At 41.1% G+C, this 72,089-nt stretch overlaps 1 protein-coding gene across 1 annotated transcript; it reads left to right on the top strand.

Moving 5' to 3' along the window:
- The first annotated feature begins 41,251 nt into the window (after positions 1-41,251).
- Positions 41,252-43,254, top strand: LOC128710733 (uncharacterized). The gene is made up of 2 exons (XM_053805592.1): positions 41,252-42,446; positions 42,995-43,254. Exons 1-2 carry the CDS (start codon positions 41,252-41,254, stop codon positions 43,252-43,254), a joined length of 1,455 nt encoding a protein of 484 aa, XP_053661567.1.
- Positions 43,255-72,089: the final 28,835 nt, after the last annotated feature.

Raw genomic sequence — 72,089 nt, 5'->3', positions numbered from 1 at the left:
AATCATTTTTTGTTTTCGTATCTTTTTGGTTTGCCATAGCTCTGGTTGTTACCATTAGTATTGTGCTTTTGAATTTTATATTTTGAGGGGTTTCTTTGTTTTTAGGGATGGATGCTTTTAATTCCTCTGAATTTAGTACAATTCTTGAAAGTGCATCTGCTGCAACATTAGCTTTTCCTGCTAAAAACTCAATTTCAAAATCAAATTCTTCTAAATCTAATCTCATTCTTGTTAACTTAGATGTAGGATTTTTCATACCAAATAGGTAAACTAACGGTCTATGGTCTGTTCGAATTTTAAATTTTCGACCATATACGTAAGGCTTAAAATAATTGATTGCCCAGTGTATAGCAGTTAGTTCTTTCTCGATTATTGGTTTATTTCTTTCACCTTGAGTAAAACTTTTGCTTGCGTATGCAATGGGGTAGTCATTTCCATCGGTTAATTGGGATAAGACTGCTCCACATGCATTATCTGAAGCGTCTGTTGTTATTATGAATTGCTTCTTGAAATCTGGGTATTTTAGGATATTTGGTGACATGAGACTTTGTTTTAATGTTAGAAATGCTTGTTGGCATTCATCTGTCCAGATAAATTTAGTATCTTTTTTAATTAAATTATTGAGTGGTTTTGATATTTTAGCAAAATTTTCTACAAATTTCCTATAATAGTTACAAAATGCAACAAAGCGTCGCACTTCGTCAGCATTTGCTGGTACTGGATAATTTTTAATTATGTCAAATTTGGAATCATCGGGGTAAATTCCTTTGTCTGTTATTTTATGTCCTAGGTATGTTACTTCTGTTTTAAAGAATCTACACTTATTAGGATTAAGCTTAAGATTATATTTTCTAAGTCTGTCAAAAACCTTAACTAGATTACTGATATGATGTTGTGCACTACATCCAGTAACGATTATATCGTCTATATATACAAAAGCAAGTTCTGGTGTTAGCCCGGCCATGGCTATCGCCATCATTCTCTGAAAACTATTTGGACTTATATTCAATCCAAAAGGCATTCTGGTAAACTGAAAGTGTCCAGAAGGGGTTGAGAATGCTGTAAACTTGCGTGAGTCTTTTTCGAGTGGGATCTGATGAAAACCTGACATTAAGTCTAAAGTACTAAAGTACTTGGCTCTTCCTAATTGATCCAGTATAGTGTCAATCCGTGGTAATGGGAATTTGTCTGGTAAGATTTTCTTATTCAGTTGTCGAAAATCCACGACTAATCTCCATTTTTTATTAACGTCATCCGATTTCTTTGGTACCAAAAGGATCGGTGAGTTGTATGATGATACAGAATGTTCTATTATGTCATTTTGTAACAATTTTTGGACTTGATTGTTTATTTCTTCGGTTTGAGAATGAATCTGTTTGTAATTAGGTATGTAGGATGGAATATTATCTTTTAGCGTTATTTCCTGACTGTAAAAATTGTTTGTAGTGATTGGATCATTTTCGGTGCAAAAAATATCTGAATAAGTATCTATGATTTTTCGGAATTCTTTCTGTGCATATGTAGGGATGTTTTCAATCTTAATGTTTCCCAAAATACTGTTTAAACGGCTAATGTCTTTTGGTAGCTCACTACGTGTTGTATTTAGAATGTTAAAATTTCTCAATGGTTCTATTTTAGGGACGAAGTTGTTTTCATTGATGACTATATTTTCGTTAGTTGTATTTATAAATTTTACAAATGGATTAGTTTTGGAAATGATTGTATTTCCGCATAAATACACCTGCTTTGATTTGTTGAGATAAAATTATTGAATCTTCTTCCAATGTTGGTAAATAGATCCTACGTACTACCTCACTTCGCATTGGTAGCATAAAATTTCTTTCTCTATTGTCTTCGATTGGGTGTGAGATTGTTTCTCCTTCGTGTATGAAATTCAATAACCAGTGTTCATAATCTATGTTACATCTGTGTTTTGTGAAGAAATCTCTTCCTAAAATTCCGTCTGCGTTTAATTCAATGTCTTTTGTTACCAAATGGAATTTATGATCTAATGAATTATTGTCAAAATGTATTTTAGTTGTGGTTGTGCCTAATGTACTGATTGTATTGTTTGAGATTCCGGTCAGATTTATTCTTTCGCTCGTATATGCCTGTTGTTTGGGCTTGACTCTATCAACTTTAAATAGTGATACGTCGGCTCCTGTGTCCACAATGAGAGTTGAATACTCATCATTGGCCAAATCAATTTTGATTTTAACATAGTTACATGCAGATAAATTTACTGCAAGGACTGGCAATCCGTCGAGGACTGCATTCGGTCTTCTAAAAAATTGTTTCTTTTGTTATTGAGGTAAGTTTCCCTGCCTTGTGTCATATTCACTCTAGAATTTTGTTTCCAAAAATTGTCGGCTTCTCGTTCTTCTTGAGTCATGTAAATTCGTCTAGCATTGGTGTTATTACCATTGTAATGGGTTATTGCTAGCCTGTCTCTTGAATTGTTATATCCAATGTTTCGAGGATTTTGATTATATGATCCATTTCTGTATCTGCTCTGTTGTTGATTTTGCGAAAAATTGCGTCCGTAATTGTTGCTGTTTTGCATTCTATTAGGAGGGTTCTGTCTTTTGTAATTGTTTTGTTGGTATCTGTTGTTGTAGTTGTTATTGCTATTAAATCGTGGTTGGTAATTGTTCTGTGAATCGAAACGGGTTGTATATCTATTTTGCCTATTGTATAACACTTGAGCATGTTGGTTGTTGGCGCTTTCATTTTCTAGCAGTTTTTGTACTGCTTCTGATACAGAGGTAAATGGTCTTGCTTTTAATAATGTTCTTGTTTCCAGGTTTGTAGTTTTTTCTATTAGAGTATCTACTCCTACCTTTAAAACCATCTCGTTTGCTATTTTAATTGGTATTTCCTGTTGTAAGTATACTTCTTTTAATTTCATTGTCAGGAGCTCTATCTCGTCACACATTGCTTTTGGTTCCCTTTTCTTAACCGCTTTCAATTCTGCTAAGATTTTGTAAGGGTCGGTTTTTTCCTCGCATCTAGTTTTGACATCTTCTATTAGTTCATTAAATGTTACTATATTTTGTGGTAAACCAATTCTTGCTTTACCTGTTAATCTTGTTCGTAAAAATCTTACTAGCAATTGTTCTTGTTCGGCTGGTATAGAATCTTTCACTAGATGTGCTGAATCAATAAAATTGTTTAATTTGTCAGCTTCTCCATTGTATACTTGTACTAGTGCCGTAGCCGTTTTCATATCCAAAGTAGCCATTTTGTCTGCTTGTTGCTCTGGTATTGTGCGATTCGATTCTCTATTCTTAGCCAATGTCGTATTCAAATATTCGGGATTTCTTTCCGAGTGGAATTTAATGCACTTATTTATCTCAGAAAATAGCAGTCTACTTTTCTTCAATAGGGTGGTTAATACTTCTTCTTTAAACAAGGATTCGTGTTTTCTAAGAAATTCTTGTATTTCATTATATGTTTCTCTAGTGCTTTCTTCTAGTGTTGCAAGAGCACAAAGTCGATAGCATTTATTCAATGGTTTTACCTGTTCATAGATCCTATCGAGTTTTTCTATTTTCTCAAATACTCGTTGCATTGTTCATGTATTATTATATTGTATATTTCATTAGTCTCCTCAAAAAAAAAATTTTTTTTTTTTTTTTCGTAATTGTATTGAAACAAATATTTTATATTGTAGTCATTATAATGGTTTACTACTTATCTTGCAGCGTACTTGAAGAATTTCTTGCATCTGTTGTCTTCCTCGTTGGGACTTCTGTTCGTTAACTTCTTGGTTGGGACTCCTGTCCGTAAATATTCTAAGTTGGAGACTCCTGTCTCTTGGGATCCCGCCGGTCAACCTTTATGATCCGTGGTCTCGCCTTCCACTCTTTTTTTTTTTTTTCAATACCGCACAATCACTACTGATTCCCTTAGCATTCACTCCCCTTTTTTTCTCACTGTAGCGCAATAGTTCAAAATATTTTTTTTTTTTCTTTCGTTGATTAAAGTTCACGACACCGCTAAAGTTTGTTTTTTTTTTTTCTCATGCATTTATTATGTCATACAATAAGTCTATTAGTCGACCCATCGTTTCCTGCTTATCCGCTTGATAAGCTTTATACTCATCGATCAGGCGATGGAAGTGTCCAGCCTTTTCGATGTATATCTCCTGATCGGCACTGATTAGTTCGCGGAACACTGCTTCCGCCTGCTCTAGAACTTCCTCATGGGAGGGCCCGTACCGTTCCCGCACTCGTTGTCTCCAACGTTCCTCTTCCTCTTCCTCGTCCGGTTCCTCGTGCTCGTAGGGGTCATCTTCTATTGGGGCTGGTATCCTTGCCTCTTCCATCGGGAGCTCCTGCACCCGAACTTCCGCGCCTTCTAATTGTTCTGCTTGGAGGTTGGCTCGTTCTGGCACCATTGTTGTCCGTGGTATACTTTTGAATGATTGGTTCAGTTTTTGGTGCCATTTTTATATTGTTCGATTTTTTCGTTGGGAACTCAATGGTTTTCACTTTCTCACGGAAAAAATTGATTATCAGGTGATATTGGATTATCCCTATCGTCACTTATTCGGAAATGCAATTCTTCACTTTTGTCATGCATCACTAACATTTTGTTTTCGCTGACATTGCTAGCCCGCCACTATGTTTTTATTGAGGACGTGTGTTTTTCCTTTTTTTCAAACTCTTGCTGCGTTTTGCAGTTCTAAAGCCCTTAACGTTTGTTTTCTCAGGAATGCTTTGTATGCTTTGTATAAACCGAATAGCAATTGACCTATGCACAACGCAATAATAAGCCATAATTTCAAATCGTGATTTTGGTGAGCTTCTTTGTAGTTTTCTAGGATGTTCATTACTTGAACATGTGCATCTCCGCTGAAGTTTGGGTTGTGATGCTTCGTATCGAACATTGTGACGAATTCAAGAGCACCAGCTTCCGATATTTTCACTTTTCCACTCATTTACGGTTTTCAAATTAATCCAGCGTTATGTCCTCTATGGAAACACATTCCGTACCGAATTCAAGCGCACTTGATTTTGATTTTCTTTCTCACGCATTTCACAGTATCGCGCATATCACCTTTTCGCACTTTGTTTTCCCACAGTTTTTCACAGTATCGCGCATATCACCTTTTCGCACTTTGTTTTCCCACGCATTTCACAGTATCGCGCATATCACTTTGCGTACGATCGCATTTTTAAATCACTTGTTCCAGCCTATGGTCTGCTATCTAATGTTTCATTTCTTCACTTCTACATTGTTCACCTTAGTTCAATCACTTTTCTATATCCGACGATTGCAGCTTATGGTCACGGTCGCCATGTAAACGTTCTACCCAGCTCATTTCATACCAGCGGGTATTGAGGTACACTCGCGTCGCTGTAAACGTGCTTACCTGCACAGTTCTTACCAACGGGTAACGGGGAACACTCGCGTCACACTTACCGGTGTCTTGGTCAGTTACGCTGACATCGTACGATCGGGCGAAAGAACTTCGATCGTTAGGGTGGTTCGTCAGAACTCTACTGTTGGAGACATTGAGGCCTTACCTTGGGTAGGGGGACACTCAAAGCTCTTGAAATGAGAAGACGTAAGGTTTGGTTGAGTAATATCTAGCTCAGACGGTCCAAACGATTCTGTCTGTTCTGAGCTGAGGCATTTTTATTTATACTCAGTTTTACATTTTGGTTTTACTCTATTTGTTAAACTATGTGAACGGAAATGACCTAAATATAATTGCTGATTATTTATTGTGCAATAATTGCTCAAAGTTGGCGTTGAGTTCACGCGGGTTTGTAAGAATGCTTACTTTGCTTAACACATTGTGACAAACCAGTACTGGCCGTGTAAAGTACCAGCTTGTCAACTGTTCACTTTCACTCGCGAGAACATCACTCAGTGAACTTTAATAATATCGGACTTCGCGTTTTCGGATTTCGTACTTAACAGTGAGTGATACATTGAGGCCTTACCGTGGGTCGGGGGACTCTCAATGATCGGAAATGAAAGACGACACGAGTATGACTTTACTCATGACAGTCCAGATTAAGTCTGCGTGCTGCCTACGGATTTTGGCTTTATTTTATATCATTATTTCGGGATGAAGTGTGCTATGGGTTTGACGCCTTTGTGCCTGCTTTGGGCGGAGCCTAATTTCTCTTGTTCTACTTTCTCACGCTAGAAGCGGAAGAGTTCTATTGGGTTGCGCTTGTGACGTTTGGGTATGCGTTGTTTTACTGACGCATCATAAACAATTTTGAGTACGGTTTAATGGCATGCATGTGCGCAAACTTTCTATGTTGTGCCTCTGCGCAACTCCTACGTGTTTTGCCTATGCGCGCGTTTTCTCCTAGTGTAAGGTTTCCTGGTTGTTCGGGTCTTGTAACTTAACGCTTGTTTATGGTCTGTTATGTAAATGTTTTGAAGGTTGAGCTGTGCGGTAGGTTATGGTCTTGTGTGGCCTTGGTGTCACATTTTGAGCTGTGTGATAGGTTATGTTCTTGTGTTCGCCTAATGGGTATGCAACGTTTAATGTTTTACAGATGTTAGCAGATATGCTACAACATCACCTGAGCGTTCTTCAGCGCATCATATTGCTTATGTTTTCATTTGCGCTGGTCACTAGCTCCGCGCAATTGCTGAATCTGTTATTTCTTTCAGGGGTTTGTTATAAGTGGGTCACTGTCCCAGACCGGGTTGTTGTTATGTTGGTTTAAAATGTACTATGGTATATCGTTTGATGTGAGGTGGTCAAAATCTTTTCTGTATCCAAATGTAAGCTGTTTAGTATTTATGCTACAAGATAATATATAAAATTTGCGATAATGCCAAAGACGCGTTATGTCTAGCAGGAAATCCTAGCGATTTCAATGAGGTAAAAAAAAGTTTTGAAAGAAGCGTTTGGTGATCGTCAAGAACTAGCCACATATAAAGCTCAGCTTTGGTCAAATAAACAAAGTGATGATATGAGTTCCCATTCGTATTACAAAAAAACAAAAAAAAAGCTCAACATTAAAACGATCGCAAAGCAGAAGAACATAATTTAAAGTGAGAGTTGGTCAGCTATCTGCAAATTCATTGTAAAAGATGTGTTGGCAGCATTCATGACCGGACTAAAGCATCCATGCTTTGATCACATGAGTTATTTTCTTTCGTTTAGTTGAAACGAAGTGGACTCTTCGATTGCTAGAAACCAACCGACTATTTTATTAAACTTCGCGATCGAGCCGCTATCGACATAACGTAACTAGGCCAACTCCATACAATGACCCGGTGTTTGCGCCAATAACTACTGACGATCGCCGCATCAGCATAATCGTTGTCGCTCGTCGACACATCGTTGCTAACTCGCAAGCAGTTAAGCCTGAAAACATTGAAAGTGCCTATGCATTCCTTTGCTAATTTACCGCAAATGAAAAAAAATTCTTCACTATTAACCAAAGTGAAATATCAGAAATCGGCTATACCAAACAGAGCAATGAACAATTATGCACTTAATGCAAATGGTAAACAGATTTTTACAAATACACAGGGGACAACTCTACCAAATATTAAAATTATCTTTCCTAGGAAAACTCAATACAAAGCTACAACAGAAAAAATGGAAGTTGATACATAAACTAAAAGTCGGCTCACAACCAATAAGAACTTTTTGAATAATAATGAAATACCATTGCTTAGAGCTGAAGCTTCAAGTAACGAAGAAGATGATATCTTGGCAAAATTTTGGGAAGTCCCTCCATATTCAACCAAACAAATCAAGATAACCCAGCTAAGATTTTAAAAACATCAAATCGATTTTTTTCTTATGCAAAACACAATTTAGAGAACGCGGTTAAACGACAATTGAACAAAAATATCAAGAAAACATCTCCACCCTCTATTACGGAGTCCGCAGACGAATTCGTTGTTCCAAACATCAGGACAAAAACTCAACCAAGATCGATTAAAACTAAAACTAAAAATGTTAAAGAAAAACCGTTTAAAAATACTAGAGAAGTAAAAAGGCATAAGAGTAAGATAAAGCGACTCAATACCATAAGAATTGAATGAACTTTCTGAAATTACGTTATAGTTAAGTTGTGAAATGTTATGTATTCCGTTTGTTAATTGCAGAAATAAGAATTAACATATTTTCAGACTTTATTTTTGTAAAGTCTTGAAAGTATACCACCGAATTTATCTTCCTTCGTCCTTAAGCGGAACAATAATGATTAGGGATTAAGTAGGGCTAGAATTAAGATTACCTATTATAACGTTTAGGAAAAAATGATATGTAAAAATGTATGTAATGATGAGTCCCATGAACAACTGCACCCGTCAAACGAGGGCGTCTCGACTCGTACCCCCAGAGGAGTTATATGCCAGGGTATATCGATAGTGGATATATATATGCATATAATAGTGGATATATACGCATATTTGGTGAAAATCATTAAATCCTTTCTCGAAAACAGACAGAACTATGTTCATATCGGTAATAACTAATCTGAAACTTTTTCTCCAAAAGCTGGTGTTCCACAAGGTAACATATTATAACCACTGCTATTAAACAGTTACGTATCAGATCTACAAACTATGAAAAATTGTGAATAATACCTATACGCTGACGACTTTGCCATTACATCGTCATCAAAACAACCAAAAGCTCGCCACTAATAAAATCACTAAACAACGCGTTAAAAAGGTACAATAAATTTTGCAACAATAGGAAACTGAAAGTAAACGGAAATAAGTCAGAAGCTCTTTTCTTTACTAAATACACCAGTAAACGAAAACTTCCTCAACGTTGCATAAAATTAATAACACAAACATTTCTTGGAATAATTGGGCAAAATGCTTAGGAATCACCTTGGATCAACTCATTACTTTTAAATCACATTTAGAAAATTATGTAAGCAAAGCTGAAAAAACCTTGAAATGCCTATATTCTCTAGTAAATAGAAAATCAAAACTAAATATATTAAATAAATTGCATCTTTACAATGCATGCTTCAGACGTCTATTAATGTACACTGCTCCTGTATGGAAGAGTTGCGCCACAACTAACTTATAGATGTTACAAATTTGTCAAAACAAATGATTATAAATTATCTTAAATATTCCACCATGGTATCGCACAACAAACACCCTTCCTCAAATTAATTGTATAATAAAGAAATATTTAACTTTAACAAGTCGGTCTTTAAGGTGAAAAATAATCTATCACATTTATCGATGATTGGAGTAAATTTACAATGGTGTTTTTACTGCGAGCGAAAGCGAAGCGAAACGAAAAAGCGAAGTCTTCGACAAATTTCGAGAATCTCTAGCCATGGTTTCTGCTAAATTAAGAACTAAAATATCTCGTTTGTAATGTTACAATGATAAAGAATACAAGAATATCCAGTTTTTAATCTTTTGCAAGAAAAAGGGAATACAAATTGAATTCACGGTTCCATATACCCCGGAACAGAATGGTGTGGTGGGATGGGGGAACTGGGAATGGTGCCATGTTGAAAAATACTAATCTGGATAAAAGATTTTGGGGGTCAGGTGTACAGCTGCTTATATAACCAACCGATGTCCAGCAAAATCCATGGATTCAAATATTATACCATATTAAACTTGGAACAATCAAAAACCAAATGTACTAAAAAAAAACCTTCTTCGTCGAACGAAACGTAAACAAACACACAATCCAACTCGCTCTGATTAAATCGATCTATTGCGTTAAGGAATCACCAATTTTCCTCTTAATTTTTGTGCTACAAAGTCTGTAACTATCGTCAGTTCACTGAACAGTTAAAGTGTTGTGCCGCTAGCTCGGAATATCTGCGAAAACTACGTTTTCAATAGTTACACTCAAGGCGTTGCTTTCTCCTACTTCATTGCAATGGCAATCAATTGCTCGTGCTGCAACACATCCATCAAAGTTGACGCTATGAGTATCTGTTGCAGCTACTGTGACGATATTTTTCACTCTGGTTGCACAAATATTCCGGAGGTATTCCTGCTCGGCGTTAATCAGTGACCTGATCTACACTGGAGTTGTCCTGCCTGCCCCGCCGTAATTGTGAACCCACGAAGCCAATCAATTAAGGAAACGGGGCTGCAAGTAGGTTTCCAAGCCGCCCTAACCGCAGCTGTTGACACTATGAAGTCCATCATTTTACAACCTCTCATTACTGAACTACGTTCTGGATTTGCTGCAACAAAAAGAACTGATTCGTCGCCCCCTTGCTACGAAAACGTGCAATCACGCAATAGACGCAGATTTCAGGACGATGAATATGTTGCTACGAATGATAAAACTACAGATTACGCAGGCGTCGTGATCAACACCAATTCAACATCCTCCATTCGATCATCTGTCATCGGCACTAACACTAATTCAATGGCATCTTCACTAATCGTTGCCAAACAAAATCCTAACACCAAACGCATATGGATACACTTGTCCGGACTAGAAAACACCGTTACCGCCGATGATGTTGTCTCGTCAGTAGTTGAACTGCTGGGAACAGAAGATGTGATCGCATTCAGCCTACTGTGAAAGAGCACCGATCCCAATACAGTACGAACGCAATCTTTCAAGGTTAGAATTCCCGCTACATTCCGTGATAATGCCCTTAACCCCAGTACTTGGCCGGCTGGTCTGTATGTAAGAGATTTTATATTCGGTGAACGGCATGCTAATCCGAAACCGACAAACACAAACGCTACTACCAGGAAATTCAACATGCAGCACACACCACGGCAAATGGAATTCCCACGACTACACGCACCGAGCACCATTCGCACGCAGCATCCACCACTAACACACAGAACAAGCCCGACGCACTGCCAAAGACAAATCAACCCACACTAGAGCACTTCCTTCGTAAGTAAAGACTGTGTTTCGAAAACAATACAAATGCCACTTGATGTTTATCATACGACGTTAAAACTAGCACAAAACTGCGATTCGCAATCTATCAAGTTTTACTACCAAAACGCACGTGGACTTAACACGAAGATGCATGAATTTTTTCTCGCTGTTTCTCTGCACGATTACGATATCATCGCATTAACGGAGACTTGGTTGTACACTTCTACACCATCTGGCTTATTCTTCGATAACAATTACTCTGTTTATCGCACAGATCGCAACACAGCAAACAGCACTCGCTCTCGCGGCGGCGGTGTTCTCACTGCTGTATCGAACAGGCTTACATCCCGTCTCTGTTACGCTCAAACGGACTCGCTAGGGTGTGTATGGGTAAAAATTTCTCTAAGCCAAGGGTTTCTCTATGTTGGGAATGTTTACCTACCACCGGATAAAAGTGCAGATTTAAATACGTTATCACGTTTATCGTCATCGATCGACAGTATTGCTGACCTAATGAGACCGGACGACAAGATGATTTTACTCGGTGATTTTAACCAGCCACACATCACATGGTCTGATTTCCACCCGAACGACTCACATGCACACAGAACATTCGTGCACATAGTTAATCTGTATCTTCTGCTGCAATTGAATACAATAACTAACACGCGGGGACGTATTCTGGACCTAGTGCTTATTAATCAAAACGCGCCTAACTCGACAACTGTATCTGAACCTGTGCCTGAAGAGTTTTTACTCGCTGCTGATTCACATCATCCACCACTAGTGGTGCATTTCCTTTCCTCGCAGCCTTTGAGATCCAACACTCCAGCACACTCATTCGGCAAATTGAATTTCAGATAGGCTAATTTTGACAACATAACTGCTGCTATGTATAACGCGAACTGGGACTTCCTGCACAACTCTGCTTTAACAAAAGATGAAATTGTAAACGCATTTAATGCAAAGCTTACGCGCATTATATAAGATAACGTGCCTTGTTGCAAGCCTCCGCGCAACCCTCCTTGGTCTAACCGAACTATAAAACGACTCAAAAGAGATCGTAAACAGGCTCAGAAACGGCTACATCGTAACCCAAGCTTACCAAACCGACAAGAAGCTCGTCTCGCTCTCCGCACTTACAGGGAGTACAATAGGCATCTGTATCACTTATACATATATCGCGTTGAGCGTGGTCTTCGATCGAGTCCAGCTAGTTTCTGGTCCTTCATGAAAGCCAAACATAATAACAGCTCCAGGCCCTCATCAATACAAAGGAACAACTGCTACTAGCGATGTCGATATTTACGAAACATTCACCAAAAGATTTTCCGATGTTTACCAACCGCCAAAAACAGACTCCACATTTATCAATCACGCCATCAGCAACATCCCTCAACGCTGTATGAACTTACATTTGTATGTGTGAATAAATTAGTTAAAAGGATTCACCAATAGTTGCACCCCTCCCTTCGGAGTACCTCGGTCGAATCTGCACGTTTTGAAACGAAACAATTGAAACGATAAAAAAAAACACGATACGATACATATGCTTTAAAAAGTAGAGGCCCCAGGATCGGTCAACAGGACTGATAGTACAGGATAAATTGAACTCTTCGTTACTACCGGAGGTGAAAGCAATCGCGAAAATTGTTAAGAATCGCGTAGACATCTTGAAATGCGCCGGTGTCTGCCGAAGCAATTTGCATTTGAGATGCAAGGAATCTCCCAGCTGCAGCGATCGGACGTTTTGGGTAAAATTTTTCCTTCCGACCGTTTATGGATAACATTTAACGGAACACCTCAACTCTCCCAACACCATTCAGAAGCGATGAGCATAGCATTGTCTTTGATGACATAATAGTCCTTACATAAAACGGTAGATCTTTTCCACACAGAGAGCCAGTAAATCGCCAACATAACAATATTATTCAAAGGGCAACTCTCAAAGCCATTTTAGGCGGAGCGCATTCTTGAAATTTACGATGAATCTCAGATTGACGATAAATCTCCAGATTGATCAATCTTTCTGTCAAAAAGTGCACAATCAAGTAGGCCGGTTTAATTATGTTTGTTTCAATGTGTGTATGATCGGGGCCGAGTGCTTGCCTCGTCGCGATCGGGTGGAGTGTTCGGATGAGATGTAGGAGGATGGTAATGAGCCGGGAACGAGTTCTAGCCTCGTCGAAGCTTTGTTTCAATTGACCATGATTTGTTGTAATAATTTGAGTTTATATACCTAAAAAAAGCTTACGACTAATTTTTGCCCCCTTTCCTTAGCTTACAGTTGTTTTGCCCCCTAGCTCATACCTGTTTACTGATTGATTGCTTGCGTTGCAATTTTTACTTTTGGTCGGCGTTTATGGGCTCACCTCGACGTTGTTGCAAGTATGTGGCGCTGTCGCCGACATCCCGACCCCCGTAATTCCTCGCAGAGGTGTTACCGACTAGTGTTATGGGGATCACTAGTCGCAGTACGTAAAGGATCGCGTATTGGTCGAGGGTTTAAAGTATGTCTAATATTATAAATTGGACCTAAACCGTGGAGGCCGTGGAATTGATATTTTCTTGTTGTATACTATAACGAGTACAGTAAACGGTATAATACTAATTAGAGTCATTAAACATATTATAATTAGATATCCGTATTGCTTGTTCTGCGTACCCTTAGCCGTGGTTTCAAATGGTAAATTTCTCATAGGTTTATAAAATGTTTTGTACGTTTCGTCATTCTTCACGATTACTGGTCGTATCTCAATATCTTCCGTTTCAATTTTGCACGGTGGTGATAAGGTGATAATTGTCACTTTGTTTGTTGGGTTGGTGATTGTACCATTACAATTTAGACGTATGCTTTGCGGCTGTGAGGTATAATAAAGAATTTTGTTCGGCTGATTTAAAAATGTAAAATTCAAATATGGCGGATTCAATGCCGATGTTAGGCAGGGCTTTGTAGTATTTCTATGTAATAGGGCCGCTACTATACAGTCTGGTCCCTTTCTTATTTGTGTTTTTGACGAGAGATAATGAGTTGTATTAATTTTTTTAACGTTGTGAGGGTAGATGTAATTACTGTCGTCGTTAACTGCTATAGTGGTTTCCTCGATGTTCATTATTACATTGTCGTTCGAGTTCGGAGTAGGAATGACATTGAACATCTCGAATTGTTCCGTTCCGATTACTATGTGCGTTATATGGAGTAATACCTCGCCTTTCACTATTTCTTTATGCTCTAAGTACGGTTGAGCAAGTGTCATATCCGTTACTCCGTTTATTGTATCTACATGACCATCTAAAAATGTCAAAGGGTCATGTTTTAATGTTTGATATTTGAGTGTAATTTGCTGTACTAACGTATTACTCAGAAGTATTGTTTCTTCTACGTATTTGTTAAATCTGTTTTGTTTGTCTTCGCTGAATTCCTTTTGCAATAGCGTTATGCCTTCGTTTATATGCGATATTTTGTTGCCGATTTGACCCATTATTTTCTTGTGAGCCTTGTTCGTGTCGTCTAAGTTTTCTGAAAGTCGTGCTATTTTTTGATCTTCAGTGTATTTTAATAGTGATAATTGTTCGTCGAATTCATCACCACCAAATAGAAAATCTTCTAAAAATCCGAACACTCCTCGGCTTCTTTTAGCTTTGGTTTTTAAGCAATCTCGTATGAGGTTTAAAACGTAGTTGCATTCGTCGTCCAAGGCTAATTTTAAGCGGTTTGTTGACGGGTCGGTTTCATTATTCAGTACGTTGTTTAATTTGTTACGTAGTTGTATAATTATGTTAGAGTCATTTTCCGGGAATACTTGCGTATGAAATGCGGTATGCCATGAGCCTTGTTCGATCATTAAAGAACCCAGATGGTCAAAGAATAGACCTGGTTCTAGAATTGGTTTTATTTTAAAACTGGTCACACAACTGATGATCAGCAGTAGTGCTACGATTTTTCCCATTTTTCTGATTTAAGCGATTTTCCACACAACTGGTCTTATTTTTTGCTTGGGTCTTTTATGAGGTACGCCTTTAAGTTCGTTTGCTTTACCCCTTATAAATTCGCTATCGGTGCTTGGCCTTTCTCCCCAGTTGGGGAAATTTCGATTTCCTTTGACTTCTAGTACCGCAAATTTTACCGTGGGCCTCGCAACTTCGGTATTCCCTATCTTTACGCACGCCGAGCGTACTTGATTATCTTTGCTGGGGTTTACCTTCGATACTCTTCCTTTTAACCATTTACCCTTTCTTAGATCGCCAGGAAACTTGACTACGTCCCCTACTTGTATTTGCTCTGCTTCGTTGAACCACTTTTCCCTTTTGCCTAGTTTTGGCAAATATTCGGCTATCCAGCGCTTCCAATAATGTGCTGTTATAGCTTGCGCCTTTTTACAGTTCGAGTGGGTTGCTTCTGCCTTCGATATATCGCCGATGTTAGGCTCAGCTTCGCCGGAATGACCTAGTAAAAAATGAGCAGTCGTTAACGCTTCTTCGTCTTCTCTATCCAGTGAAATATGCGTTAAAGGTCGGTTGTTGATCATAAACTCAATTTCTGTTAGAACCGTCCGTAATACTTCTTCTTTATAAGTTTCTTCCATGGGCAGAAGGCTTTTTCTTTCCTTTACTACCCTTCCCCAAGCACCACCGGAGTGTGGAGCGCTTGGAGCTTGGAGTGACATGTTCTATGTGGACGGCGCGAGTTGTGAGGCATGTAAATACTACACCCCAGCGTTTTTCGGACCTTCTACCAATGGCTATATTGAGGGGTCCGAAGTAGTCAACTCCTGTATGTGTGAATGGTTTTGCCGTACTGCCAGTCTGCACCTTGGAAGTGGTGCCATTATTGGAGGAGAAGGTCGCGCCTTGTCATTTTTACATTTTTGGCATTTATCTGCGACGTTTTTTGCGACCGCTTGTAGATCTATTATCCAAAAACGCTGACGAATTGCTGCAATGATCGTTTCTGTTTTTTTTTATGTTTATATCTCTCGTGGTACTGCTTGACTATGAGGTTTGTTATAGTGTGTTTCTTTGGTAGTATCATCGGGTTTTTAGTCTCTGTATGAAGAAAGTTAGCTTTCTCCAACCTGGTGACTGATCGCATTATTTGTTGATCGTCCAATTGTGGAGTCAAATTTCTTATTTTACTGTCATTTTTTATTATTCCCTTTGCATGAAGGCTGATCATTTCTTCTGGATATCCCTCCCATTGTGCCTTTTTCAACAATTGCCGTTCTGCTCTATCGAGGTCTCCTTTACTTATCACGTTGCTGAAATTAGTGCTATTGACTTTGGCTCGAAGGTAATCCATAAATTTTAGTCCAATTGCAAGTGATCGTTTAAGTCGATTCCAATCAGAATACCAGTCAACATTGATGCAACCCCAATCCGTTTTTTCGATAGCCCTTATTGTATGTACGGGACGTACTTCTTCGAAAATTACCATGACTTGGGTGTTAGGTGTTACTGTTGCTCCTAAATGTAAGAATGCTAGTCCGGTTAGCCATATGGATGGGTTATGGTTTACCTTAGTTGCTTCGTCAGCTGGATTATCCTTTGAAGCAACCCAGTGCCATTGATCCGTATTACTATTCTGCAAAATTTCGCCGATTCTCAACGCGACGAATTGTTTATAATTTCTTGGTTCTGACCGTAACCAATACGGTCTTGGAATCTGACCAATAGTGAGGTAGATCATCCCAAAAGTTAGAAAGCTTAAGCTTAAGCCGGTATGTGTCAAATAATCGAGCAGATTTCGAGCGGCGAATCGGTAACGGGTTGCATCAATCACATATGGACATAGATTTTTGACATAAAGAATGACATTAGGTATACCGAGATTTTCAGGATATTTATTTTTTTATTTTAGTTTAAAATTATATCTACATTTTTTATATACATAGATACTTATAATAATTAACCTTATTTATATCTCAGTCAATTGAGCCGTCTCAACAAGAAAAGCCAGTTCAAAAACCTTTATGAGCATATTAATCCTACTCGGTATTTACATGTCTTTCAAAAGATTGGTTCAAGCATGTTCAAACCGTTTTTTATACTCATACTTATGGGAATACGTAAATACAAGCTAAGAAATTTCCTCAAGTATCGTGAGTCAAAAACAATTTTATGTGATTTATAAAGGATGAAATTCTATTATTTCAACATTAAAAAAAAAACATTCAACTTAAAAAATTATCAATTGTTGAGTCGAGCGAAGAACTCAAGAATTCAATCCGATGCTGACAACTAACCCGTCACCCGTCACGCCACATGTTAAAAAAAATCAAAGGATTATATCTAATTCGCTCTTTCGTTCTCATTCGTTTAAATACTGTGATTAAAGAAACATCACAGTTTTGTTGTGTTGTGTAAGTTGTGTTCAAAGTAGGCGGTGTAGTTGGTATGCGATCCGTATGTAGCTAAATCTGGTATATAAATAAAAGGAGAAATCACATGCATGTCGCATTTTCGAGTGTTCAGTGTGTTAACTGACAAACGTTCGAGTTTGAAGCATGACGACGTTGCGAATATATCCGAAGCATTTTACTGTATCAACGATGAAGAACATGGCAAGTGGAAGACACTGATACGGCCGGACTCGAAGAATATAATCCAGATCATGACGGTCATGGTGCGGCACTAAAAAAACTTTTTTAAACAGTGATTGACCATCGAAGCAGCCTATAATGCTGATAAGCTGCGGGGCCACGAGCGTTGAGACTGCGTCTCAAATCTCCTCAGTCACTCATTTACCTCAAAAAGTCACTCAAAACCAAAGTCTCCGTTGCCTCTTGAGGATTCCCTCAATTTCAGTACAGTGGTGACCTTACTGGATTTGACGTTGACAACATACAGTGTGTGACGAGTAAAATGTTTTTCATGTATTTTTATTTCTTGTTTCTACTGTATTTTTGTTTCAATTTTATGGAAAATATGGTCAAAAAAATTGTGGTTTGTTGATTAAAAACTAAATCATCATTTTCTTAATTACAGGAGATTAATCGATCAATCATATTGCAGTTGAAAAGTATCAATTCAATTATAAAACATGTTGACAACTTTTGTCACACATTGTTCCAAAAAGTACGTTGCGGAGGCATAAAAACATCATACCGTACGCCAAAACATTGTGCTTGTACAATCATAATTACGCATAAAACACTTTCAGAATGTAGTTACATTCATAATAGTACGCAAAAAGTGTACTTGTATAAAAAATAAACCATTGTTCGTTCGCCATACCATCGGCAGATACAACAGGTTTTGTTTACATTTTGAGCTGCTGACTGGCCGAATCTGTCAAAAAAGTCTCAAAAATTTTTGAGACTTTTGTAGATGAGCCAGGTTTCCCTCAAAACTCAATTCACTCAATGTTTAGAGTTTTGAGGGAATCCTCATCGCTCGTGGCCCCGTGGCTATAGATTGATAAGAGCTGGACGAATTATTTGCTGGCTTCCCGTCAGTATGGTTATGACGTTCTCATTACGAGCGATGATTGCTGTACCATGAGTAAGCCAGAGATCGAGAAGTATAAGGAACGGACGTTCATGGCTTTGAAGAGAAGAGCTATAACGAACTAACTGGCAACGCTTAGAGTACGGAGGTTTCGTTGAACATGTATTTCCATACACCTTGCGCTGTCGTGTGAAAACTTCTTCGAATCATTCCCCTCGTGCTATAGCTGTATTAAGGAAGGAAACCAATCAAAGAAGCATACTTCAGCCAAAGAAATTGTATAGCACTCTCAAGCATCCCATTATCCAAAACTGACATTCCAAATGGTGCAGGTAATTAAGATCTCTGTTTATTCTTAACAGCATATGCTTAATTTTAAAGCAGTCGGTGAATCTCGAATCTAACAGAATGCCAGGGTCTTTTATATAAAATTCCATGTACAACGGTAAACCGCAACGGGTTTAATTAAAGTAAAGGACTACAAAATGTTAGTTACTCTAGATCGCTTAGTTTGGGTTCCGTGTTGTTGAAGTTTGACATTAAACGGTAAAAATGTATAAATGCACGAAACAGTTCCATGAAGTAGAAAGTACATCACCATATTTTTTAAAAGGATAGAAGCTACGAGGGTGAGCTAAATTAAATGAGCTTGCGCATCACAACGCAACAACAAACGGTATGTTCATCTGTATGCTATTATAATCGAGAGAAATAATCGGAGGACGCAAACTTCGGTTCAGTTTTAAAACATAATTTATGTTTCGTGTTATTTTCAAGGCAATATTTAAGTGATGTTTAGACTTTATAAACTGTGAACTGGAAAACTGCAAGTAAATTGAAATAATAATTTACCTTCTTTGATAAATTTTTTTTTAACTGATTTTTTTATAAAAATAATTATTGTTAAACACCAGAACACCAGAAATTAAAAAAAAAAACTTATTAATTATGCGTATTGATGTATTTTTTTTTCCTTTTTTAACATTCTAAGCCTATGGGAAATATGGCCTAACCTAGTTTAAACCTGCTAGAAAAATGCTTTGTTTTGATATTTGTCGAGCAGCTGTCGAGCACTTTCATAAGCAAAACAATCTAACCATCGATTCCCAGGCTTATCTGGCTTGGCAGTTTGTATGGGGAGCTGTAAGCTTATAAGCCTGGAAACGTCAAAACGCATACAAAAAACTGGCTTATCCCGTGATCTACCCCAGTATTCGCGATCTATCTTTAGTCGCAATTCTTTTTTGATGGTTGTGGCCAGTCGTATCCCTAATACCGCGGCTTGTAGTTGTAACCGTGGTATAGACAATGGCTTAGTAGGTGCCACTCTCGTTTTAGCTGCGATAATATTGATATCGACGCCATCTTCGTGCACTGTCTTCATGTATGCCACCGCAGCAAATGCGTCTTCTGATGCGTCAACGAAAGTATGTATTTCTCTCGACACAACGTGTTTTGGTTTGGAAAAGCATCGAGGTATATGCATGTTTTCGACCGGTTGAATCCGATTTAAAAATTTTGTCCATTTCTGCTTCTCAGATTCGGGTACATCATCGTCCCAATTCACACCTGCTTTCCAAAGTCTTTGCATCAAGATTTTAGCTTCAATGACAATGTTTGCTATTAACCCTACAGGGTCATAAATTTTCATTATAAACGAAAGCATTTCTCGCTTGCTAAACAACCCAGTTGGTATGTTTTTTAGTTTATATCGGAAGGTATCACTATTGGTATCCCAGTACATCCCTAGAACCTTCTCGAAATGTTGTTCTTTGTCTTCTATTTTCATTAAATTTTCCTGTGAGCGCCTATCATCAAGAATTCCTCTTAATACTTCCTTAGAATTTGAAACAAAATTTCTTATGAAGAAATTGGCTTCGTCGTGTATTTGACAGACTGTCTTTATGGTTTCAATAGCAGTTTCCTGGCAGCTGAAGCTATCCAAATAGTCGTCCACGTAATGATTATTACAAATAGCGTTTACTGCGTCTGGATATTTGTCAATATACTTCAAGGCGTTCTCATTCTTAATGAATTGAGCGCATGCCGGTGAGCATGTTGCTCCAAAGATCATTGCTTGCATTACATACACTTGCGGTACCTCAGTCGGGGTACTTCGATACAAAAATCGCTGTGCACTTTGATCCTGTTCTCTTATCTTGACCTGATGGAACATTTCCCGGATATCACCCAAATCTCGTTTTCCCTAAATCGAGTTAATACCCCAAATATAGGCGTTGTACCATCAGGAACAGCGTATAATTGTGAATTTAGTGATATCCCTTTATTTTTGGCGGCAGCGTAAAAAACAAGTCTGGGTTTAGGAACAGGCTTGTTATAGTTTATGACTAGGAAATTTGGGATGTAATTAATGTTTCCCTTTGTTTCTAATAGCTCGTATGGACTGGCTTTACGTGCGTATCCCTTTTTTACGTATGAGGCGATCTCATTATGATACCATTCGTTTATCTTTGGATCTGTATCCATTTTTCTTTCTTGGGTTTTTAGGCGTGTCAATGCTTGTTGGTAACTATCTGGGAGAGTTGGAGTGTTTGATTTCCAGAGTAACCCTATTTCATAACCTTTTTCTAGTTTTTTTACAAGTTCTTCTCATTATCTCTAGGGCATGGTTGTCTGCCCTGAAGTTAACCATTTCGGTGTTTATCTTAACCCCGAATTCTTCGGTTGAGAAGAATCCTCTCGTAAGATCCCTTAATGTTTTATCTTCCTCATCCTTTTTCTCAATTACTGTTAAAAGTGGACTCATTTGGGGCGATGTATTTTTACCTCCAAATAGTACCCATCCAAGCCGAGATTTGAATCAATTGCGAGATGAATCAATTGCGTGAGTAATAAACGAGTGAGGCAGGCCGAGTAACACAGTAGGTATCGCATTGAGATAACTTTGCAAATTTATGTTGTTCAGATGCTTGTACTGCCTCTTTAATGTTCTGGTGACAATGCTCTGCATGGGAAGGTCCAGTTCCTGCACAGAGCGTAAGTTCTTAACGTCGAACCTACGACCGTTCGGCTCTTGTATTTTAAGTGATACAACTTTACTTGCAGGCTCAGATTGAGTACTTCCATTTGTCCATGAGAGTGTTAACGGTTTAACTTCGCCTTGTGCTCCGAGCTGCTTTCTAACCTCTTCAAGAATCAGAGATGTGGATGAGCCCGGGTCGATCAATGCATAGGTGCTGACCGTCGTTTGTTGGTTATGCAACGTAATGGGAATTATTTGATAAAATAAGTTGTCATTAGCGTTGTGGCAATTTACTCTCATTGGGGTCTCTGGCGAGTTATCGTTCTCCTGGTGTAGCAACGTGTTGTGTTTTTGCCTACATGCTCTGAATTTGCATTGTGGCGGTAGAAAACAGTCGATTGCCTTATGATTGCTGAAGTTGCAACAATTTTGGCAAATATTTTTTTCAATAAGTAGGCGTCTTCATTGACCTACTGTCGCTTCTGTTAGTCTTCTGCATTCGACTGTTTTGTGACCATTGTCACACAATAAGCACCGCTTTCGGTTATTGTGCCTGTTCTTTTGGGGAGGCATGTGCGAGTTTAAGTGGTGCACCTTTTTCTTGTACCCCCCTTGTCTAGCTATAAACATTGTAGCTAGACCTCCGGTAGGTTTGAGCCAAACGGCTACATCTTTAAGGGTTTTAACTGATCGTGAATGTTCTTCGGCAGCTAATTGCTCTAAATACCACTTGTTACGAATGTCTAGCGGAAGTTTGCTCACTAGATCCTTCAATAATCTTTGGTCGTTCAGGTAATTCGGTTGTTCCAATAACGTCATGTTATCTATCAAATTATGGAGTGCATTTGCAAATTCCATAAATGTAAACGGATTTTCTGACGATACGTAGCGGATAGCTAGTAGTTCATTCAACAATGATGTATATATATTGTCTGGATTGCCATACAAGCTATTCAGACGTTCAAATACTTTATCCACGTTATCTGGATTCAGCATTAATCCTTGAACTGACTTGAGCGCATCACCTTTAAGGTGTTTGCGGATTTTATTCAGGTTTTCAAGATTTGAGAATTTGCCCTTTCTTGCCGTCCCTAAGTACGTCATTTTGAATTGAGGCCACATTCTGAAATCACCGTTAAAATCCGAAAGTTTTAGTAAATGTTTTCTCGGATTTAGGCTAAATGTGTCGTTCATTTTTTTCTATTGTGTCAGAGAGTTGCTTAATATCTTTGTTTATAAAGTCGTCTAGTTGCTTGTTGTTCCTTAAGTCAACCTCGTCTTGTTCTTCATTGAGTAATGTCTCTTGTAACCTCTTGATTTCCTGGTCTGCCTTTCGATTTTGTTCTTCTGCGACTTCCCGGTCTCTTTTGTACTGTTCAAGAAGTTTCTTAGTTTGTGCTAGAGCCCCACACGCTACGAAAACAATCGGAGAACCTAACCGAAGTCAGGTTCTGTACAGGCACGTATTAGACTCGATGTAGGAAAAACCCAAACAAGCACGCCACGTCGTGCTGATAACGTGAAGGTCGTGAGTTCGTTCCTCTCTGGAGCCACCAAAATATGATCGGGGCCGAGTGCTTGCCTCGTCGCGATCGGGTGGAGTGTTCGGATGAGATGTAGGAGGATGGTAATGAGCCGGGAACGAGTTCTAGCCTCGTCGAAGCTTTGTTTCAATTGACCATGATTTGTTGTAATAATTTGAGTTTATATACCCAAAAAAGCTTACGACTAATTTTTGCCCCCTTTCCTTAGCTTACAGTTGTTTTGCCCCCTAGCTCATACCTGTTTACTGATTGATTGCTTGCGTTGCAATTTTTACTTTTGGTCGGCGTTTATGGGCTCACCTCGACGTTGTTGCAAGTATGTGGCGCTGTCGCCGACACTTCAAATCAAAAAATTGAACTCTACAGCTTACCATCACCAATCAATTGGTTCCTTAGAAAACTCGCACAAAATGTTAGGTAACATGAATAATTATAATGAGTTTTTAAAAGCTAGGCTAAGGATAGCACATAATATAGTTAAGGAAAAACTAGTTAATAAAAAACATATAAACAAAATAATATACGATAAAAAAGCAAAACCCGAGCAATACAAAAAGGGAGAAAAAGTACTGTTGAAATACGAAGTAGGTAAGAAGTTAGATGCTAAATACACCGGCCTTCATATTGTATTGAAAGATTGCGATGAAAATAGCGAAGTGAAAGTGGGGAATAGAATTGAAACAATTCATAAGAACAGGGTCAAGCGGTTTTACAGCTAGGAAAATATAAAAAAAGAAAGGGTATGTGTGTGGTATGGAATTTTATAGTAAGGAAGGGCGTGTAGTGTAGACGCGCCTTAATTAGTTTCGTTAAGTTTTAGATATGTCAAAATTAATTAGATGTGATTAACCTGAAACATGTTAGTGTTAAGATTAGTGTTAAGTGTTAGTGTTAGTGATAAGTGAAAGATATAAAAAAACAGGGAATAAAACTTAACGGGCCTCTTTTTCCGTTTGGACGTTCAAGCACATTTATCGTCCCGTACTTATTACATTACAGGGTCACACACTAATTCATAGTCACAAAACGCTCAGCTGGACGATTCGCCTATGTTTGACGGAGAAGAAAGATATGTGCAAGGAAAACGCATTTATTAAACCCACATACATACATACAAGACCGATGTGCGCTACGTATACAAGTGTGCGAGAATGACGGAGGAGGAATCGGTCTCTCAAATCGGTCAACCCATCGATGAACGCGTTCATGCATGCATGCTCCACTTTGAAATTCTTATAAATAGTGCCTTTTGTGTTAAGGAGTATATATAGGAGCAAAACCTTCTTTAAAATTAATTGGCAATGAAAACACTGTTTAAACTATCCTGTTGCTTTAATCAAAATCTTTCAGTGAGCATAGTGAAAAAAACGTGAATTTGTGTTGAATACCGCGAAATTTTCAAAAGTATACAGCAATATGTGATTGTCACATTTGATAGTGGTATGAGTGAATAATTGGGATGTGAGATAATTGAGATTCGTACTAAAACATAATTCGTTTAAATTTATTGTTTTAATTAGTTTTAAAACCAGGAGTGCCACTCGTTAATGTGCACGTAAATGTGAACCACTCCTATAAGTATTAAGGAACAGAAACAGAATCGTTGTATCATAGATGATATTTCTCAGAACGAAACACTGCAGCTGAAAATCTAAACGGCAATAAAAATAGTTCAACTACACACAAGAAGAAATACAAAAGTCCGCAGATGTGTAATTAGTTGGATAAACTAGTACTGATAATGTAGTTAGCATTATTTTGGGTATTCAACTCAAATTAAATTTGGTATCAGTGTATTTAAATATTCAGGATGTAGTGATAGCACATCATGTGATTTGTACTTTTGTCAACTTTTCTTGTGTTATTGAAAATGTAACTGTTTGGTTTTTTACACTCTTTGATATACATCAAGGCTATTGAAGGAGACAAGGTGGTGGAATGTAGAGTATTTTGACAAGTAAGAAGACGAAAAACTAGAAGGTGCATTTGACAGGGGAGGGTGCGTTTGACAGCCTGCAAAATCCCTCAGAAAAGGTACACCGGCCATTTGAATTGCAACGGTGCTTCTCTGTTCGATTAAAATTAGTCATTTCTATGTTTTTCTTATTGTAAATTTACACAAAATTTTGCGCTTGAATTGGAAGTAATGATAATAACTAATGAAGTATTAAAGAGAAAAGTTGCTACCAAGCAAAACTGTATCATTTACGTCCAGAATAAGTTAAGTAATGAAAAGGCATAAGTGAAACAGTTTTTGATGATGATTACATTTCATATCATTTTGTACAATCATTATCTATCGATATCGATTAGCCACAATCGTCCGTGAAATGTCCCTTTCCATTCGATCTTAAGAGAGCGGCATCTTAAGACAGTGGCACTCCCAAGGATGAACTCGTGCGCAGATTCAGTTATAACGAAATGAATACCTTCCGATTAATTGATGTTTTTTACACGAAAAGAACCACATGCACTTGGTACAGTAACATCCTTTCGTTCATATTTAGCACCGCCACAATTTGGTTTCAAGTCATACATTCGGCGAACCACACCAAGATCTTGCTGACCACAATGCGTCTGGACATATAAATCAAGCATATACTGCAATATTCTTATTTTTTAATAGATAAGCTGGTATCAATTACCTAGCAATGAAATGAGTGATGTATTCTACAAATAATTATTAAATTTCCCCTTCTCAAATGATACACGTCCTATACGCTTGAACCGCTTTAACTGTAGTTATAAACGTATGACCCCACACCCACAAACGTCAAATTATTGGAAGAAGAATTTTGCGGAAAATCGTTAATATTCAACCTTGTCTCCTTCAATAGCCTTGATATACATTTACAAAATAAATGGACCATAGGACAGCCTGGGTCATAATTGCGAATGTGACATTTAAAACGTAAACATTATACAATTCCCATCAGCCGTACAAACATCATGGACGTTACTGCATCAACTTCATTTCATTTACCTCATGAAACAGCAGGTAACAATGTTAATAACCAAACAGAGGATGCTAATGTAGGGTCAGTTAAGACGTGTCCAATAATTCGCGATATGAAGGCATACATAAATGTAAGAAAGCCTTTATCTAATTCGAAAAAAAAAGTTTGGATAGATCCCTGTTATTGACCTTGTGTAGAGAGTGTTTCCCATTTTCTATGGTAGAAGAACGGCATTTCAGGGAATTTGTGCACAAGTTAAATTCAATTTACGAATTACCAAGTCGTAAAACTCTTTCAAAAGCAATGTTGTCTAGATGGTACAATGATACGTTAGCTGAAGTTAGCACAGCACATTTTATTAATAATGATTTCCAATTAGTATCATTTCTATTCGAATGTTCAGATTTTGTGGGAAATCATAGCAGTGTTAACATTGCAGCTTGGATAAAGACAGTGTTAGGAAAGTTTAATATTTCAAATCCTCCGGTAACAATTATTACTGATAATGCCCCCAACATGATAAATGCTGCATCAGAAATGGGCGTTCATCACCTTCCATGCTTTGCGCATTGTTTGAATTTTGTTATTCAACAGGCACTACAAAAATCAATTCAAGATACTGTACATAAAGTTAAGTACATAGTATAACATTTAAAAAAAAGTGGAAAGGCTACGCAATCTCTTACAGAAGTGCAAACTAAGTTTAATCTTCCAAAGCTCAAATTAAAGCAGGACGTTCCTACTCGTTGAGACTCAACGTACGAAATGCTACAAAGATTTTTAATTTTCTTTAGAAAGAAAAGAAACATAACAACTATTTTTGCAGTGGAAATAAAGTTTTATTGTACTTCAGGTAACTCAGGTAAATAATAAAAAAAGGTATTTTATTTGATTTAATGACAGCATGGAACAAAAATGAAAAAAAAACTAATATTACGTTAAAACTATCATAATATATATCATAAATATCAATACACAGAAATTTTCAGACTTTTGTTTGCTAAGAGTTACCTTTTACACATTGCATACTTTTTCTTCCATATGATTAAATTTCAAATAGGGCGAAGAATCGATTGGAATCCTTCAGGCACCGGAAGTGATGTACTATCCACCTATTGATACTAATTACAAAAATCCGATCGCGGAATCATGAGCGCCGAAACATTCCGGATTGGTCCGATCCGACAAATGGTCGGATCAACCCATCTCTAATCCGTTCGTATTCCTTAGGTTTACTTTAGTTTTTAATTTAAAGCCTTAAGCAAGCAATTTATTTTCAGCCTTAACCAATTTTTGTTTTTTTAACCCGCGTGGCAGACAGAATAAAATAAATTAAACGAAATGAAATGTTGATCCAAACGTCCTAACTTACATGACGTTTTCTTACTTTAAGAGGGAACATCTGATAATGCGCCTACTAGTCTGGTTATGTTTTCGATAGGCTAAATAACGTAAACTCTCTTTTCTTCCGTTTCGTAAGGAACAGAACGTCTTCATCTTCACTTGAAACTTCTGCCTGTAGCTGATTTTTGTTTTTCAAGCGTCTTTTGTAATTTTGTAGTTTCTTTTTCCAGTTGTTTCTATAATTCTTTTTCTTGTTTTCAATATCTATTTTTTCTCTTGGTAGTTTTTCAGCTTGGAGCATGATGGTAGCGGCACCGGTGTTCACACGAACGGACCGGACTAAAATCCCATACGGATCAATCACTCGTACGCAGGACTTGAATATCCCGATTAATAAAGTACCAGAAAGCCATAAATTTCAGGCCTACTAGACCTCTTGAAGTTGTTGTACCAATATAGGGGTAGATCACGGGATAAGCCAGTTTTTTGTATGCGTTTTGACGTTTCCAGGCTTAAAAGCTTACAGCTCCCCATACAAACTGCCAAGCCAGATAAGCCTGGGAATCGATGGTTAGATTGTTTTGCTTATGAAAGTGCTCGACAGCTGCTCGACAAATATCAAAACAAAGCATTTTTCTAGCAGGTTTAAACTAGGTTAGGCCATATTTCCCATAGGCTTAGGATGCTAAAAAAGAAAAAAAAAATACATAAATACGCATGATTAATAAGTTTTTTTTTTTAATTTCTGGTGTTCTGGTGTTTAACAATAATTATTTTTATAAAAAAATCAGTCAAAAAAAATTTATCAAAAAAGGTAAATTATTATTTCAATTTACTTGCAGTTTTCCAGTTCACAGTTTATAAAGTCTAAACATCACTTAAATATTGCCTTGAAAATAACACGAAACATAAATTATGCTTTAAACTGAACCGAAGTTTGCGTCCTCCGATTATTTCTCTCGATTATAATAGCATACAGAATATGAACATACCGTTTGTTGTTGCGTTGTGATGCGAAAGCTCATTTAATTTAGCTCACCCTCGTAGCTTCTATCCTTTTAAAAAATATGGTGATGTATTACTTTCTACTTCATGGAACTGTTTCCTGCATTTATACATTTTTACCGTTTGATGTCAAACTTCAACAACACGGAACCCAAACTAAGCGATCTAGAGTAACTAACATTTTGTAGTCCTTTACTTTAATTAAACCCGTTGCGGTTTACCGTTGTACATGGAATTTTATATAAAAGACCCTGGCATTCTGTTAGATTTGAGATTCACCGACTGCTTTAAAATTAAGCATGCGCTCTTAAGAATAAACAGAGATCTTAATTACCTGCACCATTTGGAATGTCAGTTTTGGAAAATGGGATGCTTGAGAGTGCTATACAATTTCTTTGGCTGAAGTATGCTTCTTTGATTGGTGTCCTTCCTTAATACAGCTATAGCACGAGGGGAATGATTCGAAGAAGTTTTCACACGACAGCGCAAGGTGTATGGAAATACATGTTCAACGAAACCTCCGTACTCTAAGCGTTGCCAGTTAGTTCGTTATAGCTCTTCTCTTCAAAGCCATGAACGTCCGTTCCTTATACTTCTCGATCTCTGGCTTACTCATGGTACAGCAATCATCGCTCGTAATGAGAACGTCATAACCATACTGACGGGAAGCCAGCAAATAATTCGTCCAGCTCTTATCAATCTATCAGCATTATAGGCTGCTTCGATGGTCAATCACTGTTTAAAAAAGTTTTTTTAGTGCCGCACCATGACCGTCATGATCTGGATTATATTCTTCGAGTCCGGCCGTATCAGTGTCTTCCACTTGCCATGTTCTTCATCGTTGATACAGTAAAATGCTTCGGATATATTCGCAACGTCGTTCTAAGGATCATGCTTCAAACTCGAACGTTTGTCAGTTAACACACTGAACACTCGAAAATGCGACATGCATGTGATTTCTCCTTTTATTTATACACCAGTTTTAGCTACGTACGGATCGCATACCAACTACACCGCCTACTTTGAACACTACTTACACAACACAACAAAACTGTGATGTTTCTTTAATCACAGTATTTAAACGAATGAGAACGAAAGAGCGAATTAGATATAATCCTTTGATTTTTTTAACATGTGGCGTGACGGGTGACGGGTTAGTTGTCAGCATCGGATTGAATTCTTGAGTTCTTCGCTCGACTCAACAATTTATATTTTTTTTTTAAGTTGAATGTTTTTTTTTAATGTTGAAATAAAGGAATTTCATCCTTTATAAATCACATAAAATTGTTTTTGACTCACGATACTTGAGGAAATTTCTTAGCTTGTATTTACGTATTCCCATAAGTATGAGTATAAAAAACGGTTTGAACATGCTTGAACCAATCTTTTGAAAGACATGTAATACCGAGTAGGATTAATAAGCTGATAAAGGTTTTGAACCGGCTTTTTTTTTGTTGAGACGGCTTAATTGACTGAGGTATAAATACGGTTAATTATTATAAGTATCTATGTATATAAAAAATGTAGATACAATTTTAAACTAAAATAAAAAATAAATATCCTGAAAATCTCGGTACAGAATACCTAATGTCATTCTTTATGTCAAAAATCTATGTCCATATGTGATTGATGCAACCCGTTACCGATTCGCCACTCGAAATCTGCTCGATTATTTGACACATACCGGCTTAAGCTTAAGCTTTCTAACTTTTGGGATGATCTACCTCATAAGCAGTAAAACTATAATACCGTGGTTATGTTAACAGCTGTGAACAGTGAGTATTGGGTATTGATGAGGTGTTAGTTGTTGATGTGTCGATTAATCTGTAGTGGGTAAGTTTACACTATGGTATATCTGTTTTATTCACAATTTCATCTACGGCGTATGCATTCAATAAATAATATTATTAATATTTTTTGTTAGTTTATATCAATGTGATGACAAAGAATAAATATTCGCTAAATTTAAAAAAAAAAAAAAATTCCAGAATGTTTACGTTGGTGATATTTGGTGACAGAATTAATCCAGACGACACAACGTAAACAACTTTCAATAAAACAAATACTTATAATTTATTAAAACAATGTGCAGTGTCACATCACCACCACGTTATCTCTTCGCTGCTGAAGCCCGACTCCCGCATCCTGCCCGAAGACGAGATGACGATCTCCAGGTCGTCCTTCTCTCTCTCTGGACACTCGTACTGCTCAACCGACGAGAGACTTCTCGCGGAGAGCGCACGTGAGTGTCCGGCTGCGTACGTATCCAACATCTCCCCTTTTTTTTTGTTGTTAAAAGCGTCTGTACAGGTCGAACCTACTTGGTGGCCTTCTATGCCTAGAAGAGCGACGTGGTTCCCTTATTGGAGTACGTACCGGAATAGGGGCTGTCGTTGGATGCAGCTGTGACTCGGTTGAAGCCATTTGCGGATCGATGACTGCTGTTGATGTATGTGGATGAGGGTGAGTCGTTTCGCCAGTGATCATAGGTGCAGCGTGTTGAAGCGGTGATGAATCGATTGTTGAGGTGCTCGGTTGCGTAGTAAGGTGCCAGGAATCCAAAAGAATATCAAGGGGTAAAACGACAGATTCGGCTGATCCCCGATGATGATGATGATGATGATGATGACGTTCAATGCGCTCTCGCAGCTGGTTCACGTGACTTGTTATGGTCTTTCTATCAATTGTCCTGACGGTGTACATTACATTTCCAATCCGCTTTACGATGGTCCCAGCTATCCAGCTCCAACCGTTGCGATAGTAACACTTAGCGTAAATCAGATCGGACGGGCGAAATTCTCTAAGGTTCTTAGCTACAGAACCGTCTGATAAGCGTTCGGCGGGCGGCGGACGTAATAGATCTAATGTTGTTCGTATTCACCTACCAAACATTATCTCCGCCGGTGATTTTGTTCCGTCCAACACGGAGCTTGGAGTACTTCGGTAGGCCAGAAGGAATGCGTCCAACGCCTCTTGCATCGTTCTGCCATCTGCCGATATCTTCTTAACAGTCCGCTTAAAAGTGTCAACGAACCTTTCAGCTTGCCCGTTGGATTGCGGATGATACGGTGCCGTCTTCATATGCTCGATGCCGTTCTGTAAGCAAAATGACTTAAAATCATCACTAGTAAACTGCGTTCCATTATCGGATACTAGGATGGTTGGCACTCCGAAGCGGGCGAATATTCCGCGTAAGATGCTTATAGTTGCTGCAGACGTAGTGCTGTTCGTTCGGAATATCTCGGGCCACTTCGAGAACGAATCTATTACGATGAGATAGGAGTCTCCGTCTATCGGACCAGCATAGTCCACGTGAATACGCTGCCATGGACCAGCAGCTTTTGGCCAAGCCACAGGGTCTCGAGTGAGAAGGTGATTTTGCTACTGTTTGGCATGCATGGCATGATTTGACCCAGTCCGTGACGTCAGAGTCCAAGGACGGCCAATAGAAATAACTCCTGGCTAATGATTTCATCCGTTGTATGCCGGGATGACCTTGATGTATTTGTTGAAGACATTTTTGTTGCAGAACTTGAGAAATCACCACCCTCTCACCGAACAAAATACAACCCTCGACGGTTGATAAGGCATCTTTTCGCGCGAAGAATCGTGAAAGTTCTCCTGTGTATGTTGTATTAATGGGCCATCCTTCCTGTATGAATCGCATTACTTTTTGCATCAAGGGGTCTTTCTTGGTTTCTCTGATGAGATCTGCAAAATGAAGTGGAGTTGTTTGAAGCGCACTTACCACCATTGCTTTGATGTCTGTTTCGATGCATGCGATTACGGTGTCTTCCTCAGGCTTGGTTTGTGTATTGATTAGGCGCGAAAGCAGATCGGCGTTTCCAAAATCGTCGGTGCGTACGTACTCTATGCTGAAGTCGTATGCTAGAGAGTAAGTGCAAAACGCTGTAACCGGTTTGCAGTGACGGTCGGGATACCCTTCTTTGAACCGAAAATGTGAAGAAGAGGTCGATGGTCCGTTTGAAGAGTGAAACGCCTTCCAAAAATCATCTTATGGAATTTTTTTACAGCGAAGATGATACCCAAACCCTCGCGATCTATTTGGCTATAACGACGCTCTGCTTCAGTGAGCGCGCGGGAAGCGTGCTGAACCACCCGCATTGAACCCCCAGGATAAACGTGACTAATAGTAGCGCCGAGACCGATGGGTGAGGCGTCTGCAGAAACTACTATTTTCTGCCTTGGGTCATAATGCGTTAGAAGCAAGTCGGACGATAGGAGAGACTTGAAGGCTTTGAATGACTGCCTGCATTCTGGAGTCCAGCAGAATGAATTATTTGCCTTAAGCAAACTGTCCAACGGATAACGAAGCTTTCGCATATTCGGGATGAACTTCCCGTAATAGTTAACTGCCCCCAGAAATGACCGCACGCCGGATATGTCTTTTGGTTCGGGGAGCATCTTGATAAGCTCGATCTTCGACGGATCTGGTCGTAACCCGTGGCTATCGATCACGTGTCCAAGGTACGTGATCTGCTTCTGTTTAAACGCACATTTGTCAGCTCGTATTGTAAACCCGTATTCTTAAAGCCTATGTAATACTTCTGCCAAATTGGTATCGTGCTCGAGTTCGCTACTTCCTCCTACAATGATATCATCCAGATATCCTGATACGCCCTTAAGCCCTACAAGCATCGTATCCATTAGTTGCTGGAAAGCAGCAGGAGCAACTTTAATGCCGGGCGGTAAGCGGTTGTAGTGGTACAAACCTCTATGCGTATTTATAGTTAGGAGTGGTCTGTATCGTGGCTCTATTTCGACTTGGAGGAAGGCGTCTGTTAAGTCGATTTTGCTGAATATCTTACAGTTAGACAACCTTGAGAATATATCCTCTGGGACTGGTAATGGATAATCATGTGATCTTAGCGCTTCATTTAACCCAGTTGAATAATCGCCACATAACCGAATTTTTCCGTTTGCCTTCTTAACAACGACTACCGGTGCTGCCCATTCCGAAAACTTAACAGGTGTTATTATTCCCAACTTCTCTAGCCTATCAAGCTCTTGATTAACGGGTTCCTGCATCGCGTATGCGACGGGTCTTTTTGGACGAAAGACTGGACGGCAGTTGTCTTTCAGTGTCAAGGTAACACCAGCCTTTTTGCATAGGCCTACTCCTTGGAAAACTCTAGGGAAACGCTCTTGCCATTGTCTTGGCGTTGTCACAGTACCCGTAAGGCGGCAACAGAAACTATCCATCGGAACCGATCACAGTGCAAACGCGTCGATAAGATCGGCTCCTAAAAGAATTAAACGGGATTTAGAGACGCGTATCATTGCTTCTTTTGTCTGCCCGTTTACTCCAACTTCACATAGGAACTCTCCTTCCAAGAGTAGGTTGTCACCTGATGCGGTTCTGGCAATTACGGAAGGAGACGCTAGTTTAGGCTTTCCGATGAGCATCCAAGTTTTGTAATTTATAACGGTAATGTCGGAAGCCGTGTCCAACTGCAGGCGTATTGGTGTACCATTCAATGTTAAAGACACAAATCTGCGACGTTGCTGAACGCTTCGGACGCTCACTGTCACCATCCTGAGGTGCGTTCTACGCTGTTTCCAGAGGCGTTTGCCTGACTTATGTGACTGCTTGTTTTTGCAATAGCCCTCTTTGTGGCCCGTTCGGGAACAAGTTTTGCATCGGTGTGATCGATACGGGCAATCGCGGCTCCAATGAAGCTCTCCACATGACCAACACGGGTTTTTCGGAGCTTCGCGCTTGGGCTGGAACTGTCGTTGTACGCGATGTGCCTTAGCATTTACTGTAAGTACATGCTCGGGTGCTGGTGCCTCGATCATTGCGCTATCCTTTTTCAAATTGATCAGGCGATGGCATTCCGACGATAACTGCTGCAAGGTCGCGCAGACCTTGTCCTCGATGCGGGCTAGCAACCGCGTCCTGATGTCAGCGTCGATTTCGTCCTAAAAACCACACACGTACAGCAAACACTTGAACTCCTCTTCATTCAGCTTGCTGAGTTCAAACTCGACACACGCCTTGTTAATGCGGCAAGCATAACTCAGATGATCCTCTGTCCGCTTTTTCATGATTTGCAAACATTTGAACCGTTTGCTCAGCAGGGTTTCCTGGGTGTCGAACAGGCATGTTAGCTTTTCCACTGTCTGCTCCAGTGAAAAATCAGGCGGGTGACTCGGCATGATGAAGCTCAAGTAACGATCGTGCTCGGATGGTCCCAGTTTCCGAAGCAACAATCGCACTTTAGCGGCGTCGTCAATCCTAGCAGCGTCCTTCTGGAACAGGTCGAGATAACGTGAGAACCAATTTTTGAAGGTTATTCCAGTCTCTTTGTTGTATTGAAACTCTGAAATATGATGAGACAGAGAATCAATAATTTGTTCAGGCTGGAAGGTGGTGGATGTTGCGCTTTGATTTTGCATGCGCGCGTGTAGAAACTCGTTGAGTAGTTGCTGCTGTTGCACCATTTGCTGTTGAAGCAAATTCATCATTTGCAGCATTGTAGCACTGTCCGCGCTGCTAATCATGGCTGGTGACGCGTTGAACAATGATGGCGTCGTCGTAGACTGCAATGGTGGCTGGATGTGCGTCGGTGGTAAAACTGACGCTCCTTCTCGATGTCCGAGATTTTGCACGGGAACGCCTGGAACGTTGGCACGATTTTGAGATAATCGGCGCGGGTCAACGTCCCCGAAGATATCCACACTATTTGCGTCGGTTTGCTCCATCCTACGACGCTTACGACACGGGGGACTAATGTTTGTGACACTTGCACTTGCACACGTTAAAACTGAACAACAGATTAAAATAACAATCTCATCCTCGTCGCCACTTTTACGTTGGTGATATTTGGTGACAGAATTAATCCAGACGACACAACGTAAACAACTTTCAATAAAACAAATACTTATAATTTATTAAAACAATGTGCAGTGTCACATCACCACCACGTTATCTCTTCGCTGCTGAAGCCCGACTCCCGCATCCTGCCCGAAGACGAGATGACGATCTCCAGGTCGTCCTTCTCTCTCTCTGGACACTCGTACTGCTCAACCGACGAGAGACTTCTCGCGGAGAGCGCACGTGAGTGTCCGGCTGCGTACGTATCCAACAAGAATAAATAAGAAATGAAAAATGAATGCTCATCTTTGAAATAAGCTGTGTAAAGCGCAAGGGATGTCTGAATTATATTTGTATGCGTACGCAAAAAAACTGCCATAGTAAAAGCAAATGAAATTGTGAGAAAGAGTGGTTTAGGGGAAAAGGTTCTTACGATGTGCTTGGCAAGCATAAAGTATTCATTTGTTTATGCTGCCCTCCTTATGCGTTCCATGGCTCTCGAGTTTCGATGATGCAGCTAAATGCGGTCGTTGGATTAATCGACTGTGAGTGGAGCAAAATGCATACGAACAGATTCCTGCTGTGGCCGTACTCAATTGCAGACGAGTGTTACAACGACTATATGGTGCTGTAAAATACAGCCTTCTCACGAGAACAATTTAGCGGTTTGGTTTGTCTAAACCATGGAAAAAAGTGCATAGTAAAAAAGAACTGAGTTGTATTCTTTCTTGTTTGCTGGAATGCAAAATTAATTAGCTACGAATGTGCTTCAATAGCTAGATGAATGTGTGTGGAATGAAAATTGAAAACGGCGATCAAAAAGCGTAAGTTGTACTTTGCGCAAAATGTTGTTTTCAATAACGGTTGTTCTTTGTGATTCCACGTGATCTTTGATTTAGTCAACCGATGGCATGAAGTATTCAAAGTATTATCTAGAAACCATCTGCTGCCTTCAAAATCATAATCTGCTGCGAATGCGATTGCTGCCTTTACTAAAACTTCGTTCGTCGAAACTTCGTTAGTTACGTTGAAGATGAAGGGTCTAAACGAAATATACTCTTCTCGCGAAGAGTACAAACCATCGTCACTGTGTGCTGCTGAGAACCTACTAAATATCGTGGTGTCTCCCTGCTTTGTGCTCTATCCAAGATTTTCGAATATGTTGTACTTTCCTCAGTCCTTCTTTGTGTGTCTAACTACATTTCTCCTCATCAGTATGGCTTTATGCCGAAACGTTCCTCCTCGACCAATCTCATGTCCCTTGTCGCCTCAGTGTTCGATAACATCTCCATTGGCCATCAAGTAGACACTGTCTACACTGACTTTAAAGCAGCATTTGACAGTATTCCAATTGATCTTTTACTTGCCAAACTGAATAAACTCGGCCTCGGGAGTCCTGTTCTGTCCTGGTTAAGTTCCTATCTCCATGGTAGAACTTACAAAGTTAGAGTTCAGGACTCCTTTTCTAACTTATTCGTCGGATCGTCTGGTGTTCCTCAGGGCAGTGTACTGAGTCCCCTGCTCTTCCTGTTGTTTGTCAATGACTGTGTTAATGTGCTTCCCTCTGGTGGTGTCCTTATGTATGCTGATGACCTCAAAATATTCCTCCCTGTAACCTAGTCTTCTGATTGTCGCCTTCTTTAAAATTTCCTTGATTCCATTTCCGCTTGGTGTTGTGCAAATTGTTTATTACTCTGTCCACAAAAATGTAACGTGATCTCGTTTGATCGTTCTATCAACATGTTCCTTTGGCGTTATACAATTTGTGGAATCGGCATAAATCGTGTTTCATCCATCAAGGATCTCGGAGTATGGCTTGTCACGAAACTAACGTTTAACGTTCATTTGGAGTTTGTTCTTGGCAAAGCTTTCCGTATGTTGGGGCTCATTACTCGTTTTTCGTCAAATGTCCGTGATCCTTTATGTTTGAAGGCTTTGTATTGTTGCAGGGTGCGTTCGATCCTCGAATATGCTTGCGTTGTTTGGTCACCGCCTGGTGTTACAGCGATTGCTAGGATTGAGCGGGTGCAGCGCAAATTCACGCGTCTTGCCACACGTCGGTTCCTTTCGGGTTACCAGTCTGCGGCAATTCCCTCCTATCCTCATCGCTGTCGCTTATTAGGCCTTGAATCCCTACAATCCCGGCATTCCAATTTCCACGCGATTTTCATCGCTGGACTTTTGTCCAACACTGGGATAGATCATCCCAAAAGTTAGAAAGCTTAAGCTTTAAGCCTGTATCTGCCAAATAATCCAGGTACCGGGCTGTATCATTCTGTACAGATTCGTAAAGGACATAGCATTTTGACATAAAAAATGACACAAGGGATCATTTTTGTGAAACTAAAATTTGAGAAAAATCGATTTAAGTTTAGATAATTAATTTTAAATTCAATTCATTTGAAATAATATACAAGTCTGATTATTAAAATAAGCTTTTTTAGTTGTTTTCGTTAAAACAAATTTATTTACCTTTTTCGCACACGGGAAACATGGCCTAACCTGGCTCAGGCCAGCTAGCAAAATTCTTTGTTTTGACATTTGTCGAGTTTGGGTTTTGGGTACTTGGGTACTTTCATTGAGAAACCAATCTAATCCTTCTTTCCTAGGCTTAACTTGGCTTGCCATTTGTATGGCGAGCTGTAAGCGGATAAGCCTGGAAACGTCAAAACGCATACAAAAAACTGGCTTAGAGCGTGATCTACCCCACTATTGATGCTCCTTCCCTTCTTTCACGCATTTCTCTATATGCTCCTACCCGTTCCCTGCGTGTTAGACCTCCTCTCTATCTTCCAACCAGGCTCACGCGTTATGGCTAGAATGATCTTTTCCTTAGAGCGCAAGTTGCATTTAACAACTCTCAGCATCTGTTTGACTATCATGTCCCGTTATCAATTTTTCTAACCCGTCTTCGTGATCTCTCTTCCTTATCCTTCCCTTAATGTTAGTAATTTAGTCACATTGTTTAGCCTCTAAGGCAGACTTATGTTTTTAATAAATAAATAAATAAAATAAATAAATAAACCTGCTTTGTATTGGATTTTGTAACGAAATTTTCAATACGATTACGATCGGTTGTCAAGTTAACCTCAATGAAAGAATCTGTGCTTGTGAACTTGTAATTAGAGGGAAGACTGCGACTTCACCAAGCCGGTGTGATACGAAGGAAAATCCTTGAAAAGAGAAAGGTTGATCACAGAGCCCTGCTGTTGAATAACAATAATGAGCCCATCGCTGTTTGGATGAACACTGTAAGTCGGATTGCAAGTTTACAATAAGTTAAAAATACTTAACAATGGTCAATACACTTTATTTTAGGGTTAACACTGGCTTACCTGCTTATTTATCAGGCGCTATTACCGTTCCGCGGATTTCTCCTGCTACAAGAGCCCTCTAACCCGCTCACGCTCGAGTGCTGCTGCATGGTTTAACACTAACAGGTCATCATAATGCAACACGTGCAAGTAATGGGAAGATAAATTGTTAAAAAAGGTTTGTTCTGTGGGTGTATTGCAAATCTTTTTTATATTTTCAAATATGTTATGTTATTTTAGTTATGTTGGAAAAATTTTCAATGCAATGGAATGATGATATTAACCCAATTTTTTACAATAAATACTATAGTAAGCCAAGGAATGCTTTGAATGCGTGTTTGGTAAGCTGTTAATTTGAGATGTTTGCTCTAACATGCAAGTAATACGATCGTGTAATTTATATTTTTTAAAATTATTTTAGGAGTGCTTTAGAACTGGAGGCAGGATTTGAAAATATGATACATCGCATCATTTGTGGAGTATCCAGAGGTGAAAGAGACCCAGGAGGTCCAAAACCTCTTAAAAATTTCCAACAACAACAACATCTGTGGAGAATATGCAGTACTAGCTTCATGCAAATCAGTCGTGAGTAAGCTGATTTAATCGTAATCTCGTCGATCTATTGTTATCGAGTTTAAAATTATTTGCTAATTTATGATATTCCATTGTTGGTCTCACTAAAACTAAAACACTAAAATGTTTAACACTAAACACTAAAACACTAAAATGGATGGGAATCAGCAACATACAGATAATGCTGTTTTAGGAGATAGATTGATAGGATACACAGAGAACACATAACTAGCGTTCTGAAGATGAACAACACTGTCTCACTTTATTAACATAGGATCGAATTGGATCTTAAGCGATACTAATGTATGCGATTGCATGAATGCATCCCTATCCCTATCCCTATCCGTATCCCCGAATAGGTTCGTCAGGTTAGGTCATGTATGTAAAGTAGAGTGCTAGTTAGAAAAAATGTATTATGATTGTAATGTTTCGTATGTAGCGAAAGTCATGTTGTTGTTGCCGTGCCTTAAGCAGGTTGTAGGTTAAAAGCATCTGATTGTATCTGCTGTTTTTCGTAGGGCCTTATCGACATCCAAACCCTTATAACTTATGTGAAGTAGTTCTATTTAGAATGCTCTATTTTCGTTGTCGTATTTTCAAACACATTGAAATTTGTGGAAAAACATTGAAGCAGAAGTACGACATTGGCTCGTATCTTCATTTCATATCTTATATAACGTTTGAGAAATTGTCATTTGACTGAATGGTAGGGTTTGAAAGCTATCTGAATGTTGTAAAATACTTGTACGTTGTTCGCGGCGAATACGCTTTATCCATTTAAGTTTCGAACAGTGAATGAAGTATGCAATGTATGAATTGTTTTCTTAAATGCTGATTTGTTAAGCTAGTAGTATTGCTGCACCCTATGCCTCCTTTGGAAGTATAACGAAATGTATTTTAAATTATTGCAGTTATCCCCATTATTTTGGGGCTCTGCTTTTTTATCGATTGATTGGGTTCACTTTCTTCATTATATAAGATACAGCTTTAGCTTAGTTGGGGTCTTTTTAAAGTTCATTTAATTGATTTTAATTTAATCCCTAACACCAAAAGTCACAGATTCGTCAGAAGAGGTTGCTACATTCAAACTTATTATAAGGCTCGCTGCGCTGCCTGGATGCCCTTAGCATCATTATCGCTGATGGTGTGATCTGCTTTGCAACGGTTTGCCGGTTGCTTTCCGTTGGACAGTTTATGTGATTTACAAAGCTAGGTTTGTTGTAGGGTGTTTAAAAAAATATATTCATTTCCTGAATATATCAAAAGCGCCGATCTAATTAAAGTCAAAGACACAGGCGACAAAGGGCGCACGCTGTCATACAGGCCGGTCGCGCTCCGAATCGTTCTAAACATGTGTGAACACATTAACATTAGCACAGGTAACCAAAAATATCCTGGGTAGGCGAAAACTTTTGCATTGAATAACTTTTTGCTGCTTTTGCTTTTTGGTTCTGTTGACGGTTGTGTAGCAATACACCTCCGGTACGGGACAGGATCCGACACCTCTCGAAGGTTACATAGGCTCTCCTGCCCCTACTCTTACTCAAATACGTCCCCGTCGTACAGAACGGTAACAGTCTCTATCCTATAGCCGAGCTTGGGTATACGGGGAAACCCAACCCCTTGGGAGGTGGGAAAAGCTGGCTAAATTTGAGAAGGGGAGGGGGTAGCCTGGTTAAACAGGCATCCCCCTTGTCCTGGCATCCTACAGGACGTTAAACAGCTAGGGTGCGTCGGCCCACCGACGAGACAAGTGGCGGGAGAAGAGGCCTTGCAAGCCACCCCCTGTACTACCGCAAGGAACAGTCACCAGTGTAATATACCGATTGGACCAAACGACGACCGACCTTTGCTACGGAAACGGACTAACTGTTGGAAACTCGGGACATGGAACTGCCGATCCCTCACGTTCGCTGGGAGTACCCGAATACTCGCGGACGAGGTGAGGGCCCGTGGCTTCGAAATAATAGCACTTCAAGAGGTGCGCTGGAAGGGAGTGATGGAGCGTCCGTATCGCAGCGATTGTATGATCTACCAGAGTGGTGAAGATAAGCACGAGCTCGGTACGGCGTTCCTCTTCTTAGGTGAGATGCGCAAGAGGGTGTTCGGGTGGTGGCCGATCAGCCAAACAGAATGTGCAGGTTGAGGATACGTGGCCGTTTCTTCAACCTTAGTATCATCAACGTGCACAGTCCGCAACCTTGGGAGCACCGATGACGACAAGGACGATTTCTACGGGCAGCTGGAGAGGGAGTATGATCGCTGCCCCAAACACGATGTAAAGATCGTCATCGGGGACTTTAATGCTCAGGTCGGACGGGAGGAGGTGTATAAACCAGCGATAGGCAACTTCAGCGTCCACCAGCTGTCAAACGACAACAGCCAGCGCCTTGCCAATTTCGCCTACTCCAAGTGCATGATTATCCGCAGCACCTACTTCCAGCACAAACCTCGCTTCAGCTACACCTGGAGATCACCGCAGAACACTTATTCCCAGATTGACCACGTTTTGATCGACGGACGACACTTCTCGGATATCATCGACGTCAAAACCCTCAGGGGTGCAAACGTCGACTCGGACCACTTCCTACTCATGGTTAAGCTTCGCCAAAAACTGTCCGTGGCTAACAAGTCACGGTCACAGCCTACCCCGCGGCTAAACACGGACCGGCTGAAACTAGCTGATGTGGCAGGGGACTACGCGGCAGCCCTCGGGGAGGCTCTGCCGGACGACGACGCAGTCACCACGATGTCCCCCACAGCCCACTGGCGTATAGTGGAGCGTGCCATCAGCAAAGCAGCGGAACGACATGTCGGCTACATGACACGCAGCCAGAGGAAGGAGTGGTTCGATGATGAGTGCAGGCGAGCACTATCCGAGAAGAATGCAGCACGCGCCCGAATGCTGCAACGGGAAACTCGTCAGAACGTGGCGAACTACAGACGGCTGAGGAGGCAGCAGACTCGACTGTTTCAGGAGAAGAAGCGTCTTCTGGGGGAGTCGGAAGAGCAGCAGATGAAGCGGCTTACTCAGTCGGGGGAAACTCGTAAGTTCTACAGGATGCTGAACGCGGCGCGGAGTGGTGATGTCCGCAACATCACATTGTGCCGCGATGCAGAGGGGAGTATTCTGGCGGACGAACGAGAGATGATCGACAGGTGGAAGTGCCACTTCGACGGACATCTTAACGGAGCACAGGCAAGAAACCTAGGTTTGGGGGTGGAATGCAGAATCGAGCAGCACATCAGTCTGGTGGCAGGTGACGAAGTGCCCACGCCATCTTTGGAAGAGGTAACTAGTGTCATCAAGCAGCTGAAGAACAACAAATCAGCAGGCAGCGAAGGCCTAGCTGCCGAGCTCTTCAAGATGGGGCCGGAGAGGCTTGCCGTCAGTATGCACCAGCTGATCGTGAAAGTTTGGGAACAGGAAGAACTACCGGAGGAATGGAAGCTGGGTATCATCCACCCAGTCTATAAAAAGGGCGACAGGCTGGACTGTGGGAACTACCGTGCCATTACAGTCCTGAACGCTGCCTACAAGATCCTGTCCCGAATTCTCTTCTGCAGACTTGCCCCACTTGCCTCAGATTTCATCGGGAGCTATCAAGCCGGTTTTGTTGGAGGAAAATCGACGACCGACCAAATCTTTACTCTCAGGCAGATCCTCCAAAAATGCCGAGAGCACCAAATCCCCACGCACCATCTGTTCATCGACTTTAAGGCGGCCTACGACACCATAGATCGGATGCAGCTATGGAACACCATGCAGCGGTACGGCTTTCCGGGAAAGCTGGTGCGGCTGTTGAGGGCCACCATGGACAGTGTTCCGTTTCATCGGAACGAAAGAGAGAAAGAGTGAGAGGCGACAAATAGAAATATCGCGGTTGCAGCGGGGCGATAATAAGAGTACCGTTAATCGAACTTAAGCGGGGAGCAGATCCTGCGCACGATCAGTATGATGTGTATAGCGATACAGATAAGTCGCAAGTGTTGGATCAATAAAGTAACCTCTTGTGCGTTTAAAGAAAATACCGACAGTCTAACTATCAGTAGAGTTCCGCTGAGATATCACATTGGTCCTTCGAACCGGATATACAAGTAGCTGGATTTCGGTAATCGCTCATCATGATTCGAACACCTCGAACGCCACACACACCAGCCGCGAAATCGGTCGTGGAACCGGGATCGGTGGATGTGACTGTTGATGCGATGCCAAACATTCACATGCGTGACCTTGCGTGTGAGGAATTAACTCGCATATTTGACAACATTTCGCTGGCGAAGAAAGAGGTAAAGGCGCTGACTGCGGTACAGTGCAAAGTGTATGGAAAAAAGGCGGATAGTGCATTAGAAGAACACAACAAGCATTATACAGAAATTATCAATGTGATATCTCAGCGGAACTCTACTGATAGTTAGACTGTCGGTATTTTCTTTAAACGCACAAGAGGTTACTTTATTGATCCAACACTTGCGACTTATCTGTATCGCTATACACATCATACTGATCGTGCGCAGGACCTGCTCCCCGCTTAAGTTCGATTAACGGTACTCTTATTATCGCCCCGCTGCAACCGCGATATTTCAATTTGTCGCCTCTCACTCTTTCTCTCTTTCGTTCCGATGAAACGGAACATCCTCCCCCCCTACCAGGGGATATTACAGATTCGGCATGGGAAGAAGCGCCAACTTATGTATAGGACGTTTGAATAAACCGTGTTTCGTACGCACGTCCACTACTAGTATCAACCCATCTTCTCCTGGATACACCTTGGAAATTCGTCCTAATTTCCAAAACTGTGGCGGCATGTTGTCTTCCTTCATCAGCACTAGTGCTCCTTCCTTTACATTGTCCCTCTGTTTTGTCCACTTGTGTCTAGTCTGCAGTTCACTTAAATACTCCTTCTGCCATCGCCTCCAGAACTGCTGTCGAAGTTGCTGAAGCCTCTGCCACTTGTTCAGTCGATTATCTGGAAGATCCAGATATGATGGTTCCGCAACTCCAATCAATGGACGATCGATAGTAAAATGTGCAGGAGTAAGGCAGTCCAGATCATGTGGATCGTTTGAAAGGGCGTATAACGGTCTAGAGTTTAGGATGGCCTCAATTTGACACAGAAGAGTGTAGAAATCGGTGATCGTTAAAGATGCCGACTTATAAACCTTTTTCAATACATTTTTAACACTCTTGACGCCTGCCTCCCAAATCCCTCCAAAATGAGGAGCACCAGGCGGGATCATTCTCCACACAATCTCTCTTTCTTGGCAGAACTGGAAAATATCTTGTCTTGTTGCTTCATTCCTAAACAATTCGTACAACTCACGAAGTTCATTTTTCGCTCCAACAAAATTGGTGGCATTGTCACTGTAAACTTCTTCGGGAATTCCTCTTCTGGACACAAATCGTCTAAAGGCTGAAAGAAACGCACCAGTTGATAAGTCTTCTACAGCTTCCAAATGAATAGCCTTTGTGACCATGCACACAAATACGCATATGTATCCCTTTACAGCAATGACACGACGAATGCCTGATTTTAACATGATTGGCCCAGCGAAATCCAGACCAACTCGTTGAAACGTAGGAGCAGCTGTTACTCGACAGCTTGGTAGATCGCCCATTTGTTGATCCATGGTGCTTGGTCTACTTCTAAAACAAAGAATGCATTCATGCAGCACCTTTCGAACCGTAGATCGAGCATTCACTATCCAGAATTGCTGACGCAGAATTGAAATCACCCCGGATGGAGCTATGTGCAGATTTTCTCGGTGAATTGCTGAAATCAAGCGTCTGGTTACTACATTTCGATGTGGAAGCAGCATTTGATGCTTATTCTCATACGGCAGATCTGCCTTACGTATACGGCCACCAACTCTCAGTACATCACCATCCAGGAATAGGTTGAGATTCCGGTAGCGTTGGACAGGTTTGTCACTTTTAACGGCTGATATTACATCTGACAGCTCCTTATGTTGAATAGCACGTACAATCCAACGCGTAGATTCTCGCAGTTCTGCAATTGTTGGGTTTTTCTCATCAATTCGATCACTCTTACGTCGCTTGGTATTCTGTTTGAATCGCAGAACATACGCTAATATTCGCTGCGCCTTTCGAAAGGATTCAAACTTTTCCAGAATCGGCAGGGTTTCAGACGGTACTGTGGCGTTGCAGGTAACTTCTTTGCACAGTTCGGGAATCTCTTCATCAGTTAGATCCTTGGTGTACTCATTCGGTAAATCATGACCCCTCAGGAATTCAGGTCCGTTCCACCACACATCATTCTGGGTCAGAAGAGATGCCGACTGACCTCTTGAGACAACGTCGGCAGGGTTTTGATCGGTTCTTATGTAACGCCATTTGAAAATTGGATTTTCATTAATTTCAGCAACACGATTTCGAACAAAGATGGCAAGCCGATCCAAAGGTTTTTTGGCCATGTTGACGCTTTCAAAGTGAGAACTGTTCAACACCGCTAGCACCATTTTAACCAACCGGCAAAGTAATAATGCAGCCAACAGCTCCATTCTCGGGATAGTTACGTTCGATAATGGCGCGACTCGAGATTTACTGATTAACAACCTTAGCTGCGCGGTCCCGTCCTGTTTTATTGATTTTATGTACACACAAGCTCCATACGCTTGCAATGATGCATCACCGAACTCATGTATTTCATACGAGACTGCATCGATGCTTACTACGTGTCGAGGAATTCGAATCTGATTCTCGATTGGCAAAGCCTTCAAAAACTTGTTCCATTCGTCCAGCAATGGCTCATCTATTATATCATCCCAGTTTAGCTTGGTAATCCATAGCTTCTGCATCAATATTTTTGCTATAACAACCACTGGGGATATGAGTCCAAGCGGATCAAATATTCTTGCTATGGTAGAAAGAACCTCTCGCTTCGTTGGTGTTTTATCGATCATTGGAGCCTTTGTCAGAAATATAAACTCGTCATTATTAGGATTCCACATCAAGCCTAACGTTTTTATATACTCGTTAGCTTGACAGTCATCGAACCTTGCTAGTGCATCGCGATCTTCGATGGGAATAGATTCCAAAAGCCTTTCGTCGTTAGCTGTCCATTTATGTAGCTTCATATCTGCCGTTTTGAACACTTCGATGATTTGAGATTGTGCCTTATGCACCGTATTAACGTCGTCTGCGCCAAACAAACCATCGTCAACATAGAAATTTTCCTCGATGATTTGACTTGCCAAAGGAAAACGTTCTCTCTCATCACGAGCAAGTTGTAACAGATTGATTTGACTTGCCAAAGGAAAACGTTCTCTCTCATCACGAGCAAGTTGTAACAGCGTTCGTGTCGCCAAAAAAGGTGCCGCTGCAGTTCCGTACGTAACCGTTGTAAGCTCCAGCACACGCAACGGTTCATGTGATGACGATCTCCAGAATATTCGTTGTAGCGGACTGTCACAGGGATCCACCTTAATCTGTCGAAACATTTTAGCAATATCGGCACTTACCACATAGCGAGGCATTCTAAATCGAAGCTTGATCGAGAGTAAGTCGTGTTGTACCTTGGGTCCAGTCATCATAACGTCATTCAATGACCTTCCGTTAACCTTCGCTGAAGCATCAAAAACCACACGGCATTTTGTGGTGCTTTTATCCGGGTTAAGAACAGCATGATGCGGAAGATACCATTTTCTTGTTGGGGTAACGTCCTTACTTTCGTCGATCACTCTACAATGACCCAAATCTTCGTATTCACGCATAAAAGCCTGGTATTGCGACCGCAACTGTGGATTTTTCGACAACTTGGTTTCCAACGAATAAAACCTTCGCAATGCTACATTTCCGAAGAACTCAACTGGGTTACCGATTCCTTCAAAGGCAATTTCACAACGTATCTACCAGTGTCGTCACGATAATGTGTTTCGAGAAAATGTTCTTCACAAACTTCGTCCTCAGTTTTCACACAACGCTCGTTTGTCACCTCTTCTATTTCCCAAAACCGTTGCATTGTCGTTTCTAAGCGATCACTTACTGTCACATGGGTATAAGTTTCTTCTTCCCTTTGTACTTCTGCAACACGTCCTCCTATCACCCATCCAAAACGGGTTTCACTAATCATCGGCATTGTATTTGCTTGCTTTATGGACCCTGACAACACTAATTCCGGGAGACAATCCATGCCTAACAAAATATCTATACTGCCAGGCTTGTTGAAGTTTGGATCAGCTAACAATGATGGATTCGGCAAATTCCACTCGCGTGTATCGAATTGCACAGACGGCATCTTACCCGTTATTTCACGATATACAAAACAAGTAATGCCAATACTAAAATTGGTACATCGGGATTTCACCGTAAACGAACACTTCTGCCTTACAGGCGAGTCAATGTTTCCAATACCTTTTATTGGCACGTTCACCCTTTCCAATTTTAGTCCTAATTTCACTGCAAGTGCTTCGGTAACACAACTAATCTGCGACCCACTGTCCAGCAACGCGCGACACAACAGCAACTCTTTGTTCGCTGATTCCGCATAAAGCAAAACAGTTTGCAACAGGACAATACCTTTCGATTTATCTGCATTATCTGCATGCTGGCTCGCGCTCACTCTTTCGGCTTCCCCTTTTGCTTGTTCCGAGTTCTCAGAATTGTTGTTATAATGCAATACTGTGTTGTGCGCTCCCTGACACACACTACACTTCAGGCGCGATTTACAACGGTTTCTCCAATGGCCCGGTTTGGCACGGTTTGGAATCAAACAAAGCCGTTTTGTCATAACCAATTGCACTCTATCTCTTCCATGTAGTAATAAGAGTTCTGAACACTTATTTGTTTCATGATGTCCTTTGCACAAATTACACGCATTTTCATCAAACAATGTTGAAGCCGCATTGAATTTCATTGGTGCATGTTCGTTGGACCCTGGCTTCTTTGAAAGTAATCGTCCCTTATGACCAGCAGTGACACTTCCCTGGCATCTTTCTAAAACCGACACTCTTTCTTTTAGGAAACGCAAGGTTTTTTCATAACTCGGAAGCTCGTTTCTAGGGATGCTAGTTTCCCTTTGTTTCAATTTTCTTTGTTTCAATATCCAAAGAATTGGCAATTAAATGTATAACCATTGAACACGAAAGCCCGGTAAAATCTTCACCTAAATACTTTAGGTTTTCAACGTGGCTTTCAACTGACTCGACCAAATTACGCAAGCCTACATAGCTTTCCTCAGTTAATTTCTTTAAATTGAAAAGTCCACTGATATGTAAGTCCACCATACGACGCTTATTTTCATACCGTTCAGTTAACAATTGCCACGCGCGTTCGTAGTTACCGTCATTAATCGTTTTTTCATCTATCACCTTGGCCGCATCACCGATCAACGCCTTTTCCAAGTGATAGAGTTTCAATCGCGGGTTTTCACCACTTTTGTCCACAATGTCTTTGAAGATTGTCTTAAATCGCTCCCACTCCTCATACTTGCCGCTAAACGAAGGAATTGGCCGAGGCAATGGAGCATGCACAATCACTGGTGAGGCACTAGGACCAGGAATTACTGCTTGAGATGCTATGGATTTTGCCGCAAAGGCTTCAGATGCACTCTCTATTTCCATCATCACTGTCTCATGCAGTTTCATCATTTCCTTATACTTGGCGTCATGCACTGCACTGTCACTTCCTACAAGCTTTATAATTTCTGTATAATGCTTGTTGTGTTCTTCCAATGCACTATCCGCCTTTTTTCCATACACTTTGCACTGTACCGCAGTCAGCGCCTTTACCTCTTTCTTCGCCAGCGAAATGTTGTCAAATATGCGAGTTAACTCCTCACACGCAAGGTCACGCATGTGAATGTTTGGCATCGCATCAACAGTCACATCCACCGATCCCGGTTCCACGACCGATTTCGCGGCTGGTGTGTGTGGCGTTCGAGGTGTTCGAGTCATGATGAGCGATTACCGAAATCCAGCTACTTGTATATCCGGTTCGAAGGACCAATGTGATATCTCAGCGGAACTCTACTGATAGTTAGACTGTCGGTATTTTCTTTAAACGCACAAGAGGTTACTTTATTGATCCAACACTTGCGACTTATCTGTATCGCTATACACATCATACTGATCGTGCGCAGGACCTGCTCCCCGCTTAAGTTCGATTAACGGTACTCTTATTATCGCCCCGCTGCAACCGCGATATTTCTATTTGTCGCCTCTCACACTTTCTCTCTTTCGTTCCGATGAAACGGAACAGACAGGGTGCAGTGCAAGGTGAGAGTATCGAGCATGCTGTCGGATGCGTTCGAGTCTCACCTCTCTCTCTCACATCGACATCATCGGAAGGACATCTGCGGCGGTGTGCGAGGCGTACACCAGACTGAAGCGCGAAACCTCAAGGATTGGATTGCTGATCAATGCGACGAAGACAAAGTACCTGCTTGCCGGAGGCTCTGACCGTAATAGGGCCATGCTGGGAAGCAGCGTATCGATCGACGGCGATGATCTCGAGGTATTAGAGGAGTTTTGCTACCTCGGTACGATCATAACTTCGGACAACAACGTAAGCAGCGAAATCCGAAGGCGCATTGGTGGTGAAGGCCGGAAGGATAAGCTGGTTGGGGCACGTCATGAGGATGCCGGACTCGTGCCCCACCAAAAAGGTCCTCGTCGGCGACCCGTTCGGCACGAGACGCAGAGGAGCGCAGCGAGTTTGTGGCTGGATCAGGTGGAGCAGAACCTGTCGGAGATCGGGTGCAGCAGAGGATGGAGAGCGGCAGCCCTGGATCGATTCTCCTGGAAACATATTGGTGACCAGGCCATGTCAGCACGACGTGCTCAACAATAAGAGCGGGCCAAAGAAGAAGAAGAACTTTTTGCTGCGTGATCTGATTAGGATGAAATATTGTTGAAAATTACAACATTTATTTATTTTTCCATATCCATTTCATTTGTTGTTTGTTATTGTTAATGTTATGAATGGCAGGGTTTTAAAATTTACTCTTTCACTTTTACTTTCTCTATCATTGCCTGTGTTTTAGTTGATTTATTGCTATCTTCCACTTTGTCATCCAATTATGTATGCTATTGAGACAGCGCTTTGTGGTATAGCGAAGTTGTGCTAAGGTCCTTACCTTAACAAATAGGGCGGTGTCATCAGCGAAGAGATATATTTGGCCTGTTACGGGAATCACTGGTATATCGGCTGTATACAGATGTATAATAAAGGTCCCAATATACTGCCCTGTGGTACCCCTGCCGGGATATTTTCGTTGCTAAGTTTGTTTTTCCCATGGTGACCTCCTTCGTCCTACCTTGGAGATAACGATGCAGTAGCTGAACGATATGATAAGGGATGCCAATGCACAATAATTTGTAGATGAGGCCATCATGTCACACTTTGTCAAATCCTTTTTCAACATCGAGGACAACAATGGCTGATGATTTCGACTCTTGTTTTTTTTTCTGTTCGATGATATTGAAGAATCGTAGTAGTTGATAGCTGGTGGAGTGGCCATGCCTAAACCCAAATTGCTGAGGAAGAAGAATATTGAGTTCGTCAGCAACATGTCTGAGTCTTATGTTAATCACTTTCTCAAACAGCTTTCCCAGAGAGAAGGCTGATTCCACTATAACTAGAAGGCAGCATTGAATTCTTCCCTGCTTTAAGTATGGGAATGACTTTGCGTGTTTCCACACATCCAGAAAGTAACCAAGCATCTGATAAAGATGATAGCAATTAGAGCAAGAGCTTTAATCCTTAAATGGACCCACGGACCCACAATGTTGTTTAGCAATTTCACTATTTTAGATAGCAAAATGTGTTGGGTTCTACAACGTGATAACTTTGATACAATGAGATGTAAATCTGATTTATGTTTAACTGTTTAGCAGATATGCTACAGTTATGGAGAACGCGTGCCAAGTCGGGATAAAAAAATATTTTATTTAATACTTTTCGGATCGTAACGTCCATCCTAGCTTAGCCCTTGATGCGAACTCAATGAGACGCAACTGATTTGCGCTTGTATAGCGGAAGGATGTGTTCTGCCTAGCTCGCTTATTGATAAACAATTACAAATATGCAACGCATATGCTGACGATGCTGGTGCAATCTGGATATCGTCTTTCGAACCGTGATCGTTGTTGGTGGTCCGATTATTGTTGATGCAGCATACTTCGTCGGTGCTGGATGTTGGCTGAGCGGCATAAATACATTGTTGCTAATTGTTTATGTGTTGCATGAGCGTATTGTAGCTAACGTTGCTAACTCTACACCTCCTCCTTTAATATAATAACGTAATGAATAACAATGATTAAGTAACTCTCCTGTGTATTTAAGTAACCTATTTTTGTGTACTGTGGAGGTATTCTTTGTTATGTTGTTTTGTATTGCACAATTTGGTCCTTGATCACTGATTATTGTAAATGGTCCAATATAAACTGGATCTAATTTATCTTTATTTTCATTTACCAAGTATACTTGTTCACATGGCTGCATATTCTGTGATGCAAGATATTTATTTCAGGTTTGTTGGCTTTTAGTTTTTGCTTCTAGCAGACTTTTTCTAGCTAATTCATTTGACTTTACGAGTTTATATACACACGGAGCATACTCTGGCACAACTGCAAGGTCCAATGAAGAGAACACCTTGCTTTCGCGATTAACACTGTCTTTATTTAAATCTATCTTTAATTTAACAGTTTAAATTTAAACTTTTTATTGCTAACTTACACCATTGTTGTCAACATACCGATCAGTTTTGGTCGCGCATGTGACCATAGCTAGGTTTATTATTTATTAATGGTGCAACGCAGCCAAACCGTACCGATCGTCCGATCAGGCGGATGGCTATGCTGACCTACTAAACTAGAACCGTACGCTCCATCAGCGACTATAATAATATTGGTCGATATTGTATACTGGCTCGATTTTAGTTTTGAATTACGAATTCAACATGATTCTTGTTTTCGTGCGTACTTATTTACAGCACTTTTCTAACTTCTGATGGCATATCTGTTTTCCACATCGCGGGATGATCAATTCCTGCTGTTGTAACTGGTTTATTTTTATTGACGTCAAACTTTACGTTATTTCTTTTAACCATGGCTCTTGTGTTTACCATTAAAATCGTTTTCGATTTAGGTATTCATGCCTTGAAGTTGTCTGAGTTAAGGATTATTCTAGACAGCGCGTCCGGTATTTCAAAGTCAAATTCCTCTTAGTTTAGCCTCATTTTAGTTAGTTTGGAAGTAGAATTCTTCATATTAAATAAGTATGATAATGGTCTATGGTCTGTTCATGCAATAAATTTCTGACCATAAACATTGGATTTAAACTATTTGATGGCAATGTGTAGCTGTAAGCGCTTTGTCGATAATTGGCTTATTCTTTTCTCCTGGCGTGAAACTTTTATTCGCAAATGCGACTAAATCTAAATCGTTTCCATCTCGTTAATCGTTTCCATCTGTTGTCTGTGATAACACTGCACCGCATGTCATATCCGATGCATCTGTATTGATTATAAATTGCTTAGTGAAATCTGGATATTGAGAAATAGTTGGTGAAAGTAAACTCTGTTTCCGTTAATCAAAGGCTTCGTGACATTCATGGGTCCAATCATATTTAAACATTTCCTCAATCAGGTATTTATGGGTTTGGCTATCTTAGCAAAATTCTGTACAATAATTTTTTTTTCGTTTTTCGATAATAATTACAAAATACGACAAACCGCCCGGCTGACTGTACATTGGTTGGAGTAGGGAAATTCTTACTTGTATTAAATTTGGTATCATTTGGGTGGATTTCTTTCTATGTTATTTTATGTCCTATGACATTCTTAGGCTTTGGAGAACAACATTTCTATGCATTTTGTTCAAGATTATAATTTCTAAGTCTTCAAAAAACTTACTTAAATTACTGATATGATGCCGTGCACCGCATCCAGTAACGATAATATCATCTATATATACAAGTTCTAGCTCTGGTGTTTAACCAGCCATAGCCATCTTTGAAAGCTGTTTGGGCTAATGTTAAATCCGAATGGCATTCGTGTAAATTGATAGTGCTCTGTACGTGTGAAAAAAGCTGAAAATTGAAGGGAATGTAGATCAAGCTTGATTTGATGGAACCCTGACATCAAATCTAATGATCTGAAATATTTAGTTCTTCCTTTCTGATCCGCTATTATGTCTATGCGCAGTAATGCAAAATTGTCTGGGAAAATTTTCTTGTTCAATTGTCAAAAATCAGCTACTACACGCCGTTTCTTATTGACTTCAACCGATTTTTTGGTTCAAGGTACTTTTCATGTCTGCAATTTTGTTTCTTTGTTGTTCTGGTATTTTGCTATTTAATTCTCTATTCTCAGACAGTGTCTTGTTAAAGTAGTCCGGATGTGTTTCCGAATAAAAAATAATATATTTATTTATTTCGGATAATAAGTTCCAACTCTTTCTCACTAGCGTAGCTAGGACTTCTTCTTTGAATAGGGATTCATGTCTCCAAAGATACTCTTATATTTCGTAATATGTTTTTCCCTAGCGCTCTCTTTTAGTGTTTAACCGACCCATATCTTCTTGTTCACTTATACTGAATGTTTCCAGAGGGTCGGGTTCTCTCGCTGCCTCTATTGGACCAAGCGAATTGTAACGGTGTGGTGTTCTTTTCAGGGGTTCTAGTAATGGGGCAAGCAGTGCCTCACTTTTGATACACTAAGTCAGCGGAATTCCGTTACCTTCCGATATGTGTCACTGTCGCGCCGAAACGATACGTACATATTGCATGGGTGCAATTCTGTTGCGGACAAGGTGGAGAGGTTTCAACTTTCGGACACAGCGTTTTCGGTTGGAAGCTATCGAGCCTTACCTTGGGTAGGGGGACTTTGATAGTTCTAAAGACGCGAAATAAGAGACTCGATTTACATGTCTTGACTCAGACAGCTTCGGTCACAGATTCACTCTCGTGCTCTGATTCGGACTGTAGGTCGAGCTTGTGGTTTATTTTGGTTCCTACGTTATTTGCGAGTTTTAGGTCGCCTGATGGGTATGCCGTTACTCTAAACTGTTAGCATATGTTTTTCTACAGATATGCTACAACGGATTTCGGATTTCTTTCTTTCTTTTTTTTAAAGGCGAGATGTAGGATTTAGTTTTCATAATCGTTTATTATGTTATACTGTAATTCGCACAGTCTGGCGAATGCTTCCCACCGACTCAGCTCTCCTACCTTGAACTCATCCAGCATGCGGTTCAGCTCCTCTGCTGAACGTCTGAAGTTCTCTCGAGCTCCTCGGAGTGCCGCTATCAGCACTGTTCCCGCCAGCTCGATTTACTCGTCGCGAGTGGGGCCCAACCTCCTTGGGACGTATTCTTCCCACCTATCTTGCTGGTCTTCCTCGTCTCGTTTCTCGTCATCGACTTCCTCATGGGCTGGAATGACGGCGGCTGGCCCTTCTTCGCCTGGCTGGTCGTCTGTTGACGGATACTCGGTTATTACTGCCCAGCTCATTGCTGCGTCCCAGTCCGCGTCCCTTTCAGCAACTCTATGGTTATTCTGCATCGTGGTGGTCTTCCTGTCGTTATGACGCTTGCTGGTTGAATGATTATTCCAGGTGCCATTTTTATATTGTGCTTTAATCACACACACCCAAAATGATTCATATTAAAATTGTCAACACTACTGATTTTTACCGATTAGTCCAACACTTTTCATATTGTTTTATTTTCACTTTTCGTTCTCCTGTGCACTATTTTTGTACACATATATTTTGGTGCACGCGTATTGTGTATAGGCATATCTGCTGTGGTACGGGTAGTAGCGCTGCATTAATGGTCCGTTGAGTTTCATTTTTTTTATTTTTACACTGTGGATGAGTTCTGCAGCTCTAATGCTCTCAACGTTTGCTTTCTAAGAATTGCTTAGTAGGCTTTCCATGGAGCGAATAAAAGTTGTCCTATGCATGATAGTACAATTAGCGACAACTTCCAATCATGATTATCATGTTCTTGTTTATGATCCTCCAAGATATTCCTTATTTTCACCTCGGCATCCCCGTAAACCTACTTTTTTTAAATGAACAAGACTGTATATGCATGAAACATCTCTCTCGCGTGTCGGTTACACCGCTTTATTGATATAATATCTGATGGTTACTTTTTGTATAATTGCTTAACTTACTTTCAATAGTTCGTTCGCTATTTTTGTTATAGCCAAGATGTTTGTAATTTGTTTTCCGGTGTTTTGTCTATTGGTTTCGTACGATTTGTAGGTTACTATTTCAATTATTTATTCACTCCATTGGTTTGGTTCGTAGTCAAAACAAATTGATTTGTAGCTAGCTTTCTTACACAGTCATTGCATTGTATCCGATCGCGGTGCGCTGTTCGATGCCCACAATTCATTATTGTTATGTCTTACTTTGCGATGGTTACATTTGCATAAATTGTGTCACCTATGGTGTACCGTTCGATCGAGGTGCGATCGATAGCTGTGTGTGATAATGTGTTTAGGTGTTTCTAGCTAGTTTCTGGTCCTTCATGAAAGCCAAACATAATAACAGCTCCAGGCCCTCATCAATACAAAGGAACAACTGCTACTAGCGATGTCGATATTTACGAAACATTCGCCAAAAGATTTTCCGATGTTTACCAACCGCCAACAACAGACTCCACATTTATCAATCACGCCATCAGCAACGTCCCTTGTAGGTTGTATGAACTTACAGGACCTCAACTTGAGCAAAAATTCAGTTAAAATAGCACTGGCGAAACCAAAATCTTCTAACAAACCAGGTCCAGATGGCATACCGGCAATAGTATTGAAATCTTGTGCAGATGCTCTCTGTCCAATATTGCTACAAATATTCAAGCTGTCTATCGCAAATGAGATTGTTCCTGCGATTTGGAAAACATTATGGATGGTACCGTTGTATAAGAAAGGAGACAAACATCTCGCTTCCAGTTACAGGGGTATTACTTCCTTATGCGCATGCATTATAGTTCTGGAGATAATAGTTTACGAGTCGACCCTGTGTGCTTGAGCCGGCTACATTGCAAAAGAACAACACGGTTTTATACCCAAGCGTTCCACCTCGACAAATTTGGTGAGATTTGTATCTGAGTGTGCGAACTGCATGGACCAGGGTATACAGATGGATTGTATCTATACAGACCTAAAGGCAGTCTTCGATAGTATATCCCATGAAATACTACTCCGTAAGCTCCATGTGTTAGGGTTCTCCATCAAAACCACGGCATGGTTGAGCTCATACCTCCGAAACCGCACATATCGAGTTCAATTTGGTCAACATACCTCTCGTCCTTTCACCAGCACTTCAGGGGTTCCGCAAGGAAGCAATCTGGGACCGCTTCTATTTATTCTGTTTGTCAACGATCTGTGTGCTGTGTTACCCGACGGTTCCTACTTTCTGTACGCCGATGTCGTGAAACTGTTTATATCTGTTAAAACTACCGACGACTGTGAGAGACTACAGCATGCTGTTACTGTTTTCAACTTATAGTGCGTCCAGAATTTATTGACGGTTTGTACGGAAGTGCTTTGTGATGTCTTTCACTCGGACGCGCTCACCTGTGAGGTACGACTATCAGATAAACGGATCCGGTGTAGCAAGAACCAAAGAAATGCGTGATCTAGGCGTTTTGATTGACGAAAAGCTGACTTTTAAGCATCACTATGACAAAGTTCTCAACCGCGTTTCTCAACCTAATAGAACATTAGGTTTACTGTTTAAATCGACGAGGGGCTTTAATGACCCACATTGTCTAAAATGTCTGTATTGCTTGTTGGTTCGCCCGTTATTAGAATACTGTTCAATTGTGACTTGCCCGTATACTATTATATCTATAAAACGACTTGAGACAGTGCAGAAAAGGTTTACAAGATACGCCATTAGAAAGCTAGGTTGGGCAGACGGATTCTCGATACCACCCTATAAACAGCGTTGTCTTCTTCTGGGCATAGAAACATTAGAAGTCAGGCGCAATAGAGCTCAGCTTATCTTTATCGCAGGGCTACTACTACGCACCATAGATGATCCGTCGTTAGTAAGTAGCATTTCGTTTGCTGTCCCGCGATCGGTATCTAGACACCAACAAATGTTGCATGAACCCCGCACTAACACAGTGTACGGTACTAACGCTCCAATTAAAGCCATGATTAGGCGATTCAATCAATGTTCGTGTCAGTTCGATTTTACGATGTCTATGTCCCAATTTAAAAGTTCTTTGCGTTTATTGTAAGTTCCTCGTTAATGTTCTGTACGATCCTCGTTAAACCGTTCTCGGTGGACGAATTATTTAATAAACATTAAACATGAAACATCAAGTTGCACTTTGAAGTTCAATCTGTCATCAAGTATAACCCCAAGGTTACAAATAAAATAACACTTAAAGAAACATTAGAGAGTTGGTTACTAAAAGAAATGAGAGATTGAGTATAGGAAACGGAGATTATAGAACCTTTATCGGTAAAGAGACGGAGGAAATTGAACGAACACCAAACAGCAAACGAATCAACAAAGCATTGAAGAATGACACAGCCTGGAAATGTAGAAATAGGAAGAAAGGTTTAATGTCGTCAGCATATAGGAGATGACCAGGAGATGACCTTGAAGACACTACAGATGTCATTGATAACCAAGACAAACAAAAGAGGACTCAGCACACTACCTTGAGGCACATCCGACGAGCAAATTAAACTTCTGGACAAGCTGGTACCAAACTTCACTCTATATGAGCGGCCTTTTAAATATGAGGATTGCCAACCAACAATCGAACTGCTGAACCTGTTTTAAATAACAGTTTGAATATTTTGACCAGTAGGAGATCGTGGGAAATACTATCAAAGGCTGCACGATAATCAGTGTTAATCACGTCCACCTGTAATACAGCCTCGAAATTACGAAACACTGCGGAGACAAAAGACAAGTTGTAGTAGTACGACCAATCATAAATCTGTGTTGATTTAAGCTGATAGCAGAGCTACAGCAAAAGTTAAGGACTGGATACATAGAGAGCTCAATAGTTTTTTTTTCCAAAACGCATGTTTGAGTAATACCACGGTAGAAATTAAATTCCGTCGCCTGATTTGAAGATTGGGAAAAGCCAGCAGGTTTTCTAGATAGCAGGAATCTACTTCAGTCGACAGGGACGGATTAAAGATTTTAGCAAGGTATAGAGAGAGAGTTTTACCTGCGGTGCGGAGAGGATGGTGATATTCTTGTTTGTATAACGTTTGGGCAGTAGAATAGTCTCCTATTGCGAATTCGTACCAAGTCAAGTGCACGTGTACCGAGTCTATTGACCAATAGAGATCTTTCAATTGGTGCTATTCTGGCACCGGTACTGTCTTGCAATAAATCGCTGTGGATTGTTAGTTCTCGCACCAATTCTTTTGTGGGAATTGCATTGATGGATGCATCTACGACGTTTGGTTTTAGCGTACATTTTAGTTTGCATATGTGTGCAAAATTTTATTAAAACCCAAAAATAGTGCGCAAGTGGGAGTGTGAAACGGTGTGTTTGCAGTTGCGCGACTAATTTGTAAAAAGTTCCTTATCGTACACTCCGGATCACCGCTAAAGTACGGAGAAAGTAAAAAGTACCGCTTAAGTGACGCTTCGGACCCTTTCCTGGCATATTTCCCGGCCTCCTACTTCGCTCACGGTTAGATCGGCCACTGTTTGTTTGTACATGATTTTGAAGCCTGGGGCTGTTTATTGCAATTTTTGTTTAAATGTCTTTATATGGGAACATGGGAAATCGTCAAGAAGAGATTTTTGATTGTTTAAGACTGTATAGCAGATATGAAACAATAAGACACTGCACTGAGGTTTGAAATTTCTACGAAGCAAAATACCAGTTCGTCGTTCTCAGCTATGTGTGTTGTGATAAATGACTGCAATTCTTCTATGATGTCGTGATGTTCTGTTCTTGATTTTGGAGCATCAGATCGATTTTATAAGTGTGAAACCGTTGAATTGAAAACAGGTTTTTGTCTGTAATATTGATCTCGGTTACACAGTAAAGTTGATTTGTCGGTGGTAGGTACTGAAGGAACAGTATTCGAAATGACCAAGTTCATAGAATCTGTGAAACGATACAAGTATTTGTACACAGTTGGGGAAGACATTGGTGATGAAGAAATGCTTAACTGTTGGAAGAAGGCGTCCAAAGAAACCAGAAAGAGTGTGGCTGACTACCAGCAAACTTTTTTGAAGCGACTCGAAGCATACGCAATGATTTTAGAAAATAACAATCCTAGCGATATGGATCGAGCTAAGATGCAAGAAATGGAATTTGTGCGGAATAATCTACCAGAGTTATTGGAGCGTATGCGGCGCATATGTGGCGGATATGTTTTGGGCACTGAAAACACTCTTCCGATCACTGCAAATAGTGACGAAGCTATCAGCGAGGCGACCAAGCGGGAAATTTTAGAAACGATAACAAATCAGGACGTTCCGCAAACGCCAGTACCTTCAGTGCCGCCGAAACGGCTCCGCTGTGGATGACAAGGAATACGCATATACAATACGTGCAGTTGATGGAAGCTGTCAAACGCCGCAGGACTCATGTTTGCTAAGTAAAGCAAACAACTTTAATCTGCGAACAGAGCAGTGCAATGCCGATGGAAGTTTGGATCATTTGCAGCCCAATTTAAAAATGTTTGGTATGTTTGTATTGTCCTGGCATCCTACGGGACGTTAAACAGCTAGGGTGCGTCAGCCCACCGACGAGACAAGTGACGGGGGAAGAGGCCTTGCAAGCCACCCCCTGTACTACCGCAAGGAACAGTCACCAGTGTAATATACCGAATGGACCAAACGACGACCGACCTACGCTACGGAAACGGACTAACTATTGGAAACTCGGGACATGGAACTGCCGATCCCTCACGTTCGCTGGGCGTACCCGAATACTCGCGGACGAGGTGAGGCCCGTGGCTTCGAAATAGTAGCACTTTAAGAGGTGCGCTGGAAGGGAGTGATGGAACGTCCGTATCGCAGCGATTGTATGATCTACCACCACTCTGGTGGAGATAAGCACGAGCTCGGTACGGCGTTCCTCGTCTTAGGTGAGATGCGCAAGAGGGTGTTCGGGTGGTGGCCGATCAGCCGAACAGAATGTGCAGGTTGAGGATACGTGGCCGTTTCTTCAACCTTAGTATCATATACGTGCACAGTCCGCACCTTGGGAGCACCGATGACGACAAGGACGATTTCTACGGGCAGCTGGAGAGGGAGTATGATAGCTGCCCCAAACACGATATAAAAATCGTCATGGGGGACTTTAATGCTCAGGTCGGACGGTAAAAGGTGTATAAACCAGCGATAGACAACTTCAGCGTCCACCAGCTGTCGAACGACAACGGCCAGCGCCTTGCCAATTTCGCCTCCTCCAAGCGCATGATTATCCGCAGCACCAACCTAGCTTCAGCTACTGTTAGTTGGACGACCTATAGTGCGAAGGTACTTCGGTCGCGTACGTTTATTGCGAAAACGTATCCCTTTCTCGAGACTCAAAAGATTATAACTTTCGAGGGTTACTTCAGAGAAGACCAAAACGCAGTGCGTCTCGGGCAAACATCCGTTCTCGAACCCTTGTTGGTTACAACCAATTTTCAACCAAGACTAAACGCTTTAGACAGGCGGAGGTTTCTTTCAACGGATTGCTTCGGAGAAGACCAAGTGCAACTTGCATCGGGCAAACATCCGTTCTCGAATCCTGTCAAGATCTCTACCAAATCAAAGACGAAGTCGATCGTTCTGTGTCTGGTGTGAAAAGGATGATTTATTCTAAAATTTCGTTTCTTCTATACTAGTTTAATAACAATGTATTGGTGAATGTAGTATTGTAACATTCAAACGTGTTGGTGAAGCCGATCGTGACCCTCTTTCCTACGATATTCTCATGTTGATCCTAAACATATAATTAGCCTAAAGTCAAGTGCTATTTCGTTGATAAACGATCAAGGATTCAATGTTTACTTAAACATGTGTTAGGCATACATATCCTGGCCGCTCAACAATTTGTTTAGACTGAACGAGCCTTTTTTTATGGCCGATCCTGAAAACGTTCGTTACCTAGTTTTATGGCTTGACCGATTGTAGCTATTGCATTCGTGTGCATTATTGGTTCGGTTTATTACGTTGCTCTTGCCTTTGCGCTATTTTTCCCATTAACTTATGCTCGTACGCTTGTTTGCGTTCTCATGAATTGCGCCTTTCGATGTTCTTATGTTTATTTAGGCAAACGATAACGATCCCTTCACAGATTACAAGTTGAACGCATTGTTTTCAAATCAAAATGAGTTTCATAACATAAATTTCGTCTCGTTCTCAACATTCCGCCCTTCGTAAAATTACAGTTTTACGCAAATATAGAGACGATGTCCTAGGAGAGGGAATTCTTACTAAGATTTTCCAACTTAATATTGAGATGATAATGCTTATTTTCTGAATATTAATATATATATAAAAAAAAAAAAAGATTTGATATTCGTCTGCGCGCAATCAATTTGATGATGATTCACAATAGGTTCAGCAGGTGATTGCCTTGAACAACAACGGCAGTTGTTGAATAGCTACTGTCGATGATCAATTGACGATTTTCGCTGAACAGATGCTGCTGAAGGCAGTGACGAATTCACATTTAAAATTTTTTTCAGGGATTCATCTCTTCGTTGACCATTAAAAGCTGATTGATTGGATACAACGCTGTGTCCGTCTTACTTTGAACGATCTTTCCTCGGTACTGTTTCGGGGCGATAATGTCCTTCTCGCTTTCGATGCAAACCGTGCTCTCGTGCAATGTAGTTTCGTTTACTTGTTGTTTCATGTGGCTTCGATGTGACAAGAAATTTGTTAGGGAGACCCAAAATGATGCAAGTAACTGCGATTGTGTACATTATTGTGTCGATAAAAAACTTTGTTGCTCTGGTGAAGATGTAGATTCCTAGGGCTGTGGACGTTATGTTACCCAGCAACGTTGACCACGATATGAATTTAGTCCAGTATTTCGCAAAAGCATTATCAAGTACCTTTTCTGTTACTAATGCGTCGAAAGAAAACCCTTGAAGATTGGGATGTTGACCGGCAATGATCTTGTATAGTACCGATGATGCACTCTTCTTATCGCCTTGTTCGTAGACCAGATTCTTCATCTTTTCGAGGCTTTCTGCGTCGTACATCTCACTTTGCATGAGACTTGGTAGAGGCGTATATGACCAGCTCGTAATGATGTCAGTAGTTAACTGCTTCGGTGGAGTAGTTTCTCGAAGACGTTGATCAGTAGTGTACCATCTCCCTCCAATTGTAAACTTGGCTGGCAGTAGTGGTGTACAATCTATTTGTGTACCTCGTAGTTCTAGCATTCTTGTCACTGGTGCCATAAACATAGAGCGATTGTCGTACCTAACTGGAATTTCTTGCTAGCATTCATGTTTACTCTCGTAGGTTACGAAAACTGGTTTGCATTCGAGAATATATAACACTTCTGCCGCGACTACTGCGGTTTATCCGGAACGTTTTACCAAATTTGAAACGAACTCGCTTGGATTGAGACGGGCGAGAGTTAATTTGGTTTCCATTAACGCCTTATCGATCTTGCACATCTCGGTCATTACAGTTGTGTAAACTTCATTTAGTCGTTGTCCGAGGTAGCTTTCGAAGAGGGTAATTTTGGGGTTAAAATATGTGAAGAGATCGAGATTTACGCCATTGTTTGCTCTTCGTTTAAACGGTGATTGATAATCGTCGAACTCCAGGATGAATATTCTCGGATGATCAGTAACATAGCTGTTAAAACCGCATATCTTTGTTGTGTCGCGTGCTCTTATCGAAAACATGTGTTCTTTAGTCAGCAAGGTGTATACAGCGTTATATCGTTTGTTGAGGTTGTGGTTGTCGAACTCTTGTTCACTGTACCTTCATAGATGACCTCAAATTCTGTCTGCTCACATTGTTGTCTTAGATTCATTGCCCATGTAATATAACCGAATTCATCATCCAAACACCACCCAACTGTGTAGGTGCATATAATCCTATTTCGAAGTGTCACTTGATCGTTCTCGATGTCCGCAGTTGCCATTTAGTCGTACATGCTGATCGCGTACTCGTAATACACCAAAGCGTCTTCCCAAGTGTACGCTGTTGTTCTGTAGACTCCGCCAGTGCAGGATGAACCCTTCACGTTGCCGATGAAAAGCGCCTGCCCCCTGGTAGTCTGATTGCGTCGCAGTTCCCTAACCTTATAATCAATTGAAAGTGAAATTTCGCCTAACGACTGAGATTTTGCATTCATCGGGAGTAAACTCTTTTACGATATAAGCATATCCATTTTCATAATCTGAGGTATGAGATAAAGCTCTGCAGTGTCTAATCGAGCGTCTGATAATTATCTTACATTGGTGAACGTGTACTAGAGATTTTGGACTTCGTTGTAATACCTGAATTCGAGACTCCTTGGTAGTAACATTTTTATTGGGCGGTATGCATGATGCTACGCTCATTAAGGAGTAGCTGGTGATATTAATGTCGTTATTGGCGCAATCATAAACAATTAACCCTTCATAGAGTTTCCAAATGCCTGACAACAAACTAATAATAGTAACATGTAAATGAAGGCCCAGGAGTTTAATGTTATGGATTTAAACTGCTGACTATTATCTCTTATTTTTGTATTCAAAGGTCCTGCTCTCCTTTTACTGGCCATAATATAGTTTGTTGTAGCAGCCATGTTATCGTGTGCCCATGTGCAAGGAGCTATTTTTCTCTTTTTTGTCTGCCCTTTCTTTAAACGTCCTTGAAGAGGATTTGTATTTGTTAGAGAAATGTCATTGTGGTTTCCAACGAAGTTTTCTTTTTCTTTATTTTTTTCAATAGTATTCGTTGTCTCTACTTCTTTAGTATCATCCTTGGACCCCATATTCGTAGATTCGATTTTATTGTAAACATTCAATATTGCTAAACTGGTTACTGGTCCTGCTCTCCTTTTACTGGCCGTAATATAGTTTGTTGTAGCAGCCATGTTATCGTGTGCCCATGTGCAAGGAGCTATTTTTCTCTTTTTTGTCTGACCTTTCTTTAAACGTCCTTGAAGAGGATTTGTATTTGTTAGAGAAATGTCATTGTGGTTTCCAACGAAGTTTTCTTTTTCTTTATTTTTTTCAATAGTATTCGTTGTCTCTACTTCTTTAGTATCATCCTTGGACCCCATATTCGTAGATTCGATTTTATTGTAAACATTCAATATTGCTAAACTGGTTACTGGACGATGATAGATACCTTATGAGGTTTTAACCTTAGCAGATCTTACTTGTCTATACTTTCCTTGGTGTATTTCCACTACACGTCCTTTTAACCACGTACCCTCACGGATCATCATATTGTGATCGGAATGTGATCCTGTAGTATTGTTTAGCTTGCCGTAGACTGACCAACCCAATCTCGTTTTCATACCGATTGATTCGTTTGGTTTTCCATACCTATGCTCCAGCCCCATTAGCAAATGATTATGGTTCAACCCTATCAAAATCGTAGGACGAACATTTTCAAAGTTCTGTATTGGAAGCCTTTTTAGGTGAGGGTATATTTTGCTCATTTCGTCGTAGCGTAATGATTGAACTGGCAATTTCAGTTCTCTTATAGTTCTTACGTCTTTTAAACGATAACCCTTTTTATTTGCACCTTTAATAGTCAATCGTACCAATTGACTAGAATCTTGGATGGATTTAATTTCTTGAGCCCAATTTAGCTGAAGCGGTATGTTTGGCCCTGTTAAATTTAACTTGCTTGCAATGTCTGCTTCTATTAATGTTAATGAAGAACCTGGGTCCAAAAATGCGTAAGTCTGAATAGACTTATCACCATTTATCAATCTAACCGGTAAGGTTTGATAGTGCGTTGACCATATCATTCCAACCTCATGATGGTTATTTACCTGCTCAGCTTGTTCAGTCTGTGCAGTTTGTCTTACATGAAGCATCTTATGATGTTTATTAGTGTACCCCTACCCTTGATTGTGTGTTCGTTTGATGACAAGCAACCCAAACACAACCGTTTCTCGTTAGCAATTTTCACTCTTTCTGTAGGAATTTGCTTAACAAGCGCATAACATTTAACCGTCTCATGCGGTTTGATACATATTAGGCATGTTTTATTCGTGCCCCTTGCCTGGTTATTCTTTTGATTCATGGAGCGTTTCTGCGAGGTTCCCTGTTCATGTAAATTAACATTCCCCTTTTGGGTATGAACAGAGATCGTGTTCATCATTTCTGCCGTTTTGGCAAAAGGTCTCAACCATTGGCATAATTCTTCAATGTTTTGGACATCTAATGACGATGATGCGGCTGCCATATGCTCCGCTCTCTTCACTTGGATATGATGCGGTAGTTTGGCCGTTACATCCATAACCAGTCTATGATCGTTCAAGTATGCTGGTCTGTTCATTATGTGTACGTTCTTGACAAGATTTTCCAATGCACTTGTCATTTCCGAAACAACGTTTTTTGATTCTTTTCGTATCCTCTAAAGATCCTTTAGCAACTCGAAGTATACTAAATCTTCCAAAGTCTTCGTTCAAACGTGTAATTATCTCAGGAACATTCTCAGATTCCATCATTAGTTGCTGAACGCTCTTATACGCTACTCCATGTAAGACTTGTTTCAGTCGATTCAAATTTTCTATATTAGAAAATTCTCCTTCTTTCGAAGTATCACCAAAAGTTTTCTTAAAATTCGGCCAATGTTTAGGATTGCCGCCAAACCTCGGCAACTGCATTAGTGCTTGCCTTATTAGAATTATTTCAATGTGTGATGATTCCGGTTTAACACTAACAAGGTTTGAAATAACCTTTGATAGATCCTCTGTTTGTTCCCTCGAGTGCTGTTGCTGGCCTATTAGCAATCTTTCCAATAGCGAATCAAATTTTTGCCACCTTGTGCTTGACTGATTTTGAGACGATAAATCTCATAAGCTATTTTTTGACACTTGGGACCAATAGAATACTCACTGCCACTTGGTTTACGTGTTAACTTCACGCAATCAAGGTGAAAACATCTATCACATTATGAACATTCTACCGAAAGAAAGAAACACGATGTAAAGATCGTCATCGGGGACTTTAATGCTCAGTTCGGACGAGAGTGGTGGATTTTGGAGCATCAGATCGATTTTATAAGTGTGAAACCGTTGAATTGAAAACAGGTTTTTGTCTGTAATATTGATCTCGGTTACACAGTAAAGTTGATTTGTCGGTGGTACGTACTGAAGGAACAGTATTCTAAATGACCAAGTTCATAGAATCTGTGAAACGATACAAGTATTTGTACACAGTTGGGGAAGACATTGGTGATGAAGAAATGCTAAACTGTTGGTAAAAGGCGTCCAATTAAAACCAGAAAGAGTGTGGCTGACTACCAGCAAACTTTATTGAAGCGACTCGAAGCATACGCAAGGTTTTTAGAAAACAACAATCATAGCGATATGGATCGAGCTAAGATGCAAGAAATGGAATTTGTGCGGAATAATCTACCAGAACTGTTGGAGCGTATGCGGCGCATATGTGGCGGATATGTTTTGGGCACTGAAAACACTCTTCCGATCACTGCAAATAGTGACGAAGCTATCAGCGAGGCGACCAAGCGGGAAATTTTAGAAGCGATAACAAATCAGGACGTTCCGCAAACGCCAGTACCTCCAGTACCGCCGAAACGGCTCCGTAGAAACGCTGTGGATGACAAGGAGTACGCATATACAATACGTGCTGTTGATGAAAGCTGTCAAACGCCGCAGGACTCATGTTTGCTAAGTAAAGCAAACAACTTTAATCTGCGAACAGAGCGGTGCAATGCCGATGCAGGTTTGGATAATTTGCAGCCCAATTTAAAAATGTTTGGTATGTTTGTATTGTCCTGGCATCCTACGGGACGTTAAACAGCTAGGCTGCGTCGGCCCACCGACGAGACAAGTGACGGGAGAAGAGGCCTTGCAAGCCACCCCCTGTACTACCGCAAGGAACAGTCACCAGTGTAATATACCGATTGGACCAAACGACGATCGACCTACGCTACGGAAACGGACTAACTATTGGAAACTCGGGATATGGAACTGCCGATCCCTCACGTTCGCTGGGAGTACCCGAATACTCGCGGACGAGGTGAGGGCCCGTGGCTTCGAAATAGTAGCACTTCAAGAGGTGCGCTGGAAGGGAGTGATGGAGCGTCCGTATCGCAGCGATTGTATGATCTACCACCACTCTGGTGGAGATAAGCACGAGCTCGGTACGGCGTTCCTCGTCTTAGGTGAGATGCGCAAGAGGGTGTTCGGGTGGTGGCCGATCAGCCTAACAGAATGTGCAGGTTGAGGATACGTGGCCGTTTCTTCAACCTTAGTATCATATACGTGCACAGTCCGCCACCTTGGGAGCACCGATGACGACAAGGAAGATTTCTACGGGCAGCTGGAGAGGGAGTATGATCGCTGCCCCAAACACGATGTAAAGATCGTCATCGGGGACTTTAATGCTCAGGTCGGACGAGAGTGGTGGATTTTGGAGCATCAGATCGATTTTATAAGTGTGAAACCGTTGAATTGAAAACAGGTTTTTGTCTGTAATATTGATCTCGGTTACACAGTAAAGTTGATCTGTCGGTGGTAGGTACTGAAGGAACAGTATTCTAAATGACCAAGTTCATAGAATCTGTGAAACGATACAAGTATTTGTACACAGTTGAGGAAGACATTGGTGATGAAGAAATGCTAAACTGTTGGAAGAAGGCGTCCAATGAAACTAGAAAGAGTGTGGCTGACTACCAGCAAACTTTTTTGAAGCGACTCGAAGCATACGCAAGGTTTTTAGAAAACAACAATCCTAGCGATATGGATCGAGCTAAGATGCAAGAAATGGAATTTGTGCGGAATAATCTACCAGAACTGTTGGAGCGTATGCGGCGCATATGTGGCGGATATGTTTTGGGCACTGAAAACACTCTTCCGATCACTGCAAATAGTGACGAAGCTATCAGCGAGGCGACCAAGCGGGAAATTTTAGAAACGATAACAAATCAGGACGTTCCGCAAACGCCAGTACCTCCAGTACCGCCGAAACGGCTCCGTAGAAACGCTGTGGATGACACGGAGTACGCATATACAATACGTGCTGTTGATGAAAGCTGTCAAACGCCGCAGGACTCATGTTTGCTAAGTAAAGCAAACAACTTTAATCTGCGAACAGAGCGGTGCAATGCCGATGCAGGTTTGGATAATTTGCAGCCCAATTTAAAAATGTTTGGTATGTTTGTATTGTCCTGGCATCCTACGGGACGTTAAACAGCCAGGCTGCGTCGGCCCACCGACGAGACAAGTGGCGGGAGAAGAGGCCTTGCAAGCCACCCCCTGTACTACCGCAAGGAACAGTCACCAGTGAAATATACCGATTGGACCAAACGACGACCGACCTTCGCTACGGAAACGGATTAACTATTGGAAACTCGGGACATGGAACTGCCGATCCCTCACGTTCGCTGGGAGTACCCGAATACTCGCGGACGAGGTGAGGGCCCGTGGCTTCGAAATAGTAGCACTTCAAGAGGTGCGCTGGAAGGGAGTGATGGAGCGTCCGTATCGCAGCGATTGTATGATCTACCACCACTCTGGTGGAGATAAGCACGAGCTCGGTACGGCGTTCCTCGTCTTAGGTGAGATGCGCAAGAGGGTGTTCGGGTGGTGGCCGATCAGCCAAACAGAATGTGCAGGTTGAGGATACGTGGCCGTTTCTTCAACCTTAGTATCATCAACGTGCACAGTCCGCAACCTTGGGAGCACCGATGACGACAAGGACGATTTCTACGGGCAGCTGGAGAGGGAGTATGATCGCTGCCCCAAACACGATGTAAAGATCGTCATCGGGGACTTTAATGCTCAGGTCGGACGAGAGTGGTGGATTTTGGAGCATCAGATCGATTTTATAAGTGTGAAACCGTTGAATTGAAAACAGGTTTTTGTCTGTAATATTGATCTCGGTTACACAGTAAAGTTGATCTGTCGGTGGTACGTACTGAAGGAACAGTATTCGAAATGACCAAGTTCATAGAATCTGTGAAACGATACAAGTATTTGTACACAGTTGGGGAAGACATTGGTGATGAAGAAATGCTTAACTGTTGGAAGAAGGCGTCCAAAGAAACCAGAAAGAGTGTAGCTGACTACCAGCAAACTTTTTTGAAGCGACTCGAAGCATACGCAAGGTTTTTAGAAAATAACAATCCTAGCGATATGGATCGAGCTAAGATACAAGAAATGGAATTTGTGCGGAATAATCTACCAGAGTTATTGGAACGTATGCGGCGCATATGTGGCGGATATGTTTTGGGCACTGAAAACACTCTTCCGATCACTGCAAATAGTGACGAAGCTATCAGCGAGGCGACCAAGCGGGAAATTTTAGAAGCGATAACAAATCAGGACGTTCCGCAAACGCCAGTACCTCCAGTACCGCCGAAACGGCTCCGTAGAAACGCTGTGGATGACACGGAGTACGCATATACAATACGTGCTGTTGATGAAAGCTGTCAAACGCCGCAGGACTCATGTTTGCTAAGTAAAGCAAACAACTTTAATCTGCGAACAGAGCGGTGCAATGCCGATGCAGGTTTGGATAATTTGCAGCCCAATTTAAAAATGTTTGGTATGTTTGTATTGTCCTGGCATCCTACGGGACGTTAAACAGCTAGGCTGCATCGGCCCACCGACGAGACAAGTGGCGGGAGAAGAGGCCTTGCAAGCCACCCCCTGTACTACCGCAAGGAACAGTCACCAGTGTAATATACCGATTGGACCAAACGACGACCGACCTTCGCTACGGAAACGGACTAACTATTAGAAACTCGGGACATGGAACTGCCGATCCCTCACGTTCGCTGGGAGTACCCGTAAACTCGCGGACGAGGTGAGGGCCCGTGGCTTCGAAATAGTAGCACTTCAAGAGGTGCGCTGGAAGGGAGTGATGGAGCGTCCGTATCGCAGCGATTGTATGATCTACCAGAGTGGTGGAGATAAGCACGAGGTAGGTACGGCGTTCCTCGTCTTAGGTGAGATGCGCAAGAGGGTGTTCGGGTGGTGGCCGATCAGCCGAACAGAATGTGCAGGTTGAGGATACGTGGCCGTTTCTTCAACCTTAGTATCATATACGTGCACAGTCCGCAACCTTGGGAGCACCGATGACGACAAGGACGATTTCTACGGGCAGCTGGAGAGGGAGTATGATCGCTGCCCCAAACACGATGTAAAGATCGTCATCGGGGACTTTAATGCTCAGGTCGGACGAGAGTGGTGGATTTTGGAGCATCAGATCGATTTTATAAGTGTGAAACCGTTGAATTGAAAACAGGTTTTTGTCTGTAATATTGATCTCGGTTACACAGTAAAGTTGATCTGTCGGTGGTAGGTACTGAAGGAACAGTATTCTAAATGACCAAGTTCATAGAATCTGTGAAACGATACAAGTATTTGTACACAGTTGAGGAAGACATTGGTGATGAAGAAATGCTAAACTGTTGGAAGAAGGCGTCCAATGAAACCAGAAAGAGTGTGGCTGACTACCAGCAAACTTTTTTGAAGCGACTCGAAGCATACGCAAGGTTTTTAGAAAACAACAATCCTAGCGATATGGATCGAGCTAAGATGCAAGAAATGGAATTTGTGCGGAATAATCTACCAGAACTGTTGGAGCGTATGCGGCGCATATGTGGCGGATATGTTTTGGGCACTGAAAACACTCTTCCGATCACTGCAAATAGTGACGAAGCTATCAGCGAGGCGACCAAGCGGGAAATTTTAGAAACGATAACAAATCAGGACGTTCCGCAAACGCCAGTACCTCCAGTACCGCCGAAACGGCTCCGTAGAAACGCTGTGGATGACACGGAGTACGCATATACAATACGTGCTGTTGATGAAAGCTGTCAAACGCCGCAGGACTCATGTTTGCTAAGTAAAGCAAACAACTTTAATCTGCGAACAGAGCGGTGCAATGCCGATGCAGGTTTGGATAATTTGCAGCCCAATTTAAAAATGTTTGGTATGTTTGTATTGTCCTGGCATCCTACGGGACGTTAAACAGCCAGGCTGCGTCGGCCCACCGACGAGACAAGTGGCGGGAGAAGAGGCCTTGCAAGCCACCCCCTGTACTACCGCAAGGAACAGTCACCAGTGAAATATACCGATTGGACCAAACGACGACCGACCTTCGCTACGGAAACGGATTAACTATTGGAAACTCGGGACATGGAACTGCCGATCCCTCACGTTCGCTGGGAGTACCCGAATACTCGCGGACGAGGTGAGGGCCCGTGGCTTCGAAATAGTAGCACTTCAAGAGGTGCGCTGGAAGGGAGTGATGGAGCGTCCGTATCGCAGCGATTGTATGATCTACCACCACTCTGGTGGAGATAAGCACGAGCTCGGTACGGCGTTCCTCGTCTTAGGTGAGATGCGCAAGAGGGTGTTCGGGTGGTGGCCGATCAGCCAAACAGAATGTGCAGGTTGAGGATACGTGGCCGTTTCTTCAACCTTAGTATCATCAACGTGCACAGTCCGCAACCTTGGGAGCACCGATGACGACAAGGACGATTTCTACGGGCAGCTGGAGAGGGAGTATGATCGCTGCCCCAAACACGATGTAAAGATCGTCATCGGGGACTTTAATGCTCAGGTCGGACGAGAGTGGTGGATTTTGGAGCATCAGATCGATTTTATAAGTGTGAAACCGTTGAATTGAAAACAGGTTTTTGTCTGTAATATTGATCTCGGTTACACAGTAAAGTTGATCTGTCGGTGGTACGTACTGAAGGAACAGTATTCGAAATGACCAAGTTCATAGAATCTGTGAAACGATACAAGTATTTGTACACAGTTGGGGAAGACATTGGTGATGAAGAAATGCTTAACTGTTGGAAGAAGGCGTCCAAAGAAACCAGAAAGAGTGTAGCTGACTACCAGCAAACTTTTTTGAAGCGACTCGAAGCATACGCAAGGTTTTTAGAAAATAACAATCCTAGCGATATGGATCGAGCTAAGATACAAGAAATGGAATTTGTGCGGAATAATCTACCAGAGTTATTGGAACGTATGCGGCGCATATGTGGCGGATATGTTTTGGGCACTGAAAACACTCTTCCGATCACTGCAAATAGTGACGAAGCTATCAGCGAGGCGACCAAGCGGGAAATTTTAGAAGCGATAACAAATCAGGACGTTCCGCAAACGCCAGT

Source organism: Anopheles marshallii, chromosome X (assembly GCF_943734725.1).
Source record: "Anopheles marshallii chromosome X, idAnoMarsDA_429_01, whole genome shotgun sequence".
Lineage (NCBI taxonomy): Eukaryota > Metazoa > Arthropoda > Insecta > Diptera > Culicidae > Anopheles > Anopheles marshallii.
The sequence above is the reverse complement of the archived record's forward strand: the minus strand, read 5'-3'. Positions and strand labels throughout refer to the sequence as shown.

Bases quoted from the DNA above. Each gene is read 5' to 3' on its own strand.
- LOC128710733 (XM_053805592.1), top strand. From the start codon at position 41,252: ATGATTATCCGCAGCACCTACTTCCAGCACAAACCTCGCTTCAGCTAC. The intron at 42,447-42,994 runs GTTTTGTTGGAG...CACACACACCAG, and splicing joins CATCGGGAGCTATCAAGCCG to CCGCGAAATCGGTCGTGGAA.